Source organism: Chenopodium album, chromosome 27, assembly GCF_948465745.1.
Source record: "Chenopodium album chromosome 27, dcCheAlbu1.1, whole genome shotgun sequence".
NCBI lineage: Eukaryota > Viridiplantae > Streptophyta > Magnoliopsida > Caryophyllales > Amaranthaceae > Chenopodium > Chenopodium album.
Genome location: NC_137860.1, coordinates 31,894,194 through 31,955,141, shown reverse-complemented (window position 1 = coordinate 31,955,141; position 60,948 = coordinate 31,894,194). Strand labels below are relative to the sequence as shown.

Below are 60,948 nucleotides of genomic sequence, written 5' to 3'. Positions count from 1 at the left end.
ACCTAAAGCTGTGATACCATGTTAGATTTCGGGAAAACTCCTCAGATTGGAGTGTGTACCATTGAATAATATATATAGTGTTACAACGCTAGTCCTAATCTTGTTAGGAAACCTAGTCTGATAAGAATACAAACTATATCACAATAATATACAAATATATCCTAATTGTGTGACAAATATTATCGTAAACTCTAATATCTATCATATATCTATGTGAATAGTGTTAAAGTTAAAACATGTAAAAGAAATTGTAAAAAAAAAAAAAAAAAAAAAAATTGAAATATTGAATGATGTGGCAACTTTAATTTATAGTGGAAGAAAATGGTGTTTGTCATTTGACATATCGTAGACACAATTTTCATCATAAGAAAATTGAAGATGATTTTGGAAATAAAGTAGTAGTGACAAAATAGTGAAATTACTGATATGTGGGGATCTCTTTCTTTACAATCACCAATTCACCATATTACTAGTATAAAAAAAAATTGATCTCTCTATCTAGTTTATTTGATCTTATTGCAAGCCAAAAACAAAAAAAAAAAAAAACAAAAAAAAAAATCAAATATGGTGGAAACATATCATCAACAAATAAAAATTCTCTCAAAATGTTTTATCAAACCTAAATATGAAGTTGAAGCTTCAAAACAACCCCATTACTTAACCCCAATTGATTATTCGTTCTTATCCTTAGACCATATGCAAAAGGGTCTACTATTCCATGCTAAACCACAAAACATACAATCTCAACTTTTGGACAAGCTCAAAATTTCATTATCTCATGCTCTTGTCTATTTCTACCCTTTAGCTGGTCAACTTGCTACCCAAAAGTTCCACGATGAACACGCCATGTGGGTCTATGTCGATTGCACCACCGGTCCTGGAGCTCGCCTCATCCATGCTGTCGTCGACTTTTCAGTATCCGATCTCCTATCCTCCTGCGACATACACCCGGTTGTACCTTCATTGTTTGATCTTGGTGAGAAGGCCGTAAATTATGATGGTCACACGAGGCCTTTGTTGTCGGTCCAGGTGACCGAGTTAAAAGACGGGGTTTTCATCGGTTTTACCATGAATCATTGTTTAGCGGATGGGACATCCTTGTGGTATTTTATCTCGACCTTGTCTGAGATATTTTTACAATTGAAGGATGAAAATCACAGCGATAATAATCTCACTAGAACTGAAGGTACAAATTTCCAATCAGGTATATCTTCATTCAATTAATCGTCCTTAGCTTTTTTTTTGAGAAATTCATCGTCCTTAGTTTTCTTTTAATTAATTTAGAACTTAATTGAATTGATTGCTTTATTAATTACTATTACTTGACTAGGACATCAGTAACATCACATGGATGTTATATCACCGTCGATTGTCAGTTGTGACTTTTAAGCATTTTGAAAAATTCTGCGTGAAGCCATAATATGTGGACCACTTGTAGTCTTGTTTGTATGTACAAATGAACAATGGCCACAAGCCCACAACAACCTCAACCCTACCATTTTAGGCTTATTATTATTTTTATTTATTTTTTTTTTTTTTGAAAGCCTTTTTTAGTCTTATTGCCTTGCCTTCATTCATGGCTCTTGGCCAAAATATAAAGAAAGATAGTCAAGTTAATAATTTATTGAAAAGTAATGAATGTGAAAGATGTATGTAATAAAAAAAAAAAAAAAAAAGCAGTAATAGGTTTGGGTGGAACCATGAAAGGAGAGAGATATAATATTTTAATGTAACTTTTTGCCAAAATAATTAGTGTAACACTTAGGATTTAGTAATTAAGTGTAACACTTAAAAAAAACACGGAGGGAGTATTAAATTACATGGTAAAAAATATTCATTATAGACCGTATGTAAATCAATGAATAAAAAGGAATAACATAGGGATTAGAGTAGCAGTTACCACAATTGAGTGAATCTTGACCTTTAAAGTTCATCGTATCCATTCATTTAGTTGACTTACTTTTTTTGGTCCTTAAAAATAAAGGTTCAAGATAAAAACTTATTAAAATGGATACAATTTTACTATTGTATTATACTATACTGTGATTTTCTTTCTATTATTAGGACTTAACGACTTAAAGTCATACATAAGGTTTTGGGCAATTTGGTGGTTTTTTTTTTTTTTTTTTTTTTACATAGTGGGTGGTAAAAGAACATTATAGGTGAAATTTCTAAAACGATAATAACAAAAATTCCCAATACATGTAAACAAATCAAGTTTTTGAATTATATCTCTGGATATTCTAATAAAACAAACCTATTACAAATTATTGCACTAAGTACTTTTTAATGTATAATCCACATTGTTGAATAATGCAGATTCGTCCAAGGATATCACAGTCTCTCGAAAACCAATATACAAGCCTTATTTTCCTGAAGGATATGGTCCGATCATCAAGTTACCTTACCTCGAACCAGACGAGTTTGTATCTAGATTTGATCCAGGCATACTAAGGGAAAAAATGTTCCATTTTTCGTCTAAGGCAATGTCGATGTTGAAGGCTAAGGCTAACGAAGAATGCGAAAATATTAATGATCACAATGTTACTATATCCTCCTTTCAAGCCTTATCTGCGTTTATATGGACGTCTATTACCCGTGTTAGAAATTTGGAACCGTGCATAAAGACTATTTGTTCGTTTGCTTTAAATTGGCGGGCTCGAATTATGCCTCCGTTCTCCCAAGAGTGCTTTGGGAATTACATTGAAGGTGTACAATGTGGCTCCAAGGTGGGCGACTTACTTGGCCTTGGTTTAGGCTCGGCTGCATTGTTGATTCGACAAAGTGTAGAGGCTATAGACGATGTTGAAATCCGAAAACGCCTTCATAATCTTGCTAAGGCTCCTTTTGTGGCGCAAAAAGGCTCAAAATCTGCGTATTATGAGACTAATGGAGTGTTGATTGCCGGGTCTGCAAAATTTGATATGTATGGTCCTGAGTTTGGACTTGGTAAAGCAGTGGCTGTTTTAGCTGGGTATGCTAACAAGGATGATGGGAAGGTGACCCTGAACCCGGGGCGCGAAGGGGGAGGAAGTGTTGATGTAGAGATATGTCTTAAACCTGAGACAATGGATGCTCTTCAATCTGATGAAGAGTTTATGAGTTTTGTCTCCACAATATGATGATATAGATGTGATTTGAATTCAAGTTTATTTGAATATTATCTTTCACTACTTTAATCAATTTAGTAAGTTAATTGTTATCGATCTGCAAGACTATGACTCTATGAGGTCACGATAATAACTAAGAATAAATTGGTCTTATCATTTAGGGAAATTCTTTTTTATAACACTTTATTTTGTTTTTTCTTTTGCAAAATAAAATAAAAAAATTTATTATTCTTCATTCATGAATTTTTATACTACGTATTATTAATAAGTTATTTATGACATTAATGATAAGATTTTTAAAAATAGGAATATTTGTGAGGAAGACCCTTTTAAGTTGACCTTTTTGTGACAAAGACCCTTTTATTTAAAAAAAAAAAAAAAGTGGCACAAAAGGTCTTTAGAGCATCTCCAATGTAACTTTTAGAGCTACAAGCCTTTTTAAGCTACAAAGTACTCCAATAGTAGTTGTAGCTTGATTTGCCACATTACAATCATTACATTACGAGTGAATTTGTTAAGTGAAACCTAGTGCCTTGTAAACTCCTATTTTAAAAAATATATAAATAAATAAATAAAATATCACTTATCTATATGTCAGTTGATAATGATGAAAATAATATCTTAATGTTTATTTTTGTAAAAAAAGATAAAAAAAAATGTTAATATTTCCAAACAGTGTAGCTTAACTTAGCAGTACTGCTCACAAGAGCAGTTATTTCAATAGTACTCTAATGGTTAAGCAACACTTTTATTATTTTTTATATTTGCAAGCAAGTCCTTAAAAAACACCATTGGAAATGCTTTATATCATGTTTGGGTTGTGAGGAGGGTCCTTTGATCATTTTCCAATGTTGACTTTTCAATTTTCCGGCGTTGACTACTGTCCTCCTCAACCACCACCCTAGCCACCCTTTCCCCTCCCTCTCCACTGCTGTCGGGATCACCTTACCACCAGCACCTAGGCTTTCTCTGTCGGCTGATTCCCCCAACCCACACTCCCCTTTTTCCCCACCCCATGAACATCATTATAATTTCACCCGACACATTATCAACCACATAAAACTATGACAATTTTTTTGTCACAAATAATGACCTTTAGCGATGTCGTCTCGCTCGTGTATCTCGTGTATCTTTATATCAGACTTCCACAAGCAAATGAATGAATGGAAATGGTCCAGGCCATATTCGCCCGAAAGATCTTACAAGTACGTCAATCCTTTCATTATATGTACTTTGACGAATAGACAACTAACACTATATAATACACCCCTACAAATAAATGAGTAGGCTACCTCATCTCAATTCAACCTTTTCCAAGCCATTTTTCTTCCATGGCTCAACAAATACAAACATCAATTTTACTCATTTCAGAATGTTTTGTCAAACCAAATTATGAAGTTGAAGCTTCTAAGCAACCTCACCATTTATCACCTCCTGAAATAGGCATGATTTCCATTGATCCTATTCAAAAAGGTCTTCTTTTTACCATTAATAATAATAATCCTTTTTGTTCCGGGTAGCTCCGGCACAGATAATCTTCGTGGGTTGGTAAAGGTTTACCGTCCAATTGCGCACCTGCACAGTCAACACAGATAAGCTAACCCGGGGGTTATCCGGGAATAACCTCTCCGATGCTAAAGTCAGCAATCCGGTAAGAAGAAAGAATGAAGAGAGAGAAAGTGTTTAAGTGTGTAGAGAGAGAGAAAGATTGTACCTTTGGATGAATATTTGCTTGGGTATATATAGAGGAATAACCAAGCTGGTGCCACCTATAACGATAGGTGGCAAACCGACCTCATAAGCATCAGGTGCCTATGTGGCCTCAAGCAGCTCTCCACGTGGCCGTTTAGGAAGGCCGACATGGGTACTTGAACTTTCTTATTAATCTTATTAATCAGTTGTTCCTGTGTTATGATTGTCTCTTATCGGCTAATTGGGTACTATTACCGGTATTATCCCGTACAACTAGCCCCCCAAATAAGGGCGTCGGTAGAACCGGCGGGCTCACTTGTAACTGTGATAAGATGGGCGATATTACAAAAAATCTCTAAATTGGCCCTGAAGTGATCAAAATACCGATAGTAATTTGGTCACTAGAAAACTTAGTGAGATCTTACAAAAAATCTCTAAATTGCCCCTGAAGTGATCAAAATACCGATAGTAATTTGATCACTAAAAAACTTAGAGATTATGCTAATGACCGAATCAAAGTTGTTTCTAGTCTTTTAGACAAGCTTAAACACTCTCTTGCTATTGCTCTTGTTCATTTCTATCCATTAGCCGGTCGATTCATTGCGGAGAAATATCCGGAAGAGCACGCTTAGCTTGTTCAATCTACATTGATTGTAACAAGGGCCCTGGTGCAAGGTTGATTCATGTTACGGCCCTAGATGTTACGGTTTCTGATATCATGTCATCCACCGATGTTCCACCCATTGTTCGATCAGTTTTCGAGGTCGGTGAGGTAACGGTTAACCATGATGGTCATACAAGGGTGCTAAAATAGATTGAATAATGTTCACTGTAAATTATATTCTTCATAAACGGCCTCATACAAATATATATAGACTAGGTTACTTGGAGGGCAAGACCAAAATAACCTAAAGATATTCACAAAATACTCTAAGATATATTTCCCAAATATTCACAATATTATTTTTCCTAATAAAGGGCTTTGTTATCGATCCAGGTGACGGAACTCCTTAACGGAGTGTTCATAGGTTTTACTATGAACCATAGTGTGGTAGATGGTACGTCTTTTCTACATTTTGTTAGCGTGTTATCTGAAATATTTGGGTCTAAAGAGTGCATTGGTCAAAATAGTAATTTAAAAATTTCACATCGGTCAATATTTAATTTTAAGTCTTGGGTAAGTAATGATCCTAAAAAATAAGGTTCCTGAGGTGCTTAAGTTGCCCCATCTAGAGCCTAAAAAATTCGTAATCTTTGTGGATCAAGTCCCATTACGAGAGCGAATTTTTCACTTTTCGCCTGCATCGTTGGCTAATCTTAAAGCCAAGTCTAGCTAATCAAGAATGTGAAACCAATAATGTTATATCGACATTTTAAGCCTTAAATGCACTTGTGTGGAGATCAATCACCCAAGCTCGAAACCTATCTTCGGATCAACCAACCACTTGTTCCATGTTAATTGGTGCAAGGAGTAGGTTTGAACCACCTCTATCTGATGAGTATTTTGGAAATTACATAGACGGGGCTCATTGGACTTGCAATGTAGAGGAGTTATTGGGCCATAATTTGGGCTGGGTTGCAATAAATTTGCAAAAGTATATTATGGCCCGAGATGGACAAGCTATACTCGGTATGTTAAAGTTATTAACTAAATACCCAGTAGTGTTTACTCCAGATATAAGAGATTCTCATAGTCCAAACAAAGTGCTCATAGGAGGGTCGGCGAGGTTCGTATGTATGGGCCTGAATTTGGGCTGGGCCGTGCTTTGGCTGTTCGCATGGGTTACGCTAATAAAGATGATGGGAAGGTGACTACAAACCCAGGGCGTGAAGGGAAAGGAAGTGTCGATTTGGAGATTTGCTTAAGACCTCTTATTCTTAAGCACAATAAAGGATATGGGATGTAAAAACTGTTAAAAACTCATCCTCCTCTTATTCCCAACCTTTCCCCCATCTTCTGGACTGTTTCAGCAAATTTTCATATTGTTTCAATTACCGTCTTTTTCCTCGTATTTTCCCTTTTTGGGGGCCACAAATTTTTTTTTTTAAATTAAATCAATTCATTAATTAAAAGTCATATGACATATATATACAAATGAAATAAGGGTTTTATATATTATGTTATTACTCAATTACTTTTTTGTAGTGAATCAAATAGTTGTAGTTGAATTTAAAACAAGTGTTAGAGAAAAATATGATAGAGTTAAACTTAGGATCCTTAAACAAAACTTCAATTCATTTCACCCAAATTCTGTCTTTATTTCTTAATCTTTTTTTTTTTTTTTTTTTTTTTTTTTTGAGTTAGATCTATAATTTTCTAACTTCATTTAAATACTCCTTCCGTCCCTTAATTATGTTCATATTTCTAGCATTTATTTATCACATAATGGAGACATAACGGAGAGAAGTAAGAATCTAATTAAGGGATGGAGGGAGTAACTTTTACTCAACAATAAAAATCCTTTAATAGCATTAATATTTTTTCTCTCACTTCTCATAAAATAATAAATCATTCATATCATGCTCCTTTTGTATTAAACTTTAATAATCAATAATGTTCAGTACATTCATTTCTTTCTTAATTGGTAAACAATAAAATGTACTCCCTCCGTCCCTAAATTACATTCCTCTTTCTAGCATTTATTCCTCACATAATAGAGAGAAAGAGGAATGCAATTTAGGGACGGAGGGAGTAAGTGATTATAAAACGTATAGTATTAAAACAAACCAAAGTGTGATTGTGTACATAATTTGCCGTATTTCTAAATCAAATCACGTGTTCACGTTATCAATACTATTAATTTTCGTTTTATTTAATTAGGTTGATGACATGAGCGCAAACGCAACCCAAACCGCATTAGTTGAGAATTTAGACCAGTAAAACGAACCTAGTCTGATGTGCTGCCTAACTTCACACCCATTAATACAATTTTCATTTACATAGTATATGATTATTTTATATGGTCCAATATTGTTGAGATTTTATAATTGGTCCAAAATTGTTCTGAACCTTCTTTTGTTTTGACGTTATGGAGATAATATGAGGCTCCTCTAGAAGAAGCTCTATATAATATACCTAAACGTACTTATCTTCTTTTATTTTACACGATTTTTAAGATAAATTAGTTATTGGTTCAGATGTCTGAATAATATCCCGACTCAATATAGTTTTGTTAGTTTGATCGATCAAATTAATTAAAATAGGTTATTGAATAATATTGATAAGTGAATAAATATTTAATAATCTATATTACCTTGCATTAATATATATACTTAACTTGTATATATGATGTATCAAATTTAAAATAGGAAGGTTATCACTTCCTAGACTCATGCTCATCCTCCTATTAACTAGTCTATAACTAAAATGCCATTAAACGAGAATTGAGATAATACCTTCAGTGGCCATATGTTCATACGTCTAATGCCTTGGTGTTGGGCAGTAACACCCAAGAAATGTACAAACAGTGATTAATTTGGAGTTTTGTAAAATAAAAAGGTTTGGCATACAATAATTAATTAAAGTGACTAAATGACTATTCATTATTCCTTAATTGAAAATAAATGACTATTCGTTAAAAGGGGGCCGGGATCCTTATAAGGGAGATAAAAAAACGTTTTATACAGTAGTTTTAGATCGACTTTGAACACTACTGTTGAACTTTAAGAAAAATTATACTTCAATTCCTCCGTTTTCTTTTAGATGCAGCACACCCTTTAGCGCGGTTATTAAGAAAGGTGGGGTTTACAAGATATAATAAACTTTAAAATAGGATGAGTGGTTGTTAAGAGTGTAATTTAGTGGGCCATATGTTTTATATAAGGGATAGAGTATAGTTTTTCCTTAAAATAACTTTCCTTTTATAGTGTGTTGCAAGTATTGTGACATTTCCTTTTTAGGAAAGTATTGCAAGTAAAAGAAAACGAAGGAAGTATAATTAATGTGTACGGCTCCCATAGTTATTGACAGAAGTATTCTGGCTCATTTTCACTATTGACTATTGAGATGTCCCACCCATTTTTCATGCCTTTTATTGAGTTTTTGTGTCTACCTTTTAGATCTATTTTCAGAGTATAATTATATCTACCCGACTCATAATAATTAACAAATTTTAATCGTGTAAACTTGTCAAAGCAAAGTTTAAATTTGATCTATACAGCAATACTTCATCCACTTTTATTATGATATTGTTTGATTAGCTAGTCAAGTAAATGAATATTCTTAATTTGATACTAAATATTAGTGGTCCACGTCTAAAGATTATACTAGCTACTCGTATAAAATTGTTATAGCCATTGTAAAATTATTCTAGAAATATTAATTAATCAATGATGAAATACTAACTATTCCCGTCAAAAAAAAAAAAAAAAAAAACTAACTATCCCCGGTTCACTTTACCTTTAAAACATAATATTAAGTAAAAATAATTTCAATTCAGTTTAAATAATTTCAGTCAAGTAAAAATAATTTCAATTTAGTAATAAAATGAGTTTAGTTTAGTAAAATTCAATAATTTTAAAGAAGAAATACAATATGAAATTAGTAAAAATAATTTCAGTTCCTATTCAAAAAAAAAAAAAATAATAATAATTTCAGTTCTGTAAAGATTATTTCAGTTCAGTAAAGATAATTCACTTCAGCAAAAATAAGGTGAAGTGAACGAAGCCTAAGGGCCTGTTCACATTTACTGAACTGAGCTGAACTGAACTGAACTGATTGGAGCAGAACTGAACTGAATTGAGCTGAAATGAATATTTTATGTGAGATGGAAATTAAGAGCTGAACTGAACTGAACTGATTTAATTGGAACTAAACTGAACTGATTAAAGCTGAACTGAACTGAAATTAAGTAAATATGAATAGGCCCTAAATACGAAGTAAGAGTATGTTATTTCTTCGTACAAACTATACTACACGTGAATTTATTTACCCGTCATCACTCAAGTTTGACATAAAAATCAATTAATACTCATCACCAACTAACACAATCAATTGTTTCCCTAAAAAAAGATTTATTACAATTCCAAAACCAAAAAGTATTATAGGATATATTCATACTTCCTTTGTTGTTTTTAGTTGACACCTTTATATTATCACGCTTGCTAACACACGTTTTTAACGCTTAATAACTTCAATTGTCAATATTGTAAAATTTTAAAAAGTGGATATTAATAAAATATACATATAGACGATTTAAACAGGATCTCAAATGATTTTATTTTATCGTATCTATCAATTACAAAAGTGAATCAAAGTGTAGTTTGTGAATAGTATGAAAATCAAACATGTCAACTGAAAAAAAATGGAGGAAGTATTATTTACCTTTCTTTTTCATTCTAAAATCTTTCATTTATGTTTGGAATCTTTATTTTTAAATTTATTATACTTTTTAATTATTTTTATTTATTTATTTATTCATTTTTGTCTATCAGACTTCCAGAAGCAGATGAGTGAATGGAAATGGTCCAAGGCAGATTCGTCCGAAAGATCTTACAATTACGTGAATCTTTTTACTCTTATGTTCTTTACAAATTGACAACCAACACTACATAGTACATACACTCCCACGAATTAAAAAGTAGGTAACCTTATCTCAATTCAACCCTTGTGTACTCTAAATTTCTACATAATTATAACACCAAAATAATCAACCTCAAGTCCTCAACCATTTATAACCCAAAGTTTTCGATCATTCATCCATTCATTCCACCTTTTCCAAGCCAATTTTCTTTCATGGCTCAACAAAAACAAACATCAATTAAATTCATTTCAGAATGTTTTGTCAAACCAAAATATGAAGTTGAAGCTTCTAAACAACCTTACCATTTATCACCTCCTGAAATAGGCATGATTTCCATTGACCCTATTCAAAAAGGTCTTCTTTTTACCATTAATAATAATAATACACCTTCTAATGATGCTAATGATAGAACCAAAGTTGTTTCTAGTCTTTTAGACAAGCTTAAACACTCTCTTTCTATTGCCCTTGTTCATTTCTATCCATTAGCCGGTCGATTCGTCACGGAGAAATACCCGGAAGAGCATGCTTGTTCAATCTACATTGATTGTAACAAGGGCCCTGGTGCAAGATTGATTCATGTTACGGCCCTAGATGTTACGGTTTCGGATATCATGTCATCCACCGATGTTCCGCCCATTGTTCGATCATTTTTCGAGCTTGGTGAGATAATGGTTAACTATGATGGTCATACAAGGGCTTTGTTATCGATCCAGGTGACTGAACTCCTAGACGGAGTGTTTATAGGTTTTACCATGAACCATAGTGTGGTAGATGGTACGTCTTTTTTACATTTTGTTAGCGTGTTATCTGAAATATTTGGGTCTAAAGAATGTATTGGTCAAAATAGTAATTTAACAATTTCACATCAACCAATATTTAATTTTAAGCCTTGGGTAAGTAATGATCCCAAAAATAAGGTTCCCGAGGTGCTTAAGTTACCCCATCTAGAGCCAGAGGAATTCATAGTCTATGCAGATCAAGGCCCATTAAGGGAGCGAATTTTTCACTTCTCACCTACGTCTTTGGCTAGTCTTAAAGCCAAGGCTAATCAAGAATGTGAAACCAACAATGTTATATCATCGTTTCAAGCCTTAAGTGCTCTTGTGTGGAGATCCATCACCCGGGCTCGAAACCTATCCTCGGATCAACCAACCACTTGTTCTATGTTAATTGGTGCAAGGAGTAGGTTTGAACCACCTTTATCTGATGAGTATTTCGGAAATTACATAGGCGGAGCACAATGGAATTGCAGTGTAGAGGAGTTATTGGGCCACAATTTGGGCTGGGTTGCAATGAATTTGCGAAAGTCTATTACGGCCCAAGATGGAAAAACTATACTTGGTATGTTCCAGTTTTTGGCTAAATCCCCAACAGTATTTACGCCAGGTAAAAAAGATTTTCATGGGCCAAACAAAGTGGTCATAGGAGGATCGGCGAGATTCGATATGTATGGGCCTGAATTTGGGCTGGGCCGTGCTTTGGCTGTACGTATGGGCTACGCTAATAAGGATGATGGGAAGGTGACTGCAAACCCAGGGCGTGAAGGGAAAGGAAGTGTGGAATTAGAGATTTGTTTGAGACCTCAGTTTATGTCTGCTCTTGAAGCTGATATGGACTTCATGAGTTACGTGTCGTGAACTCCTTACAATCAATTACTCCCTCCGTTTCCGAATGATAGTCACTTTTGCTATTTTTAGTGACTTAAAATGTTAGTCACATTTGCTTTTTTTAATTACTATTAATATTATTTTTATATCAATTCTCTAACATTTGCAAAAATATTTGTGCAAATTTAAATTTCCCATGTACTTTAATTACTTTCTCTCTCTAATTTTTTGCATACCCACTGTAAATTTACTTTTTCAATGTGCTTTCTTTAATTCTCTTTAATTCCCGTGATTTTTTTTCAAAAGTGACTATCAATTGTGGACGGAGGAAGTACATACTACTAAAGGCGAATCTAAAAGGACACTTGTCAATGTATTATTAAAATAATTCCCGCCAAAATTACTTTCTAAGAAAACGTATTGATTTATAAAAAAAAATATTACATTAGATTTTGACTTTATTTTATATATAATCTAAAGTAAACCTTCTAAAATATCAAGTTGTACATACACATTACTACTGCTACATATATAAAGATTTTTTCTAACATGTTTTTTTTTATTGTTTTAATATATATTTCAATCAATCAATCAAAGCCTTAATTTCAAATGTTTTAATATATATTTAATGCGTTTTAATATCGGGTTAATCAATTCAATTTTTTATATAATTACATCATTATTATAATTATTCAACATTCGTGCATTGCACGGAATTTAACCTTGTAAAAAAATAAAATAAAATAAAATAAAATGCTAGAGTGACGGGTCTATCAAAACTATTTAATGTGGTTGTCAACTAGATTGTCGATTTTTTAAAAGAAGTATCCAATACAAGATTAAGTTTTTACATTGAATGAATCGAGTAAAATATATATCGATTTAAATTAATTTCATTGTCATATGTGATATCATGGGCTCATATTGAGTAAAATACATATCGAGTAAAACTATTGTAATGTGGTTGTCATTGTTACATGCTTTATTGTTACCTGGGACAAAATTAAATCTTTATTGTAATCTTTATTGATATGTAACAATAAAGATTTAATTTTGTCCCAGGTAATGTCACAAGATGTAAAAATATAGAGTTACGGAGACTAGACAATAGTATCTTGGAAAGACAAAAAAAAAAATAAAAAAATAAAAAAAAAAAAAAAAGGAAAAAAAACAAAAAAAATAAATGGTAGTAGAAGAAGAGGAAAGTCATATACCATGGTTTAACAATGGAGTTTTAGAGAAAAAGCAAAGAGGTTGACTAGAGGTAAAACGTATTAGCATAAACCCTGAGATGTATCCCATGGGGTCTCAACATTTTTCGCTACCGAGCCCCCTAACATTCAAAATTCTTCAAAAATCGTGGATAATAGCCATCAATTTTGGAAATTTTTGACTTTTTTTGCACGGAAATAAAATTTTTTGAGATGTTTACCATGGCCCCTAATACTCTCCGTGAGTCCAATTGGGTGGTTGAAACCATCCAATTTGTCTTAAAACGGTCAATTTATCAGTTCACAACCTGTACCGATTTCGTGAATTCAAACCTACCACTGACATTTATGGCAACATATAATGGTCATATATGGTTCCAAACTATTAGGGACCACGACATTATGTGACTCTGAGATGTATCCCCTAGATTATCAACGCTTTTCGCCTTCGGGGCCCGTAACCTCTAAAATTCCTCAAAAAGCGTGGATAAGAACCTTCAAATTTGGAATTTTTTGCCCTTTTTTTTTGCACGGAATGAAAATTACTGAGATGTTTACCTAGTCCCTAATGGTGGAACTCACCTTGTCACTTTGAGGTCACAAGTTGAAGCGACTGTCACAATTTTTTGCACTAAATAAAAATTGCTGAGATGTTTTTTTATACTTGCAAAACTTTTCTTTTCATACTTAATTCGCAACTTGCACCGAATTTATCAACTCAAACCTACCACGGACATTTATGAAAACATATAATTGGTCTATATGGTTCCAAACGGCATTATATGACATTGAGATGTATTCCCTAGGGTCCCAACACTTTTCGCCACCGGGCCCCGTAACCTCTAATATTCCTTAAAAATCATGGATAATACTCCCTCCGTTCCTAAATGTTTTTTACGTTTTCATTTAGGGTGTTCCTTTTTATTCTTTACATTTAGTATCTTTCCTATTTTGGTCATAAATTTTGGACTAAATTACCCTTGTTTTACAATTTTTTTACTCAAAAGTCCTTACTTTTCCATGTGCTATTGTACTTTTTATACTATTTTATTAGTTTTTCAACACTTATTATTACTTTCTCTCACCTCTCTCCTCTAATTTCTCCACTCCACATGCTCAACATTGTATTTTTCAATAAATTTGTACTTTCAATCATTGAAATATTTCAATATACCTCAACTTTACACAATTTCTTAATTACCGCGCATAATTCCAAACGTAAAAAACAATTGGGAACGGAGGGAGTAGTATTTAATTTTGTAATTTTTTGACATTTTTTCGTTCGGAAATAAAAGTTGTTGAGATGTTTACTACGGCCTTTAATGCCCTTCGGGAGTTCAATTGGGTCGGTGAAACCATCCAATTTGCATTAAAATGGTCAATTTTCTAGTTCGCAACTTGCACCAATTTCATGAACTCAAACCTACCACGGACATTTATGAAGACATATAATGGTCATATGTGGTTCCAAACGACATTATATGACCGTGAGAAATATCCCTTAGGGTCTCAACACTTTTTGCCTCCGGGCCCTGTAACCTCCAAAATTCCTCAAAAAACGTGGATAATAGCCTTCAATTATGAATTTTTTTTTACCTTATTTTGCCTAGAAAAAATAACTGCTGAGATATTTACCATGATCCCTAATACCCTATGGGAGTCCAATTGGGTGAGTAGAACCATCTAATTTTCCTTAAAACGGCCAATTTACCAGTTCGCAACTTGCACTAGCTGATTTCGTGAACTCAAAACTACCACGGAGATTTATGACAACATAAAATGGTAATATACGGTTCCAAACAGCATTATATTATGACCCTAAGATGTATCCAATAAGGTCTCAACACTTTTCGACATTGGGCCCCGTAACCTCTAAAATTCCTCAAAAAGCGTGGATAATAGTCTTTAATTTTGGAATTTTTTAACCTTTTTTCGCCACAAATAAAAATTGCTGAGATGTTTACCATGGTATTTAATACCCTCCGACAGCCCAATTGGGTGGTTGGAACTATCCAATTTGCCCTAAAACAGTCAATTTACTAGTTCGCAACTTGCACCGATTTCGTGAACTCAAACCTACTACGGACATTTATGACAACATATAATGATCATATATGGTTCCAAAAGGCATTATATGACCTTGAGATGTATCCCATTTGGTCTCAACACTTTTTGTCTCCGGGTCCCGTAACCTTCAAAATTCCTCAAAAAGCATGGACAGTAGCTTTCAATTGTGGAATTTTTTAACCTTTTTTTGCCCAAAAATAAAAATTGCTGAGATGTTTATTATGATCCCCAATACCTCCGGGATTCCTATTGGGCGGGTGGAACCATCCAATTTGCTTTAAATCGGTCAATTTACCAGTTCGCAACTTTGCCGATTTCGTGAACTCAAACCTACCACGGACATTTATGACAACATTTTATGGTCATATATGGTTCCAAACGGCATTATATGACCGTAAGATGTATCCCTTAGTGTCTCAACACTTTTCGTCACCGGGCCACGCAACCTCAAAAATTCCTCAAAAAGCGTGGATAATAGCCTTCAATTTTAAAATTTTTTGACCTTTTTTCGTCCAAAAATAAAAATTTCCAAGATGTTTATCATGGTCCCTAATAACCTCCGGGAGTCCATTTGGCTGGGTGAAATCATCCAATTTGCCTTTAAGCATCCAATTTAACCATATTCTAACACGCCTCTTGTATTGGCTATAAGCTTCCACGGGGCCTTTATGTGGCCGAATAATGTTCATATATGGGTCGAAAAAAAATATTATATGACCCCGTGATGCATCCTTTAGTGTTCCGTGAATTTCCGACACCGGGTCCCGACAACTCCTAAATTGCTCAGATTTCGTGTATTATCCTTCATATTTGGCTTTCATTTATCATTTTTTCACCCAGCGAGATTATGCATTGAAATACTTCAATTTTCCAAAAAGGCCTTGGGAGTCATATATAGTTCCCGAAACCATCTAATTCATCCTTAATCATCATGTTTTAAGGGCCTTGGGAGTCGTAATTAGTGACCGGGATCAAGTATGTCTTGTCCTTGGGTGCACGTGGCTTGTGCACATCCCGCACGGCCATTTATTTGTACCATCCAACATTTTAACAATTAGGTTTTGTGACTTGTCTTAATCCCGTATTTAGCATTTTATAGCATACGAGATGCATTGCTGATGAGTCTATTTTATAAATATTTTTATTTCCTGTTCCCACGGTCATATTTGTGTTTATTTGAGCTCTACGGAGCTATATTGATTACTAACTTACGTTTTATAGTGTTTTTGTAGAGTTGGAATTATTTTGTAGGAATCTGCAGTTGTATAATAATTTCCGAATTTATTGAGCCACTACGAAGACATTGGAGTTGGATTGTATTTTATGACCATATATTCAAAGCTCAAGACCTAGTTAAAGAAATTTAGTTCAATGATTAAGGGCTCGATATATGCAAAGGTCGAAGATTTTACAAGTTATTATTATTGATATTTTGGAATTTGCTACCTTGAAAATGGGGGGTGTTGAATTTTTGTACTCGTTTAAAACCTTTTTTTTATTTTTGCTTGAGTTGGTCCTCTAACAATATTTAATGCAAAAGGGATGGGATTCTTATTTCCCAATGCTATATGTTGGCATTAACCCAATTGATCCCGCTTAGCTTTCTAATCGGGAAAAAGCCAAAAAAAAATCCCTCTTATTTTTCCCTCTTAAAAATTTCAGCTTCCCTCCTTTATTTAATAGGATTTGCTTAGTTGGCATAATAAAATTTTTTTTTTTTTTTTTTTTTTTTTGGATGCATAGTTGGCGTTATAACATTGATGGTATACAGATAGCATTTGTAAAGTGTACATGTACACTTTCCCCCTTGTTGGTATTTTGCATCACTTTTCCATATATTGCAAATTGGTCATTTTCTCACCTACCACAACTTTTGATCTTCTTAACAAATTAAATCAAATAACTAATCCTACAACTAGTTTGCTGCTAAAATCAAATATGGTGGACTCAAATCATCAACAAATAAAACTTGTTTCAGAATGTTTTATTAAACCCAAATATGAAGTCGAAGCTTCAAAACAACCACATTACTTAGCCCCAGATGATCTAGTATTCTTACCACTAGACCATATGCAAAAGGGTCTACTTTTTCATGCTAAACCACAAAACATACAATCCCATCTTTTGGACAAGATCAAAATTTCATTATCTCAATCTCTTGTTCATTTCTACCCTTTAGCAGGTCAACTTGCTACCAAAAAGTTCGATGATGAACATGCCATTTGGGTCTATGTCGACTGCACCACTGGTCCGGGAGCTCGCCTCATCCATGCTGTTGTCAACACCAACTTAACTGTATCCGATATCCTTTCCTCCACCGACATACATCCGATTGTACCTTGCTTGTTTGATCTAGGTGAAAAGGCCATAAATTATGATGGTCACACGAGGCCATTGTTGTCGATCCAGGTAACCGAGCTACTCGACGGGGTTTTCATTGGTTTTACCATGAATCATAGTGTAGCGGATGGGAATTCTTTGTGGCATTTCATCTCGACCTTGTCCGAGATATTTTTACAATCGAAGGTTGAAAATCACAGCGATAATGTCACTAATAACGAAGCTATTTTTAACTTCCAATCAGGTATATCTTCAACTCGTCATGGATCTTTAGTTGTTTAGCTAATCACTGTTTGGCCGAAAATTTAGCTTAAGAGGGACCGGAATTCGAATCTCAAACCACTTGGCTTAAAACTACTCTCTAACTATTTTTCTTACTAGTTTCAATAAGTCTTTGCGTTGTCCTATCAATCATATCATACAAAATAGTTACGGAATTATACATAGTATGAGTCCTAATAATAATCACTATATCTCAATATTTTAGGAGTAAAAATGAGTTGTTTTAAGTTTAATAATTTATAATCAAAATAGTTTATTGTGGTCTGGGTGACTAGCTGGTCTAGGTGGCTAGAAGGTCCCATTTGGTTTTGAGCCTTTCGATTTTGATATTTTGAAAGTTATGTGTAATAAAGGAGTACATATCACGAATTGATTTTGATTTTTGATTTTGAGACGCTAAAGGTCACATAAGATTGTGAAAATTTTTTGAAGCACTTATTCATTCATTGAAGATATTTGTTATAATGTTATATAGGGGATGATTTTTAGTCATACTCTTGTAATCATGTTTAAAAAAAATGTGGCACATCTAGTTGCTAGATTAGTTCCTTCTAATGGGGTAGAGCAAATATTTTTAATCTCTTTTCCGCAAGATATGATAACCTTGGCATGCCATAATATATAGTGATTATAGTCCATTAAAGGCATTAATCCTACTCTTGAATGCAGATTTGTCCAATAATATCGAAGTCTCTCGAAAACCAATATTATGCAAGCCTTTGCTCCCCAAAGGATATGGTCCGATCATCAAGTTACCATACCTCGAACCACATGAGTTCGTATCTAAGTTTAATCCAGGCGTACTTAGAGAAAGAATATTCCATATTTCATCTAAGGCAATGTCGATGTTGAAAGCTAAGGCTAACCAAGAATGCGAAAATATTAATGATCACAATGTTATATCGTCCTTCCAAGCCTTAACTGCCTTTATATGGACGTCCATTACCCGTGTTAGAAATTTAGAACCAAGTTTAATGACTATTTGTCCGTTTCCTTTAAATTGGCGGGCTCGAATCACGCCTCCTTTACCCCAAGAGTGCTTCGGGAATTATGTTGAAGGATTGCAATGTGCTTGCAAGGTAGGCGACCTACTTGGCCATGGATTGGGTTCGGCTGCATTGTTGATACAACGAAGTGTAGAGGCTATAGATGATAGTAAAATCCGACAACGCCTTTGTAGTTATGTTAAGGCTCCTTTTTTGGCAAAAACAGGCTCAACATATTATGAGCCTAATGGCGTGTTAATAGGAGGGTCTGCTAAATTTGATATGTATGGTCCCGAATTTGGGCTTGGTAAAGCAGTGGCTGTTTTAGCTGGGTATGCTAACAAGGCTGATGGGAAGGTTACGGTGAACCCGGGGCGTGAAGGAGGAGGAAGTGTTGATTTAGAGATATGTCTTAAACCGGAGACAATGAATGCTCTTGAATCCGATGAGGAGTTTATGAGTTTTATCTCGGCAAAATGATATGATGTAAATGGAATTCGATTTCAACTTTTGATATTCATCTCCCAAAATTTTAATAATTGTTATCATGATATTTTTTTCTTTAATTATATTTATTATTTGTAAAGTCAATTATTCTATAAAATCCTCTTGAATTTTTTTTTTTTTTTTTTTTTTTTTATTTTCTTTCAATATTAGCGCTTGGTCAATGGTCGTGACTCATGAGGGTATTATATATGATAACAATATTTTCTTCAAACATTTTAATTGTCGAATCAAAATTATTAATAGTCAAATATATGCATTAAAGATTATGCAAAATCCAAGTGAATCAAGCTTCTACAAAGTGATGATGATGCATATAGATTTAATTATTAAAATAAATAAATATAAACGACAACATAATTACATTATATATATATATTTTTTTTATAGAACGCAGATAACACGAAATCACGAATTATAATTTCTAGGTAGTTCTATATATCTGAACGGTGTCTTATTAGCTGTGTCCTTGAGTAAATGACTAGATCTAATTATTTTGTTGTATTATTATGCCGTGTTGATTAGTGTTTTGACTGTTTTCGGTTGGCTAATTGAGAAACATATAGGTTGATGATTACTAGTAGTATATAAAGTGTAAAATTCAGCACAATTAGAAGATATATCATATTTATTTCGTTCTTCTTACAAATCTTATGAGCATAGTTTATATAATTAGCTTAGCTTTACATGGCAAAAATCAAACTCATTTCAGAATGCTTGGTTAAGCCAAAATATGAGGTTGAAGCTGCTAAACAACCTTATCACTTGTCACCTAAAGATTTAACCTTATTATCACTTGATCCTATACAAAAAGGTCTTCTCTTTACCCTTAATAACCCACCTTCTGGTGATCATGTTTATGGTCGAATCGAAGTCATATCTCATCTATTAGAGAGGCTTAAACACTCACTATCTATTGCCCTTGTTCATTTTTACCCGTTAACGGGACGTTTTGTTACATGTAAATACCCCGACGAGCACGCTTGTTCGGTCTACATCGATTGCAACAAAGGCCCCGGAGCAAGGCTCATTCATGCTACCGTGCTAGATGTTAGTGTTTCTGATATTGTATCTTCGATTGATGTTCCAACTATTGTTTCATCTTTCTTTGAGCTTGATGAAAAGATGGTTAATTATGATGGTCATACAAGGGCTTTATTGTCAATTCAAGTAACGGAACTTGTTGATGGGGTGTTTATGGGGTTTAGTATGAGTCACAGTGTTGTCGATGGTACCTCTTTTCTTCATTTTGTAAGTATGTTGTCTGAAATTTTTAGGTCTAATAATGAGCATATTAGGGATACCACAAAAATCTCACGAACACCTATCTTTAGCTATAATCCATACATAAAAAGTAGTTTTGATAACCAAAATGGTACGATTTTTAAGTTACCCCATCTAGAGTATGAGGAATTCATAACCCATGGATATGATCCCGGCCCGCTAAGGCAACGGATATTTCACTTCCCTTATAAATCCTTGGCATCTCTAAAAGCCAAGGCTAATCAAGAAAGCAAAGCGAACAATATCATATCCTCGTTCCAAGCTTTAACTGCTCTTGTTTGGAGGTCCATCACCCGAGCTCGAAACCTAACAACAGATCAATTAACCTCTTGTATCATTATACTTAACACTAGGACTCGATTAAACCCACATTTATCAGATGATTACTTTGGAAATTTTGTTACCAAAGCCAAATGTGAATGTACAGTAGATGAGTTGTTGGGCCATAGTTTGGGTTGGGCTGCAAAGAAGTTAAAAGAAGCCATTTTGGCCCAAGATGAGAAACGAATACTTGATTTATGGAATCCTGCTAAAGCCCTCGAAGTAAATCGTCGCAACCCAACTAAAAATGGGCCAGAAAGTATCATAGTAGGTGGGTCAGGAAGGTTTGACATGTATGGGCCTGAATTTGGGCTGGGCCGTGCTTTGGGTATTCGCATGGGCTGTGCAAATAAGAAAGATGGAAAGGTGACTGTAAATCCAGGGTATGAAGGAGGAGGTAGTATGGATTGGGAAATTTCTTTAAGGCCTCATTCTATGGCTACCCTTGAGTCTGATATTGAGTTTATGAGTTTGTATCACTTTGATAAATTGGTGTAGTGATGTACTAATGTTACTTTTATGTTTTTTTGTCGTATCCTTTCTTTTAAGGTAAGGAGAACGACTCTTATCTTTTCTAAGAATGTAGTAACATTAAGCTGTGGTCATGTGTCTATATTCGTCGGGCTAATAAAGTTGGGAGTTATATGAATATACTTGTAGAGTATGTCCAAATGCAATCACAAAAATTAACAACTAAAGTGAGGATTTCAAAAAAATAAGTGTACAACAAAGTATTTTAAAAAATAGGCTGGATACACCCTACCCTTAGTTTAATGACTAGATCTAATACAATGTTGACAAAAAAAAAAATTCAGATTACTGTATTTGTTGCCCTTAGTTGGCCGGTATTATTTTATTTAACTTCAAAAAAATAAAGATTCTGAACACAATAGATGAAAGTGTAACAACTACATTAAATAAAAAATGTAGTTTAATAAAAAATGTCACAATTTAATTGAGACGGATGAATCATGAATTAATACATCTATATATAATACCTCCATTTTATACTATAGCACAAACCCCCTAACGATGCCAAAGTAGTAATCCAAAAAAGCCACCAAAAATAAGTTGAAGCTCAACTACCATGGCAGAAATCAAAATCATCTCAGAAAGCTTTGTTAAACCAAAATATGAAGTTGAAGCTTCAAAACATCCTTACCATTTATCACCTATTGATATTGTTTTGTTATCCACTGATTCCATACAAAATGGTCTCCTTTTTACCCTTAATAACACACCTTGTACTACTGATCGAACCAAAGTTGTCTCTTGCTTGCTAGAAAAGCTCAAACACTCACTCTCTATCGCCCTCGTTCATTTCTATCCATTAGCTGGCCGTTTTGCTACGCAAACATTCCCCGATGAGCACGCTTGTTCAATATATGTTGACTGTAACAAAGGCCCCGGAGCAAGGCTCATCCATGCAACCACCCATTTGAAAGAGGTTACGGTTTTTGATATTATATCCTCAAATGATGTCAATGCAATTGTACATTCTTTCTTTGACCTCGGTGAGAAAATGGTCAATCATGATGGGCATACGAGGGCTTTGTTATCGATCCAGGTTACTGAGCTCCTAGATGGGGTGTTTTTAGGGTTTACTATGAATCATTGTGTAGTCGATGGTACCTCATTTATCCATTTTGTTAGCATGTTGTCAGAAATTTTTAGATCTGACGAGTATTGTGGTATCACTACCACAAAAATCTCACGAGTCCCCTTATTGAGCAATAATATGCCGTGGATACATAATTACAATAATAAAAATAATGCTCTTAAACTACCCTACCTAGAGACAAAAGAGTTCATAGAACATGGGTTTGAACCCGGGCCATTAAGGGAGCGAATTTTCCACTTCTCACCAGCATCATTGGCAGCTCTTAAGGCAAAAGCTAACCAAGAATGTGAGACCCACAACGTCATATCCACATTTCAAGCCTTAAGTGCTCTTGTATGGAGATCCATCACCCGAGCTCGAAATGTGCCATTGGATCAATCAACTAGTTGTTCCATTTTAATCAATGCAAGGAATAGGTTCGACCCACCTATCTCAGAAGACAGCTTTGGAAACATTATATCAGTAACCCAATGTGTTTGTTGCGTAAATGAGTTATTGGGCCAAGGTTTGGGTTGGGCTGCTATGAATTTGCACAATACTATTATGGCCCATGATGGAAAAGCAATATTGGGCCTGTATAAAGTATTCTCTGATAATCCAGTAGTACTTCGGCATGAAGCGAATTCAGACTGTCATGGGCCGAACAGAGTAATTTTAGGAGGGTCAACAAGGTTTGATATGTTTGGGCCTAAATTTGGATTGGGCCGGGCTGTGGCGGTTCGAATGGGCTATGCAAACAAAGAAGATGGAAAAGTGACCGCAAACCCGGGATGTGAAGGTGGTGGGAGTGTTGATTTGGAAATTTGTCTAAGACCCCATATTATGGCTGCTCTTGAAACTGATAAGGAATTCATGAGTTGTGTGTCATTAGATTGAGGAAGTAATTTTTGTGGTCAAAATTCTTTATCATAAAATTTTAAAAAGTGTTTTACAATTATAATAAATTCATTGAAGTTAATCTTCTTACTACCCAATATGTATACTATATCTATTTTAAATTATTTGCAACAATTTAACATAAAATGTAAAATGTAAATGACTAATCGTTGTAAATAATTTAAAACAAAGGTACTATATTAAGTGAAACTGTGATGCACATAAAAGGTAAACGCAAATTCCAGGTATGAAGGGAAAGGGAGTGTTGGTTTGGAAATTTCTGTAAAACCCCAATTTATGGCTGACCTTGAATAGTTGAATCTAGTTTGGACTTTGTGAGTTTTGTGCCATTTCTTTGATGTGATACTTTTTTAATAAAAAAATAATATTTTGTGAAGTCTAGATAATTGTTGTAATTAAGATAAGGATAGAGGAAATTCTTCTACAGTCAAGTAAATGGTTCACCTTTTGTCTTTTTGTTTTGATTAATCAATCATCTTTGAAATTTCTATTTTTGAAATTTCTATTTCTGAAGACGTGCAAAATTGTGCTACTCCTTCAGTTTCTTTACATTGTTGTGCTATACTGTAAAAAAGCTAATACTCGTAGACTCGTACTAGGTTTTGTTTTGGGGCAAAAATATAGTAAAATTGTCTTTTAATATTTCACCCAGACCCTACCACTAAAAAAGTTTTTTACTTCTTAATATATTGGATATTTGTAGGTGATAATAAAAGAAGGGGCAGATTTATCCTAAATAAAAGCAAGTGTAAGGGTCTGTTGTGATTGACTGAAATCAACTGAACTGAACTCATTAATTAGTGATTTTTAACTACGGATTAGTGTTCTTTGATTATATATTACTATACCTATGTGTATATTATTATTATTATTATTATTATTATTATTATTATTATTATTATTATTATTAATACTCCGTCTTTTTTTTATTTTTTTTTTATTTTTAATTTGCTTCACTTTAACTAGCGTTAATGATTTATAGTTAAGAAAAATTGAAAAAGTAAAGTCTTCTGTGATATTGTTATATTTGTCGCGATTAATACTATTTTAACATCAAATGTTTATACTAATTTATATGTTTAAAAATATTAGCGATTGAAATAATGTATCGACAAGCATGATAAGAGAAGTGTTGCAAGTAAAAAAAAAAAAAAAAAAAAAAAACCTGAGGGAGTCATTCAAGATATTGTATGTTCAGCTTGTTCACACACTTCACTTCAGTTACATACAAATATATGTGATCTTATTACTCTTATTTTATTTAAGTCAAATAAATTGCCTAAAACTATGTGGCGGTCAAAGTGTATCACTTAAAAAAAACATGGAGCAGAGTAGATTCACTTCAATTACATTTACTTCCTCCAGTTCTTATAAGTTGCATCACGTAACTAAAACAGAAGTTTTAAATTAGTTGCACCACTTTTTGTTTAAGTGAATAAAAACTCTACCTATCTCTCTCCTATCACATGGGTCCATTTTTTTTCTATTTCTCTCATCTATAAAAATTGCCTAAGAATTCGCAATCTATAAAGTGATATAAAAGGAAATAATAATAATAATAATAATAATAATAATAATAATAATAATAATAATAATAATAATAATAATAATAATAATAATAATAATAATAATAATAGAGGGGAAGCATAAGATATTGTTACATTTATTTATTTTTAAATAATTTTTACTTTGGCGGAAATTGACCTCCTTTAACGAAATCCGCATGTGCTTCCTCAAAAAAAATAAAAAATAAAAATACACGATGTTAACAAATAATGTTATGCATTATTGATTTATTGTAATTACCATTTGTTATACAACGAATCAACGATGGTGGGGTATAAGCTATAAGTGAAAGTAGTGCGACTTAAATGAAAAATGTTTTAATGTAACAATCAACTGTATATATAACGGTGCGAAAGTAGTAATCAATAAGCCTATCAAACCCACCTAATAAGTACAACACTTGAACAATTTGCTCTCAGCTTCTATGGCTGGAATAATACTCATCTCAGAAAGCTTTATCAAACCAAAATATGAAGTTAAAGCTTCAAAACATCCTTACCATTTATCACCTATTGAGATTGCCATGTTATCCATTGATCCCATACAAAAAGGTCTCCTTTTTACCCTTAATAATAGCACAACATCTAAAGATCGAACCAAAGTAGTCTCTTGCTTGTTAGAGAAGCTCAAACATTCACTCTCTATTGCCCTCGTTCATTTCTATCCATTAGCGGGTCGTCTTGCTACGCGAAAGTTCCCTGACGAGCACGCTTGTTCGATATATGTTGATTGCAACAAAGGCCCCGGAGCAAGGCTCATCCATGCAACCACCCACTTGAAAGAGGTTAAGGTTTATGATGTTATATCTTCAACTGATGTTAATAATATTGTTCATTCTTTCTTTGAACTCGGCGAAAAAATAGTTAATCATGATGGTCATACAAGGGCTTTGTTATCAATTCAAGTCACAGAACTCCTGGATGGTGTGTTTATAGGGTTTACTATGAACCATAGTGTAGTCGATGGTACATCTTTTATCCATTTTGTTAGTATGTTATCAGAAATTTTTAGATCCGATGATCTAGCCACAAAAATATCTCGTGTCCCCATATTTACTAATAAGCCTTGGATAAATAATTATGTTAATCCGAATGATGCACTCAAGCTACCCTATTTAGAGCCAAAGGAGTTCATAGATTATGGATATGAGACTGATCCATTAAGGGAGCGAATATTTCACTTCTCATCGGCATCACTGATTGCACTCAAGACGAAAGCTAACCAAGAATGTGAGACCCACAACAACATATCGACATTTCAAGCCTTAAGTGCTCTAGTATGGAGATCCATCACCCGAGCACGAAATTTGTCATCAAACCAATCGATAAGTTGCTCCATATTAGTCAATGGAAGAAATCGATTGGACCCACCTTTATCAGATGAAAACTTTGGAAATATTATATCGGTAGCCCAATTTGTTTGTAGCGTGGAAGAATTATTGGGCCATAATTTGGGTTGGGCTTCACTGAATTTGCACAAAACTATTGTGGCCCATGATGGAAAAGCAATATTGGACCTTCATAAAGTATTTTCTGATAATCCAGTAGTATTTGGGCGCCAAGCGACGTCAGACTTTCATGGGCCGAACAGAGTAATTATAGGTGGGTCAACTAGGTTTGATATGTTTGGGCCTGAATTTGGGTTGGGCCGGGCTGTTGCTGCTCGCATGGGTTATGTAAATAAAGAAGATGGTAAGGTGACTGCAAACCCAGGATGTGAAGGAGGAGGGAGTGCTGATTTGGAAATTTGCCTAAGACCTCATATTATGGATGCTCTTGAAACTGATTCGGAATTCATAAGTTATGTGTCATTTGATTGAGAAAGTAATTTTGTGGTCATAATCTTTTATTATAGTGCTTTTTAACTTTTTTTGTTTCAATAAAAATGCAGTTTGAAGTATTATAGTGCCAATTTTGCCTTACAAATATTACATGTATAAACTTATAAGCTACAAAATCATGTTGATGCAGCATGGGCATCCCTCATACCCAGCGCTTAATATTCCACTTGAAAGTGGGGGGTGGATGAGATTCGAACCCGTGACCTTTGTGTCACGCTGGCTCTTGATACCATGTTAAAGGACCAACTCCAACTCAACCAAAAGCTTAAGCTGATGGTTGAGGCCAAGGAATATGTTTTATACTCTATCAGTAAAGTATTATATGAATTAGAAATTAGGATGGGATGAATTTAAGTTGTTAGCCCTTTAATACGAAGTATAAGTTATTGATTTAAAAACACTATTTAGATGTTAATGTTTGTCAAAATCATATACGTTGTTTAAAAATCTAAAATACAGTATCATTATTTTACGAAAATGCAATCAATAATTTAAGGAACAGAAGAGGAACCGTGAGTTTTCATTTACCAAACCGAAACATAATTACGGTACGTTTCAAGAACATGCGAGCCCTATTTGTGGCCATTGGCCAACTGGCTATGCAGCTATTCAAATAAATAAAAGTTAGTCGACTATGATTTTGAAATCAAGTTGAGCCGTGGAAAGTTAATAATGTGGACACTTTAGTTGATAATGACACAAAGGCTTTGATTGGGTATTCTCTTTGTCCCTATCTCCCTGAATAATGGGTTTATTTATTTTTTTACAGTTAAATTTTACGAGTAAGAACTTTTACTCCTTCCGTCTCTATTGGTTTATCCTATATTTTATTTTGAGATATCCCTTAAAGATTGCCTCTTATCCTAATATAGTAACATACCCTTATCACTAAACTCACTTGCATACACTCATAAAAGTGAAAAAGACAAATGCATCATCATTCACTTGCAATTTTTTGGTTTAATACTTATTAATAAAGCACATTTTGCCTAAAGGGCAAATAGATAGGGATAGAGGGTGTTTTAAGTATTCTCATTACAGAGAGGGAGTATTATGTATTCTCATTAATATCATTGTGTTATTGTTGAATTTATCTCAATATATACTTTTATAATATCAAAATTTTATAATCTTTGTCAATTACAATGATATCAAATTTTACTTCCTCCGTTTTCTTTTAGATGCCACACACTATTTCACGGTATTTAACAAATGCGGGGTTCACATGATATAATACACTTTAAAATGGGATGAGTGGCTGTTAGGAGTGTAATTTAGTGGGCCATGTGTTTTAAATGAGGGAAATAATATAGTTTTTCCCTAAAATAACTTTTCTTTTATAGTGTGTTACAAGCATTATGACATTTTCTTTTTAGGGAAGTGTTGCAAGTAAAAGAAAACGGAGGAAACATGATTTTTGTCAATTATATGACATTTTCTTTTTAGGCAACTGTTGCAAGTAAAAGAAAACGGAAGAATCATGATTTTTGTCGATATATAAACAATTTAAAGACCCTGCAAACTAGAAATGATATTTATTTATCATCATTGCAATGAATTAAATGATTGAGTCTTCGCCCCTTAATGGAAGACAGTAGTGTGTACTATAAAAAAAGTACTGTAATAAAGTAAATTAATAAAATCATTTTGTCTTTGATACACCCAAAATGTAATCCCTTTGTAAGGTGAAGAAAGGATGCTCATTTAAAGTTGAAATCTCACAAATATCAATCTGACCTAACTGCCCATGTGGAATATCCGGGGACCGGGGCCATGAAAGCAGCGAATCTTATTGTGTTCAAACCCACAAAAATGTAAAGGGCTAGTCAGACCAAAGCGGCATGCATTTCAGACTTTTTCGGACCGTGTTTGGGTTTCAAAACATACGTTTATAGACTTGCCCAAACCCGTCGTGTTGGGTCGAGTCAGGCTAACTGGCCAAGTCAATGTTGATTACTTCTAGAATCTTCCATTTCTTACCTACGTCATTGGCAATTCTCAAAGTTGAGGCTAACCAAGAATGTGAAATACACAATGTCGTCTCCTCATTTCATGGCTTAAGTGCTCTTATGTGGAGATCCATCATCCAAGTTCAAAACCTACACGAATCAACTTAGCGCTTGTTCCATATAAATGCAAGGAATAAGTTTGAACCACATTTTTCCGATGAGTACTTAGGAAACTTCATAGGCGGAACCCATTGGGTTTTGCAATGTAAATGAGTTATTGGGCTATGATTTGGGCTGGTTTGCAATGAATTTGCTTAAGCGTTATGACCCAAGATGGAAAAGCAATTTAAATCTATATGAGATTATTATTAAATTAATCAAGCCTAATATTAAACTATAATTGATATATGAGATTATTTTTATTATTTTTTTTAAAATAAATCAATTCATTAATAAAAAGTCATACGATAATTAAAATCTAAATTAACCTAAATAAAGGTTTCATATTTGATGCTTTTACTTAAATGGTAGCTGAATTTAAAACAAGTGTTGGAGAAAAGTATGATAGAGTTGAACTTAGGATCCTTGAACAAAATTACATTTCTCCCAAATTCTGTCTATAATTCTCACCCTTTTTTTTTTTTATTTTTTTTTATCATTCTCTAAATTTTTTAAAATAACTTTTACTCAACAAAAAAAAATCCTATAATAGCATTATTTTTTTTCTCTCGCTTCTCATAAAAATATCAAGTCATTCACATCATGCTCCTTTTGTATTAAACCTTAATAATCAACAATATTCAGTACATTCATTTCTGCCTTAATTGGTTAACTAAAAAATATGAGTGATTATAAAACGTATAGCATTAAACAAACCGAAGTGTGATTGTGTACATAATTTGCTGTAATTCTAAATCAAACCACGTGTTCATGTTATCAATACCATTAATTTTCGTTTTATTTAATTAGGTTGATGACATGAGCGCAAACGCAACTCAAACCGCAAACGAACCTAGTCTGATGTGCTGCCTACCTTCCAAAATTGTTGAGATTTTATAATTGGTCCAAATTTGTTGAGTATTTTGGCCGTTGGAAAGTGATTTCATAATTTAATCCAGTGCTTTTCACAAGCTTGGTTTTTTTGTTTTGATGTTAGGGGAGAATAAGAGGCTCCTCTAGAAGAAGCTCTATATACAACGTAATCCGTATTATATAGCCGTGCTTATCTACAACTCTCACCGTCTTTGGCTTCCTTTGATATACGAGTAGTATGTGGCGTTTGTTTTATTTACACCATTTTTAAGATGAACTAGTTATTGGATTCCAGATGTCCGAATAATGTTTCGACTCATCACAGAATTATAAGTTTGATCAAATTAATTAAGATAGGGTAATGTTGAATAATATAAACAAGTGAATATAGTTTAATAATCTATATACTTTATCCGTTATTTTATTATTACATCACTTGTCTTTTTAGGAAGTTTCACAAATATTGCACCATTTTCTCTTTAGGAAAAAAATTATTTGTGTTCATACTACAAATACCTAACATACCCTTGCTTTTTTACACTTACTTTTTAGATTACCAATATGTCACATGGGCAATTTTGTATTTTTACTTTTCTCTCTCTTACTTTTTTCCACTACCAAAATTTTTGTACCCAATTTCTATGGTGCACTATTAAAAAAACGGAGGAAATATATTTTTCTTTTTAAGGTAAGGAGAAAGACCCTGACCGAACCTCAACCCTCACGGTGTTAATGGTCCGGTATTTGTGGGTTAGACAATTTAAGAATGAGGGGCCGAGGAAGGGTAAGGGATTTCCACTCTCAAAGTGTATCTAGTGAGGATTGAACCCCCAACCTTGCATTAATATATATTTCCTCCGTTTTTTTTAGTTGACACCGTTTGACTTTTACACTAACTTAACACGCTTTGACTCACTTTTGTGGTTTATAGATACGATAAAACATATTCATGTGAGGTCTTGTTTGAATCGTTTAAATGTATATTTTATTAATATCCACTTTTTATAATTTCACAATGTTGCTAATTCGAGATATCAATCGTTAAAGACATGCGTTGATAAATGTGATAATAGAAAGGTGCGTGTCAACTAAAAAAAATAGAAAAAGTATATTTAAGTTGTATATAAGATATATCAAATTTAAATAGGAAGGTTATACACATGAAAAGTTTTTCATGTTAATTATACTTCGTATGAAGTACATTGTTATAGAGAATTAAAGTTACGTCAATAGAGAATTTTTCAAAGATTAAAATTACTACAATGCAATAGAGTGAGAAAAGAGTGATAAAACATAGGGTGACGACAAATGACGCATATGTGGGCCATATATATGGCACCAAATCATATTGAAAGAATATTGACATGCACATGTCGTTAACATGTTATCTCCACAAGTGTTAATAATTTTACTATGTATGGAATATATTTGATTATGTATATTAGTATATGTTCTTTACAAATTACTACAATGCAATAAAGTGAGAAAAGAGTGATACAACTAATTACGTGAATCTTTTTATTCTATATACGTTCTTTACAAATTGACAACTAAGTACTAACACTATATACACTCCCACGAATAAAAAAGTAGGCAACCTTGTCTCAATTCAACCCTTGTGTACTCTAAATTTCTATATAATAATATAAATATAGCACCAAAATAATCAACTTCAATCATTTAATTTATAACCCAAAGTTTTCATTCATTCATTCCACCTTTTCCAAGCCATTTTTCTACCATGGCTCAACAAAAACAAACATCGATTAAACTCATTTCAGAATGTTTTGTAAAACCAAAATATGAAGTTGAAGCTTCTAAACAACCTTACCATCTATCACCTCCTGAAGTATGCATGATGTCCATTGATCCTATTCAAAAAGGTCTTCTTTTTACCATTAATAATAATAATAATAATAATACACCTTCTAATGATGCTAATGATCGAACCAAAGTTGTTTCTAGTCTTTTAGACAAGCTTAAACACTCTCTTTCTATTGCCCTTGTTCATTTCTATCCGTTAGCCGGTCGATTTGTTACGGAGAAATACCCGGAAGAGCACGCTTGTTCGATCTACATTGATTGTAACAAGGGCCCTGGTGCAAGGTTGATTCATGTTACGGCCCTAGATGTTACGGTTTCGGATATCATGTCATCCACCAATGTTCCGCCCATTGTTCGATCATTTTTCGAGCTCGGTGAGATAATGGTTAACCATGATGGTCATAATACAAGGGCTTTGTTATCGATCCAGGTGACGGAACTCCTAGACGGAGTGTTTATAGGTTTTACTATAAGCCATAGTGTGGTAGACGGTACGTCTTTTTTACATTTTATTAGTGTGTTGTCTGAAATTTTTATGTCCGAAGAGTATAATGGTCAAAATAATACTTTAAAAATTTCACGTCCGCCAATATTTAATTATAGGCCTTGGGTAACTAGTGATCCCGAAAATAAGGTTCCTGAGGTGATTAAGTTGCCCTATCTAGAGCCTGAGGAATTCATAGTATATGCAGATCAAGGGCCATTAAGGGAGCGAATTTTTCACTTCTCACCTACGTCTTTGGCTAGTCTTAAAGCTAAGGCTAATCAAGAATGTGAGACCAATAATGTTATATCGTCGTTTCAAGCCTTAAGTGCTCTTGTGTGGAGATCCATCATCCGGGCTCGAAACCTATCCTCGGATCAACCAACCACTTGTTCCATGTTAATTGGTGCAAGGAGTAGGTTTGAACCACCTTTATCTGATGAGTATTTTGGAAATTACATAGGCGGAGCTCAATGGAATTGCAGCGTAGAGGAGTTATTGGGCCATAATTTGGGCTGGGTTGCAATGAATTTAAGAAAGTATATTATGGCCCAAGATGGAAAAGCTATAATTGGTATGTTACAACTTTTTGCTAAATCACCAATAGTGTTTACGCCAGATAAAAAAGAAATTCATGGGCCAAACAAAGTGGTCATAGGAGGGTCGGCGAGGTTCGATATGTATGGGCCTGAATTTGGTCTGGGCCGTGCTTTGGCTGTTCGTATGGGCTACGCTAATAAGGATGATGGGAAGGTGACTGCAAACCCAGGGCGTGAAGGGAAAGGGAGTGTGGATTTGGAGATTTGTTTGAGACCTCAATTTATGTCTGCCCTTGAAGCTGATATGGAATTCATGAGTTACGTGTCGTGAATAAGTGAACCCCTCACGTAAAAAAAGCTAGCGTGTGGCTATCAAAAGCTATTGTAATATGAATGTCAACTAGTTTAGATTATTAAATTTTTAAAGGTTGTGTCAAAAAATTTGTACTCGTACAAGATTAAATTTTTACATTTAATGAATTGAGTAAAATACATATCAAGTTAAACCTATATAAATTTCAACGTCGTGTATGATATCTTGGGGGCTTGGGTTTTCGGGATCTAAAAAGACCTCCAATAATAATTTTCCTCAATTTGTTTAAAAAATAATACGAAGTAATAATTTTCCTCTTAGACTAGCTATACCGCGCGCATCGCATGCGTAAGTAGGCGGAGTTGGATTAAAATAAACCAAAGTATACTTGTGTGCATAATTTGTCGTACTTTAAAATTGTAGCACGTGTTCACGTTATTCTCACTATCAATTTTGTTTCGATTTATTAGGTTGATGACATGAGCGCAAACGCAACCTAAAGTCCCAAACCAAACGTTGAAATCTCTTTCTATAGCCTCAGATTAGCGACACCAGAACCGAGTCTGATTTGTTGCCTCCCGAACACCCATTAATACAGTATTCATTTACTACAGAGTAGTACAAGTATTTAATATGGTCCCAAATTGTTGAAAAACTATTATTGGTCCCAAATTGTTGATATTTAATATGGCTCTTTGATAGTTATTATTATTATTATTAATTATTATTATTATTATTATTATTATTATTATTATTATTATTATTATTATTATTATTATTATTATTATTATTATTATTATTATTATTATTACTACGTAGTATTATTATTATTATTCAATCCAGTGCTTTTCACAGGCTTGGTTTTGGATTTGGCAGTTTTTTTTTTTTTTTTGTTGATTTTTTTACTGTAGTGATTGTTTTATTTTACACGATCCCAACTTCCCAGAGATCCCACGAGATCAGACTAGCTTTGTAATGGAACCATCTAACATGTGCTTTGTCTTTTGAATATGCTACTTTCATAATTATATCTTATGTAGCTTACCTTAGTCATGCCCTAAGCTACCTTCCTAGATTCATGCTCATCCTCGGTCCTCCTATCATCTCGTCTACATCAAATACGTTCTTCAAACAAATTAAGATGATACCTTCAAGAAATATAAAAGGTTTGGTTGGGTAGCAACACCCAAGGAATATACAAACATTGTTCAAAGTGGAGCTTTGTAAAATAAAAAAGGTTTGACATACAATTACAGTAAAAGAGAGATAAAAAAATGTTCTATACTATAGTTTTAGACTTTGTACGAGGTTATCACTACTGCACATAATTCATTCGAGCTAACTTTCACTATTGAGATGTCCCACTTAGTCCCACTCTAAGAAAAAAATAAAGTGTACGGCTTCCTTGCTTATTGCTGATATTAATTATTCTAGCTCGTTTTCACTTAAGATGTATGTCCCACTCATTTTCATGCCTTATATGAGGTGTCAAAAAAAGATTCGGTCATATTCAGATTTCGGCTCGCATGGACTCAAGTTTGAAAGAGACCTAATTTGAACTATCCTCATCAAACCCGACCCACACACTTGAATTGACACCTTTAAAATTTTATTGAGATGTCATATCTACCTAACTACCACCGATCTATTCAATTTAAAAGTATAGTTAAATCTACCCATATCTACATAACTAACAGATTATGATCGTCTAAACTTGCTAGTATAACTTATAAATTTGATCTTTAATATTTCCTCTGTTTTTATTAAGATATTGTTTAATCAGCTAGCTTAGTCAAGTAAATGAACAATCTTAAACGACACTCCATACTAATTATCAGTGGTCCACACGTTTATAGATTATATTAGCTACTCGTAATTTTTTTTATAGCTATTGTAAAATTGTCCTAAAATTATCACTGATAAGAAATTAACTTAATTTATTACTATTTATTACTCCGTATTAACTACCAACTACTATTAAATGTGAGTTTATTCATTTGTCATCACTCATGTTTGGCACTACATACAAAATCAAACACAAATTTTTATGCTTATGTGGCTGGCCACACTGTGTGGCGGGGGTTAATTTTTCAAGAGTTACTCGGTCGGACGGTCGGTCACGGGTTGCTTTCAAACAAAAAATACGCTAACCAACTGAGTAACTCCGAATAAGTGACCGACAAAAGTAACCCCTAAATAAAAAGCCTCAAATAAGTAACTCCGAGCACACAATGCATGTGGCCAGCAACGACACAGAAAAGGCGTCGAATTCAAATATTACGTAATACTCATCAAATAACACAATCAATTGTTTCCTTATAAAAAGATTCAATCAATTGTTTCCCTCAAAAGAGATTTATTATTGCTTTTTTTTACAACAAAAAAATAATTATTAGGATATACTGTTTTTTTTTTTTTAAGAGAAAAAAAAAATCTCCTTAAAAATTTATTTAATGAAATATACTGTAATGTTATCTTACTTAAAAAAAAAAAAAAAAAAAAATCTCTCTCTCCCCTCTCTCTCTCCCTCCCTCCTTTTTTTTTAAAAAAAAAAAAAAAAAAATCCTTTTTTATTCTCTTACCTAAGAACTCTTTTTTTTTTTTTTTTTTTTTTTTGCCATTCTTACCTAACAATTTATCATTAGTCACATACCAATATATTTTATTACTTGCTCCATTTTATATTTTGGAAATATGAACAATATTTTACTATTTTTCAACCACTAATGGTCCCCTCATAGGCTCATATCTTATTTTACGGAGTAATTTTTTTTTTATATTTTCTGTCATATTAAACTATACTCACGTTTGCTTGTTTAGATTTTTTTTTTTAATTCTTTTAACTAACCTCATTTTTATCAATTTAAAAATAAATTTTACTATCATTGTTTCTCCTAAAACTCCATGTTCTAATAAATAAAGCAAGTATCTAATAAAATATGGAACAAGTATTTTTTGTCAAATTGTCACAATTTATGACCTCCCCTCCAAAGCAGTGTCTCAGATTTTCAGAAGCAAATAAATGGATGGAAATGGTCCACGTGAAGCTTCAACTAACACTATATACACAATTCAACCTTTGTGTATTTTCTACATAAATCTAGCACAAAAATAATCAACCTCACTCTTTTATAATCTAAAGTTTTTCATAGATTCTTCATTCATTCATTCTACCTTTTCCAAGCCACTTTGCTTTCCATGGCTCAACAAAAGCAAACACCAATTAAACTCATTTCAGAATGTTTTGTCAAACCAAAATATGAAGTTGAAGCTTCTAAACAACCTTACCATTTATCACCTCCTGAAATAGGTATAATTTCCATTGACCCTATTCAAAAAGGTCTTCTTTTTACCATTAATAATAATAATAATAATAATAATAATAATAATAATAATAATAATAATAATAATAATAATAATACACCTTCTAATGATGCTAATGATCGAACCAAAGTTGTTTCTAGTCTTGTAGACAAGCTTAAACACTCTCTTTCTATTGCCCTTGTTCATTTCTATCCATTAGCCGGTCGATTCGTTACGGAGAAATACCCGGAAGAGCACGCTTGTTCAATCTACATTGATTGTAACAAGGGCCCTGGTGCAAGGTTGATGCATGTTACGGCCCTAGATGTTACGGTTTCGGATATCATGTCATCCACCGATGTTCCGCCCATTGTTCGATCATTTTTCGAGCTTGGTGAGATAATGGTTAACTATGATGGTCATACAAGGGCTTTGTTATCGATCCAGGTGACTGAACTCCTAGACGGAGTGTTCATAGGTTTTACCATGAACCATAGTGTGGTAGATGGTACGTCTTTTTTACATTTTATTAGCGTATTATCTGAAATTTTTGGATCCGAAGAGTATATTGGTCAAAAAAGTACTTTAGAAATTTCACGTCCACCAATATTTAATTTTAGACCTTGGGTAAGTAATGATCCCGAAAATAAGGTTCCTATGGTTAATAAGTTACCACATTTAGAACCCGAGGAATTTATAGCCTATCCAGATCCAGGCCCATTAAGAGAGCGAATTTTTCACTTCTCACCTACGTCATTGGCTAATCTTAAAGCCAAGGCTAATCAAGAATGTGAAACAAATAGTGTTATATCTTCGTTCCAAGCCTTAAGTACTCTTGTGTGGAGATCCATCACCCGGGCTCGAAATCTACCTCCGGATCAACCAACCACTTGCTGTTTTGCGATTGGTGCACGGAGTAGGTTTGAACCACCTTTATCTGATGCGTATTTTGGAAACTACATAGCTGGAGTTAAATGGATTTGCACTGTAGAAGAGTTATTGGGCCATAATTTGGGTTGGGCTGCAATGAATTTGCAAAAGTCTATTATGGCCCAAGATGAAAAATCTATACTTGGTATGTATCAGTTTTTTGCTAAATCCCCAGTAGTGTTTACGCCTGGTGATGGTGAAAAAGAGTTTCATGGGCCAAACAAAGTGGTCATAGGAGGATCCGCAAGGTTCGATATGTATGGGCTTGAATTTGGGCTGGGCCGTGCTTTGGCTGTTCGCATGGGCTACGCTAATAAGGATGATGGGAAGGTGACTGCAAACCCGGGGTGCGAAGGGAAAGGGAGTGTGGATTTGGAGATTTGCTTGAGACCTCAATTTATGTCTGCCCTTGAAGCTGATATGGAATTCATGAGTTACGTGTCGTGAATTCCTCACATTGAAAAGCTAATATATATCAATATGGATGTCAATTAGCTTAAATTGTATGTTTTTACATTGTATGAATTAAGTAAAATATACTACCTCTGTTAAATTTTAGTTGCAACTTTGGGGTATTACTTGTGAGATATAAAATATTCCAGAATTGCAAGTAAAAGTTAACCGAGCTAGTATATTGAGTTAAATTATAATAAATTTTATCGTCATGAGTAATGTCATGGGCTTATATGCCTCATGGGATCTAAGAATGTAACAATTGAGATTTAATTTTGTCTTTGTTGATGTCACAAGATGTAACAATATGGAGTTACAAGAGATTAGATAGTACTCGTAATATCTATGAGTATGTCTTTCTATTTTCAAACAAATGACATGAATCACATTATGAGCACAATTCAAGATATGTGTTGCTGAGCCTTGCTCCAAAATCCAAATTCCAGTGAAGAAAGTGAAGACCAATCCTTACAAAAAAAAAAAAAAATATAATAAAAAAATGACTGTGGGAATTGAACAATCATTACGGTGCTCATCATCTGCGGATTGATCCAAGAATTTTAATGATTAGGCTCTGAAAATTTAAAATTGTGGTAAACAAAATAAGTGAAAAATGAAATAAAATAAAATGAGATTGATATAAAGTGATAATTCATGACGTATAATACAGTAACATAAGATTAGAAACAGTATTCCTAAAAATTATAAATCTGATTTGGATCCATTAGGTCTAAATTTCAAAGAACCATATCCGTAATTAAAAATTGATATGAATTTACATATTCGAGTCGGGTTCATATCCAATAACATCCGTACCATACCCAACCATTAAAACCCAACAAAGAACAGTAAACAAACGATCAAACAATACCATCCATTCATAAAAATGGTCAATCCTCAACAACAAGATAAAAAAACACCCATCAAATCAGTTTCAGAATGCTTTGTAAAACCAAAATACGAATCCACAAAACAGCCTTACAACTTAGGACCGATTGATTTAATTTTCTTAACCATTGATCCCATACAAAAAGGTCTACTTGTTACACTAAATAATTCCTCAAGTTTTTCATCCTATGAATCCCAAAATATTGAAGTTAATCGTACTAAAGTTGTGTGTAATTTACTAGAGAAGCTTAAATGTTCCCTTTCTATTGCCCTCGTTTACTTCTACCCGTTAGCGGGTCGTTACACTATACAAAAGTACCCCGATGATAACACTTGTTCGATATATATTGATTGTAACAAAGGCCCTGGAGCGAGGTTCATCCATGCTACCGCCCTCGGCCTAGCCGTGTCGGATGTTCTATCACCCGTTGATGTTTCCGTTGTTCATCCTTTCTTTGATCTTGGTGAAAAGTACGTGAACTATGATTGTCATACTAAGGCTTTGTTATCGATCCAGGTAACGGAACTTCTAGATGGGGTGTTTATTGGGTTTAGTATGAGTCATAGTGTTGTCGATGGTACCTCTTTTGTCCATTTTATGAACATGTTGTCTGAAATATTTAGATCATTAGATGATCACCCTAGTGATGAGAGTGATGTCACAAAAATATCTAGTGTACCAATTTTTAATTATAGGCCTTGGGATGTTCCGGTTCTTAAATTACCTTTTATCGATATAGAGAAGTTTATCTGTCACGGATATACATCGGGTCCGTTAAGGGAGAGAATCTTCCACTTTTCACCAAGTTCGATGGCTAGACTCAAGGCCATGGCTAATCAAGAATGTGACACCAACAATGTTATATCGTCTTTTCAAGCCTTAACTACGCTTGTGTGGAAGTCCATCACCCGGGTCCGAAACTTAGCAAAAGATCAACAAACCACTTGCTTTTTAGCTTTGGGGGCCCGAAGCCGGTTTAACCCGCCCATATCGGATGACTACTTTGGGAATTTTATTAGTAGAGCCCAATGGGCTTGCAAGGTGGAGGAGTTATTGGGTAATAGTTTGGGCTGGGTAGCAATGAATGTGAATAAAATCATTAAAGCTCATGATGGGAAGGAAATACTTTCTTACTACAAAATGATTGTTAATTCACCAATGGTGACTCCAAGAGGAATCGAACATGATATTCATGGTATTAATAGTGTGATTATGGGAGGATCTGCGAGGTTTGATATATATGGGCCTGAATTCGGGTTGGGTCGGGCCTTAGCCGCTCGAATGGGCTATGGGAATAAGGAGGATGGGAAGATAACTGCAAATCCTGGATGTGAAGGTGGTGGAAGTGTTGATTTGGAAATTTGCCTTAGGCCTCATATTATGGATGCTCTTGAAGCTAATCAAGAGTTTATGAGTTTTGTGTCATTGGGTTGATTACCAATCTTTAATGGCTCATCTGATAAGTGGTCATCAATTCTGACAATGGTTATGTATGTGTGTGAATTTGTGTAGCAAAGGATATCACCAAGTGGGATGTGAAGTAAAGAGAGGCGTAAGAGTAAATAATGTAAAATTGAATTTGATATTGGATTTGAGTTTGTCCCTTTAGATTTTAATCAACTAAACTAGTTGGTTATCCATTTTTTTTTTAGAACTTGATCATCCACTTTAATGTACTCCACGCACGTTACAAATTAAGAGTGGACACTCAATTATTTTTATTATTTTTTTTTATTTTTTTTATGGTAATAATATACCCGTGTTGTCATATAATTCAAGTAACTTGTAGATGGAGTGTACTGTGTACATGAGGTCTACCATGAACCATTGTCCATAGGTGATGGACTAATGGCACGACTTTTTATCTTACTTTTAAGTTTTTTAGCACGTTGTTTGGAATGTATGTCTATTGTGTCCACTAATAAATACATGGAATAAATATTTTTACAAGGAGTCAAGGAGGATACACAACTAACGAGGGAGGATACACAGCTAACAAGCAGGGGTTGATATATATGGGCCAGAAATATGGGTTGGGTCGAGGTTTTTGACAACAATCGATGACTGAATATGATGACCCATTAGTCCTATCCTTCAGACATGTTGAGCCCACAATAACTTACCAAGTCTAACTGTTTAAGTCAAGGCCCAAATACGCAATTCCAAGTCAACCGCCATGCATGCGTGACTCAACATAACGATTAAGGTCGTTATTATTATTATTATTTTATTTTGAATACAGTAAGGTCGTTATTTTATTTTTATTATTCGTGCGTCATATATTATTATTATTATTATTATTATTATTATTATTAATTTATTATTATTATTATTATTATTATTATTATTATTATTATTATTATTATTAGTATTATTTTTTCCCTCTATTATCTAGTAATAAAATTACTAGTATCACCCCATAAAAAAAATATATTACTAGTATCCACAGTCACTAAATCATCGATAATGTAAAAAAATTTAAATATACAGTGTTAAATTTTGAAATAATATGAAATGGGCCTGGGCAACCCGAACAAAGAGGAGGAGAGTTGGGTCCACAAACAAGGCTTTGGAGCTTCATTTCATACTAAAACAGTAAAACCAATTGGCAATAGTAGGAGTTACTACTTTACCTTATAAAGTGGAACCACCTCTTCTCTTTCTCCAATGTGAGACACTCACAAGTGATACACATTGGGTTCCAACATACAGGATGATATAAGGAAGCAATGAGGCACGAAAGGATTATAAAACATAAAATATTTTCCTATTCTCAGTTCAAAATAGTTTTCAAATAGCCACAATAAAATCGTGATCACCGTATAAAATCAAATTACAACTGTTCAATCTATTGATTATTGTGAACCATTGATATGTGGTCACTCAAAAGTCATCCTCTTATTTTACTAGTCTTATTTATAAGTTAATAAATTGTCAAAATTTTCTACATTAATATTTGATCAATGGAATAATTTAGAATTAAATTGAGTCCGACATTCACTCACCTTTTTCTTTTTTCTTTTTTTCTTTTTTTTTTTTTTTTTTGACTTTTGCAATTTGGAAAGCAATTAATTTAGTAATTTAGGATAATAAGATATAAGAATATTTAATTCTAAGTCAACTTAGGATTTTACCCTTGAAAAAACTTCTTTTTTTTTTTTTTCACCCTAGGACCACCCGACAATTTCATTAGCGTTGAATAACGCAATGTTTTCATTTTTCCTAAACGACAATATTTTTAGCGTTGCATTCGTCGACTCTTAGGGCAACTTCAGCGACAAACTCAATTCAGTGGATTTCAGTCTCACTTGAATACAAAGGACCACTAACACACTTATGATCTTCCTATGCATTGAACACTAGACACTTCACACTACACTTCCAGCTCTCTAATGAAGTTATCCATGGAGCCGAATTCGCCGAATGCTTGGTTATAGCATGCTCCGAGGTTTACGCACAACCACAATATAAATGACGGACCCATTTTAATTATGAAATCGAGCTGTCTTTCTCTCAACCTTTGAACATATATACCTGTTTGCCAATTACGGTACGTACTTAATTAAATTATACTTGTATGATGGTATATATAGCGACGTTTTGGTTCTTCAATAGTTCCCTTGAAAGTGGCATAGACTATCCTTTGAACTTAGCTAGCTTGGAGCTCTTTTAATCAATTATGATACGAATTGCTAATCTAGAGTGCTAATTAATAACTGTTTTATGTCTCAAGAAAAAGCATTACATGCATGTTGTCGGGACAGACTGAGAGATAAACCATACAGAGTACTATACATCATCCGTTTTTTAATATTTGCAACACATGCACCTTGTTGACACACTATCTAAAGAAATGATTAGAAAATAAAGGAAACAGACAAATTGATTTTCCCTTTTTATTTTCTCAATTTAATTGCTATATTATTGTGTTAAGAAGGAATTACGCTGCAAATTTTAAAAAACAGAGGAAGTATATAACAAGACGACAAGCCATGTATTAGATGAAACTGAGCAGTCTCTCGATCTCTCGAGCTAGCTGGCGGCCTGGGAACATACGTAATACCCTTTTGTACTACTAATACAGCAAATTAAGGTGCATGCTTATTATTAGAATAGATGGTTATAAATGTGACATTCAGTCTCTTCCAACAGTTCCCTTGAAAGTTGCACATCGTATCCTTTGAACTTGGAGCTCGTACGTGTTGGCTGGTAGCTACTCATCATAAGATATAGCATAGTGTTTCTTATTACATGATTAATTATATAACTGGTGTAATGTACGTACCCACTTGAACAAGACATGACAAAGAGTTAATTAATAGGTAGTTATTAATGTTCTTAAACTTAAACTAGTTGTTGGATTAGATTTTTATTGTGTCAAGAACAAAGTGAGTTGAATATTGAACTATATCTATAGGTATACTGTCGTCGATAGCCCTAAATGTACCACACGCAACCTATATAAATTGTAACCAACTCCAAAATTTTTGAACTCGATCAGTATCATCCAATGTTGATAGTCGTAAAGAAACCAAAACCTAATCCAATTATGAACAGTTCCATATCATAATTTTGGACCTAATTAGTTTGGGTCTAACGGAACTAGTTTTGTGCTCATAGGATACAACTCTTTATGTATTTGAGGTCAATTAATATTGATTAAATATATATACGAATTGTGTGAAATAATGTGCAGTGCATATCATGTTCAGATTACAAGCATTGACTTAAGAATAGTTTAAATTGCAAGCAAGTTAACACTATCACAAATATACAAATACAAACACTACATATGTTGCGTGGTCAGTGGTCTCATCATTTATCTCTATCACCGTCTTCACCTAAGACTTACTTCTCTAGTCCCCTTCAACCAAAGGAAGTGCATCTTTTTTTCTTTGATTTGCATTTTACATAATATTACTTCTACTTAATTTTTTAAGCGTCAAAATATCTATCATGCAATAAATCAATACGGATTTGTTTTCCATCTTACGTTGTTCATGTCAAGTAACTATGAGGGCTTAGACTTTTTTGGATGGAGCATTATGTACATACCTCTACTGTACTCCCATAAACATGAAAAGGTATCTTCAAGTTTCGAAACATCCATTTGATCGATCACAAAGATAAAGAAAAAAAAAGGTTGAAGCTAAGTTAAACTTAGATGTGTTGAAAGGTAACCCTAAAAAGCCTAATTTGAAAGGTATAACTCAAGTAGGTCAAACCTTTTGAGAGTGGCATACAATGTTGATTAGAACTAAAGAGAAGTCATTTTCTGATCTAATAATAATGATTAACTTAGATTGTACATCATGCTTTAGTGGTCTTGTCATCTGTCAAATGTGCATGCATTTGTGGGCAAAATTGCATATGATAGCCAATTTTAATGGTTTTAATTCGGCCTTTACTTATGCCCCATCATAAATTAAATATTTATGAAAGTAATGCAATTAAGTTAATGTAAAGTCTATTCATAATATAATTTGTTAGGGATTAACGGGACTAATAGAATAATATGTCAAATAATATTGCTTGTTCTTGGCAAAAAATCATAATAAGCAATAATAAGTCAGTGAAAGTCTTGAAAATTATTTATTATGTTGGATTGAAGAACTTGACTTTTTATGCTCGATAATTTTTTCAAAGATTCCCACATTAGAAGTGGGCTCTTATCCTTCTATGTTTGCAACGATATCATACAAGTCAACTCATAGATGTAAGTTTATTACAACCATGCATCAAGTAATGATATAAAGATCACCACCTCATAGGTCCAACAATCGCCTTAAGCTAATGAGGTCATGACTATCAAATACGAAGTACGTTACTGTACTTCCTATATCACTAACCACCATAAGACACACATCTATAACCACAACCGTTCAAAGTAATATCATAAACATTTAAGCACGTAGCCATATGTACGTGAATTAAATAACATGATCTCATGACATATACCTTTTCAAAATATCACCACATACAACTTTTTTTTTTATAACCCAGTTGATCGAGATTGTTTAATATGTCAACTCTGTCGAGGTTTCCAAGTTCGACAACACATTTTTATTATTTTTTCATTCCTTGATTACCTTGTTTCTATATAAGCAACATAATATGAAGCCACTATGATTTTTATCCCTACCTCAGTTCCTCCTCGCCATTATTTGTACTTGATGGTATTGTTGGAATGCCGAATGCCTTGAATCTGAAATATCTTGTGACCCCAATAGTACATAATTATAAATTAAGGGTAAAACAAACCTATTCGCCCGTATTATGTACTCTTGCTCAGCTCGTAACTTTTTAAAAACCGTTCTCCTCACATAGATTTAGCTAACATATTATTAATGAACCACATATAATCTTCTTTATTTTTCTAAATTATTTTTCCATCCATCGTAAGACTCGTAACAACTATACCCGGCCCGTATAGCTTCCATAACCATTTCTCTATCATTTTTAATGCACACCCCCTAAAATTTGACTCTTTCTAACATATCCACGACTCTCCCCCACAAAACACACATGCAAATGTAGGTGTATACTTCTAATCCACTACATTGTACGTCCAAACCTGAGCATGATACATTGCTAGCTTCTAGCTACTTGCATTTATTTATCAAATATATAGTTGGTATATCCACTTATGTTACACAAAAAATATACAACTTAGATATATATATTGGTCTTTTTTTTTTTTTTTTTTCTTAGTTAGCAACAAAAATATAACCCACGTATTAGCATGTGATATGTCCTTGTCTCCCTCTTTATTGATGTCAAAAAAGCAAAATTGGTCCAAAAGCTTCATTCTAGTTTTGTGGTCAAGTCGACAAGTTCTATTGGAAAATATGGGGCCACTTCTAACAACTAGAATGAATAATAATTAGGTTCAAACACAACCACAAAGAATAAATATTTTCCCCTCCTAGTTAGATTATTATTCCATTTTAACTTTGACACTATTTATAAAATCGCTTTGATCAATGTTTGTGCCTCATATCATACGTATAAGATAAATATATTCAATGATTACTTGTTAGAATCATTTTAAAGCACAATTTTTAAAAATTAACTTTTTATAGATTATACTTATTGATAATTAAAGATATTATTCAATTAGTCAAATTTATACATTGGCAAATATACCAGTCAAATTGAGGCACTTAAATTAAAATGGACGGAGTATTTACCAAGCAAATTAAACCTAATGACACCGATTGACATGAATCAATTATTTTTCATATATACATAAGAAAACTATAGTGGAATGGAGGAAGTAGTACTTATACACCAAACTATGTACTACAAATCTACAATACTACACCAAACTATATATTATACACTCTACCAAAGTTCATATTATAAAAATGAATTTAATTAAGCCCTTTTTTATTTAAAATTAATATTTGGGAGAAACTATAACATTTCAAGTCTATATGCATTGCCTTGGACATTTTCCTAAGGCAAATTGGGTAATCATTTAAAAGAATGGGCCTCCTTGTCTACTAAATGCTCAATATATACAACTAACGAACCGTGGGTGTGATCCGCAAATCATAGTGTAATTACATTTACACCCCACGGTAATATTACAAACACTATATAAACCTTTCATGCTCAACATATCATTTCATACACACTCAACTCAAGTACAACTAACACACATAAAAACTACCACTAAAACTTCAAAGAGAGTCAAGCTAAGAATAACCAAAATCAATATTATTATGGGTATTCAATTGATGGAGAAAATGCAAGCAAAGAGAATTCTTCAAAGAACTCTATCCAACAAGAAGACGCGATCACCCTCAAGCTCAAACGCGGATGTACCAAAAGGGCATGTCGTAGTTTACGTAGGAGAGACTTACAAGAAGAGGCAAGTCATCCCAATATCTTACTTGAACCACCCGTTGTTTCAAAATGTACTTCATGTGGTGGAGGAAGAGTTCGGGTATGATCATCCCATGGGTGGTCTTACAATTCCTTGTAGCGAAGACTATTTTTCGAGTCTCATATCTCTCATTAGGTGTTCGTCGTAAGAAATTGTTAACTAGTATATTACTCCGTAGTAGTAGATTATTATTAGCCGTCGTTGTAGCTTTAAATTGTTCATCATGTTTGTCCATGGGTCGGAATGATCGACCATGTATACCTTCATGATTAAGATCACGGTAAAGATTGTTTATTTTTCAAATTTTTGATTGACTAATTAAATTATGTGATCTTCAAGACACTGTGAATTATAAATGTATAAATTATCTCAATTTTCATGATAGAATATAAAATCGATTCTGGGCTTCAACCATAAGATTAAGCTTAACGATCTTTTATTTCCTTATCTTTAACGAACTTGGATAAGATTACAACTTTTTCTACCAACAATAATCTTGATTATCTACTATACACTTTTATGTCTTCATCTAATAAACATTAAGCTTTATGATACTGTACCTCTCACATGGAGGAACTTAGCTAGCCTCCATTTTCTCAAACCTTTTTGCCTCTCTCATTTTGAAAATAAATATCTTCAAATTAAACTCCAAATTGCTAGCTACTACATACATTTTGCTAGCCTTCATATATGGCCTACTTATATTTGTGTCTCTTTCATTTTATTGATGTTATTTTCGTTATGTTTTGAAAAATATCTCTTGAATTGCGGAGTGGCTAAATTGGCGTATTTTTTTTTATGTCTCTTTCTTGATTACAATGTTATGTTCTTTTGCTTATACTTTGTTTGGTATAATTGTGTCATAAATTGGTCTCTCCTTCGTGTAAGGCGTCTTTTCTGCCCATCTTTTAGTGTTACATTGTCTATTTCCATGTAAAATGTTCATAACTTGAGAGAATGATATAAAGATACGACAAATCCTCATAAATACTTTGTACATAGTAGTATATACACTGATAAAGTATAAATCATATTCACGGGCTTCAACCATACATTAAATGTGAAGATCTCTAACAGAAAAATAATACATTGTCTAAATTATCTTTAATAATAGCCATATTGGAGATTGAAAGATCTACTATTATATAGGAATGGTTGTACTTTAATTTACATTGCAAATGCATGATGGACCATTAGATTGAATTTAATTAGTTATCACGTGACTAATAATTCAAATTACACTATCAAATGTTACATAGTACGTTACTACGAGTATTTAATTTGGATATATGTAGTAATTTTTCTATTCTCATTTAAGAAATGAAATTTGAAAGTCGGCATGATATATATTGCAGCGCGCAATCGCCGAGCAAACAACAAGAATGTAGTAATTGGCTTCCTTCTCTTTGCACCAACAAAAGCAAGAAATAAGATTTGATGTTTGATTAATCATACATATCCATTTATATAACTGTAATAGTATGGGCACCAACACTTCTATTATAAGCTGGGAAAAAGCAACTCATCATGCAATAGTATGGGCATAAACACGTACACAAAATAGTGAAACTTCTATGCTTCAATTTTTGAGTAAATTATATAACTATATTGATAACATCTTACACAGTTTTTGATCTTATCTGAAGATGAGTACAGTACATTTGCATGTGATTTAAGAGATGAATATGGGTGTAATCAGTTGATATGTTTCATAGATAATATAGGACTAAACTTGTACTCTAATTGGTTTAAGCGAGTTACTCAATGGGTATGCATATATATAGATACTACCTCGGAGTACTATAGTTTTATTACTACGTATACATATCATACACGCATTCAAATTAAATTAATACTCACATTTGTTGTTCAAATCGAAATATTGATTTTAGATAACGCTTGATATACAAGTTATAACTGTAATAACTTAACATGTATCCATAAGTACAAGCTAGACAAACCGTATCAATCTCGATTAATACCAAACTAGCTAGCTAGTTAAGTGATTCATCAGATCATACAAGTATCTATTAGTACAAGTACGTGTCTATAAGACCATAATCAATCATGGACTAAAATAAACATAATAGAATTAATTAACTCCTCAATTCCATATCCATATATCGCCAATATCAGATCCCCTCTAACTTTTTCTCCACGTACTATACATACTATCTGGAAAAGTGAGAAAATTAAAGTGAGATAGATCATTAGTTTGATTTGGTTGTTCCTTTTTGCATAATAAGTGATAGAAGTGAATCCCAAGGATGGGATGGACCAACTAACTAAGGATAAATGGAAAATTTTCTTTGCCTAATTTAAGTAGAAGGGGAAAAAAAACTTTATGGTATGAAATGTAATCAACCGAAAGTGGAAAAACTTTATATATGGAACATAATATAATGTCTTTGAATAGTTAAACAATATCCAAGACCATAAATAGAAGCTTACGGAGTATTTAATTTGAAAAAGACTTTGTTTTGTTCAAGTTAATTATTTTATCTTTCACACTTAACTAGACAAAATAAGTTTAGATAAAATAATTTTTTTAAATAAAAAACTATTTAGACGATAAAATAAGTTTCTTTTAATTTTTTGTTACTTCAGAAAATTTTAAATACAAATGAGAAAAAAATGTTTAAATGAGTTCAAATGAGTTAAGATGGATAAATTAAGACAATTAGGAAAAAAGATGACTTAAAACCAAATAAATATAATTGAATCAAATGAAACCTAAGTCTATTGACTATTTTTTTTTTCTTTAAATTGAAATTTGGGCTTCTACTCAACTTGTTGTGGCATGCAAAGTTGTTCTAAATCATTGATGTACTAGCAAATAGCACGGAATAGTACCAAAGAAAACAGCTAAATAAAGTAATGCTAAAGATAATGCATGGTTCTTACTTTTATACATTTGCTCCAAATTAAAACTAATACAACCAGAAAACATGCAATAAAGTTTGCCAAACTAAAATGCATGTCTACCTATGTCCAATGGGATGACAATTTTCGAGCTCCAACTTCGTAATTACAATTAGGAGCCAAGTTTGTTACACCACTTGTTGCAAAATAATTGGTTTATCCGATCTGTTAAATCGATTTAAAATAATTATTTTTATCTAGTACGGTAGTATTGTCTCTTGTCACTCTAAAGTTTGAACGTCATAGTGTCTTTGTGAGTAATAAATAAATATGTTCTAACAGTTTTAAGGTCATGATTGTTGAGTATTTTAGACAACAAAATAGAGCTACTCAGCTCACTTTTATTCGCCAATATCATTATACTTTCTCCGTCCTTTTATTAGAGTCTTATTACTCTTAATTATGTGAGTAATAAATGTTAAAAATGAGACTCTAATAAAAGGACGGAGGGAGTATTATACACCGTATAAATTAAATTAAAAAGCTTAAGGCTCTAAGCCTCTAAAGCTAACATGAACCAATAGATAAGCTAAGTGTGTTAGTGACATACACATACATTTCTTCTATTTCTAATACACTTTGGCTTTTATTTGTTTACAAATATGTAATGACGACATGCATGTCTATTAATTTATATTTTTATTAGGTTTATGTATAATGTAAAATAATCAATATTTTATAATCTTATTTTACTATACCTATGTAGTATTTTTTAAAGATATTTGGTCAAATTAGTATATAAACAAGGTAAACAAGTCAAAATAATGCATCTATTGGGTAAACAAATTATTATGATCTATGAAATTTGGAATATAATGACAGATAAACTTTTATTTAGCAAGTTGTTAGTTATGTCTGCCATGTACTATACTTACAAAACTGAAAAAAATAGTACTAGAAAATAACTCTATTATATAGACATAAATATTAAATATTCCAAATATAGTATTTATCTGAAATAATTATCTAAGAAATCAAACAAAATGCAATTTTATTGAATTAGAATAATTCACATCTCAGATTGGAGTACAAAACTTTTTGATCATGCACATATATGGCGTCTGTTGCTTATATTATACGCAGGAAACGGTGGACAATTTGCAATTTTGTCTAAGAAATTTCTCAAAATATAACGAATCCAAATGGCACACATACTTGCCACATATAATTGAAATTTCCATGTGATATGTACCTGAAATCCTTGGATTTGTTCATAATCCAAACAACATAAAAATATTGCAAAGTTTTCAAATATATTAATTTACATAATATAAAGTTTTTATATAGAATTTTAATACTCTCAAGTTGCTATTGAGATAAAATCTTTCTCAATTTGCATATTATTAATTATATTACCCTATTTTCATGTTAACTCTTGTATCTTAACAAATTATTTTGACTTTCTTCTCTTATGATGCATATATATACACACAATTCAAACCTATTAGCAAAATCAATCAATTCAAGTATAACTCTCTTAGCTTATACTTCATATAGTTTCTTAACATACTTGATCAACTCAATCTTATTCTTCTAAGATTGATATGGCAATCCAAATCAAAGAAATTCTTCATACTAAGCAAGTAAGGCAGTTTATATTTTCGATTAAACAACGTTTTTCGAAACAAAAATTAGCCATACTACGAGTACCTAGAGGGCACTTTGTAATCTATGTAGGCGACGATGAAGAAGAGAAAAAGCGTTTTGTGGTTCCAATTTCTTACTTGAAGAACCCTCTATTTCAGGAACTATTGAAAAATGCTGCCGAAGTTTTTGGTTATGATCATGGAAAGGATGGCTTAATTTTGCCTTGCTCTGAGATTTTCTACCTCAACCTTGTATCTCAATTGAATAATGCATGCGTGATTAGATAACATCGCTAATCATGCAAGCACATACATTCTTTCAACGACTATTTTTGGTTATATATAATACACCTACATGATTACTAATTTTATTCTTGCAATTGATCGTAACTATTTAATTTGATTCAATTTTATAATCTCTACTTCTTATACATAAAACCGATAAGAGTATAGATGTACCAAAGATGTAGCATAACTCATCACAGTTCATTAATCTCTTCAAATACACGATGAGAAAATGGGAGATTTAAGATCACTTTAAGTGAGATAGATATTAAAATCATCAGCAAAGTAATTAAATTTTTCTTAAGAAAATCACGATTGCTTTTCTAGTACCATACTAATTTCACGAGTACTTTGCTAATTAAAACTATCAAAATATTATTCCTTCAAACTAATTTATTTTAATCAAAGATAATTCTCACCATATAATAATGCATGCATACATGCAAATAACAAGAATTAATGGCAACGTTATTATTAATTACGTACAATGTGTACGTGCAACGTGCTAAATAGAATACGTTGATTACATTGCACCTCTCTAAAAAAAAAAAAAATCAATTAAAAGTAAAGTTTAAGCCAGTTGATTTAAAAAATATGGATATTTTTCAAGTAGTACTCCGTATTAATCATAGTTCATACTAAATCGCAAAGTTGGTCAAACGCTAAAATCAAGCATACACATTGAAAGGCTATATAGTCAATAAGTTGATTAATTATGAGCTGATCACTTGCATATGGGATCACGTGATTAATCAAGCATAACATAATTAATTATCCATTATGTCAGCATGAAATATTGCAAATTTGTGATTAATTGGCATTATAGGACCATGTGGATCAAGGCTGATTATCTTATCTGGTGTGATAATTAGTACGTAGTAATGTAGTGTTATCATTTAGGACTTTGTAATATATTATATAATTATAATAATAGCGGTTAGGATAATGGTGGATTTGAGTAGTGATTAGTGGTAATGGGATGCCGTTGGTTGGGATGGTGTTGTGGTCCGGTTAAGTAGGATGTGGTGGCGGCGAGTGGAAGATAGCCAAATGGTACCAATAAAAATTTAATCAGATAAAACATAGAATTACCAATAAAAATTTTCAAATATTTTTTACTTGTATCTAGGAAGTAAGTATATATATATATATATATATATATATTTATATTTTGACAAGAAGAAAAAGAATTTCATTAATAAAAGATAGCCAAACGGTATTTACAAGCAAATCCTAGGAAATCTACAATCCCAATACAAGTATAAATCACCTTAAAACTAGTTACATCGTAGCTTCGATCAACGATCGCCTTAATAAAAATCTTCATCCGAAGCAATACAATCTGTGAGTTAGCACTAATTTGACTTGAGATCCATGAATGAACAGTTGTTTGGGTGAAATAACCCATGGTCTTCTAGATAATCTTGAAGATCATGACACCCTTAATGTTCAATCTTTAGTAGAAGAACAAATATTTTTGAAGATTATGAAACCCTAAATTTTCAATCTTTAGCAGAAGAACACACAAAGAAATTAAACTTAATAGAATAACACCATCATAAAGATGAGATCCATTTATTGAAAGTAATTAAAAAGCTTTTGGGACTTACCACCGATAAAAACACCGGTGGAAGCCCCTACAAAAATTTACAATTGAGACCAAAAGAAAAGAGATGAAAGAGAAAGAGAGAAAAGGAGAAGAGTGAAACCTTAAAAAAAAAAAAAAGCAAAAAAAATCTAGTAACGTAGGCTAAAACAACCCTCCAACAGGAAAAACCCTAAAGGAAACCAAAAAAACTCTCCCAAAGAGAAAACCTAAACAGAACCCTAGAATTTAGTTTTTATTTTTTATTTCGAAAGTACAACTTGTTAACTCCATTAACTCCGTATGAAGACTATGTCAAACGCATAGAAGATCGAAATTTGCCATTATAATCTTTTAATGTTTCTTGAATTATTATTGAGGTAATGTTAACTTCTACATTTGTAACATTCCACAAGTCTTGAAGTGCAGACACTATTCATACTACTCTATAGAACTATAGAAGATCATGGAGTACAGGGAAGATTTGTCCCTCCATCTCCCCTAAAAGTGACCTGGGATCAATCCCCAACTTTACCGTGTAAAGAAGAAAAAAAAAGGCATTCTACTCTATATTGACGTTTTCATAACCTAATCACAAGTATCAACTTACATTACTCTTATTTAATTTACTTAATTTGGTACGTGGATCTACAATAAATGATAATAATTTTCTATAACAGTGTAAGCACAGTTCAAAAAATTCCCGCTTACTACATAATTCCATCTACGTAGTATCTTAAAATATTTGTCATGTTACCCCAATCCCTAGTAATTAAATGTCTTCAATGCAGGAAGATAAGCTTTTGAGATCTTTTCACATGGAAGAAAATCAAAACTCTAGAACATTCATTCATTCAGTTGCCAATATTTGATGTTGTCTTTATAACTTGGTTACAAAACTTACAAAATGGTGTTATTAGCCGTATAGTCACAATCTCACAATATGTATGTTTGCATAGTTTTCAGTACTAAAACAAATAAAGCACCCCCACCAAATCCAGAGAAATAGGACCATACAATATAAACATTATTCAATCAATTCAGAATAACATGATCAAATTAATCATGAATGATGGGCGTATGCCATAATTTTATTAAATTAATCAACTTGAAGATTTAACAAATCATTTTCCACTTATATATAATTAGTTGGATTATATAATTTGGTAGTACAGAAAGATTCTTTTAATAATGCATTGGACGCGTATGTGAGTACACTATACAAATCATCAATAGCATTTGTATAGCTAAGTCAACTCATCTATATTGCATGAAACAGTAATGCTCAACAACAATTTTTTTTCTCCAACTATTTAGCTCATAAATTTTATTAAAATAAGTCTACAATAATAATTATAAATCATGAAGACATTAGTATCATTTCATAACTAATTAGAGAGATGACTTAAAAATCAAGTCATCCTACTCTACCCCAACTTGCGTCTTCCATTTCTAAATTTAGATGCATCACTTTCTAAATATTATTTTTTTTTGTTTTTTTTTTATTAGATGCATCATTTCCTTTTAAGTATACATGGGTTGGTTTTATAACATTTTATTTATCTTTGTACATTCACAAGTGATTTTCAAGAGGTATGTTGTGATAGGTAATTACCTTTGGAAAATAACAGTAATTTTTACGGGGTGAATTTCTTGCAATGAGCGATCTCATCAGTAATGCATAATTGACTTGCCTTAATTTATATCCGTTTTACAATATGAACAACATACATTAAAGATATGTGTTCTTACTTTTTTCAAAGCACCCTATCTAGACAAAGCTAAATATTTTGGTAGACATAAAACCCAAGGTGATGCAATTTGTTTAACTACTATGCTCTACATTAATGCACGGTGAGCATAATATTGCTCTATTTAGGCTATTCAATCTATTCATATAGGGAGCAACAAACAACGCAATAAAATGGATGAGATATGGTTAGTGAACAAGTGGTTAGTGCACAAAATGTTTTAATGGGGTCATTCTTATCAAACTTTGGTCAAAAACTTTGCATGAATTAGCATATAGTATCAATTTGTAATGTCACAATTCACAAAATACCTTATAAATGGGTCATATTATATATACTGTTGCTTCACATGGGTTTGTTAGGCTGTTATGAATATTCTTTTTTGCTACAAACTTTCCCATTTATTTTTGGTAAGGGCACATGTGGGGTTACTAAAGTATAGGGCTACTTCAAACTAAATTAACACAACCATGTGAATGCTGATAATGTGGGTCATAATACAATCAAATTCTCAGCATTTAAAGCTTGTAAATTATCATTAGATTTCCATTGCATCTTACTATAAATACCCTTCTTCACCTACTGAACCTTCCAAAACAAATCAAAACTTCTTTCAAGTATAATTCTAAAATCCTTTCCTACCTTAGAAACTCGCTTCCGTCTACGAGTCCTTTAAAAATAATATTAAAATTAAAATTAATCATGGTTTTCCAATTGCCTTCTATGATCTCTTCATCCTCCAAACAGTTTATGAAATTGCATAGCAAAAGTCAAAAAGGCGTACCAAAGGGTCATGTTGCGATATATGTGGGAGACTGTAACGAAGAAAAGAAGCGGTATGTGGTGCCATTGACTTGCCTGAGACTTCCGGCATTCCAGAACCTTCTAAGTCGAGCTGAAGAAGAGTTTGGCTTCAACCATCCCATGGGCGGTCTCACCATTCCCTGCAATGAAGAAACATTTATTCATGTCCTCAGCTGTCAATAAGAATTATTGACGGAGTCTAATGAAATCTCCTCAATTTTGACATAGATCTCTTTTGACCCAAATACATATTTCTTGGTCTTTCTAATCATGATAACAATATGAGAGCCAAATTGCTCTTGTATATAGATACTAACAATGTCACACTCACCTTGGTTGAGTGGGCTGAATTTCTGTAGTTAATAGAATGTAGATCAATGCAATTTATAAATATTGTTCCTGAACTTTTTCTGTGTGTGACATTCTGTTGTTCTCTGTAACTTGAACTCTCCAAATTACCTCAAGCACCTGCATTATATTCTTGACGCTCCAACCATGGTTCCAACCTTTGACACATAAATTGATAATCTGAAAATCGGATAGAACCGATACTCGAATTTGAGGAACTTGGATTCTTACTCAGTATGCACTCATAAGAAACTTCATCATCTGCTTTTTTCATACTCTGTAAAGATCGGCTCCAGAGCATGTAAAGTTCTTTTTTTAAGATAGCTGCATTGCACACAATTAAAATTGGTAAGAAACAGAGCATAAAATCTGAAACCTATCGTTAATCACTGGATAGATAATATAAACTTAATAATTCTGACCAGAAGATTCCAGTTTCAATGGATCCCTCAGAGGCTCAGAATGAAAAAAAAAAAAAAAAAAAAAAAAACTTGAGTATCCAGTTGTTAATGGGGAGATGTGTTCAGAATCCTGCGGCTGATGTGCTTGGGAGTGTAACTGTGTATTATTGGTCAGGAATTCCCTGACAAAAGCCAGACCTGGGTTCCGATCACATAGCTGATCTCGCTCGCCCCACGAGTGCAAGTAGGCACAAGTTACCAAATTAGAAAAGACTACCATCTACCACGATCAGATAATCAGACATGCCATTTAACCTGGATTGAAGACCTCAAATAAGTTCTGCTTTTATTATTAGACTACCTAAAAGTCTAAAACACAAACCGTAAGGGTCCTATAAAATTATAGCAGATCATCATTAAACATGCAAAATTCTGAGATTATACTAGGTGTTAGAACTCTAAGGAGTAAGAATTATCACATTTTAAGGCAGAGATAAGTATTCCGAACAGAACTAATTCGCACGTTAAGAAACAAATATCGGTCATATATGATGAAATCAAAATAGTCAAGATGAAAGCAACCACTCCTTTGGAGCTACATTTTGAAGGTCATCTAAGCCACAGACGCCATTGACAGTCCGAGAAGGAATTGAACATGCCACAATTTTATTATTTTTCACTTTTCTTTGACAACAAAAAGAATGCCACAATTGATGGCTAAAGGAATATATTACTCAAAGTCAATTACTTAAATCAGGAGCAAAAAATTAAAAGGCCAAATCAAGGTTCTGTACTCTGCACCTGACCAAATGAGTGGAGGAAAAGCCAAAAGGGGGTGTGGGAGAGAAAAAGAAGAAAAAAAAGAGGGCAAAAGAGCAATCAACCTTAAAACTTAATTAATGTGGATCTTGCTAAACAATGTATTATTATTGTTAAAATATACTCATACATTATTCTCAAGTCTAATTAGAATATAGGACCCACAGTTTCGATTCGAATTTTGATCTAGCTAGATATCTCCTCTGTCCTGTTTAAAATGTCCAAAGTACATGAGAGCTAGAAACTAGAGACAAATGACAATGGAGCCAAATCTTGGTGGCTCTTCACACATGCAAAGTTCAAAAGTATTAAGCTACGCAATTGATAATCATGTAAAATAGAATAATAATAATTACATAATACAACATACTTGATCCTGTAAATCATCTATTCTGACAAAATCAGCACAAGAAGAAGTTTACATTAGTGTATTTTTCCATGTTACAATTATAAGGGAAAGGTGAATCTCATCATATCCCATACTTTAAAGTTTATACCAGAGCAATTTTTAATGAAATTCTAAGATAGGTTCAAAATTCAGAGAAACTGAGGGCATATAATATGCTAAAAATCAGCCAAGCAGATCAGATATGCAAAAATTTATTGGGTAAGTAGCTGCTATGCATCAATGCATGTCCAGGTTGGCTCACCAAAATTAATGTGGAAAGATTCAAAATAAACGATAAAACTGCTGATATTGCAATTAATACACCGAAATATATATTCCGTTCACTGCATGGCACAATACTTAACAAATTAAAGAACAAGAAATAAAGTCAACAAATTCCAGTTTAATGCATGTTCAACGTTAAACTAATCCAAAGTTCAAGCACCATTAAAATTAGCTTAATTAGTTTAAGAATTGATAAATGACAGTTAAAGTTCAGGTGTCAGAATCCTAGCCTATACTTATAAGGGTTAGATGCAGAGAATTGGTGCTTAATGACTTAATATAAGGGATTTAAAAAAGCATTCCTAGAGTTACTCTAAATCCTGTTAGAAATGTGAGGCCCTCAGAATCTCCTCAAATCTTCATCTCTCTAGTTTATTCTCAGGTGTCTTTTGAACTACTGCTCTTGAATCTTGATATTGCTTTTTACCACACTTGTAATCACAATTATCATTGTGACCATCAATCAGAAATAATGTGCATAATATAATTCAACACATATAATAATTCCATGCTCCCACAGTCCCACGGCCAAAAAAAGAGTCATGTGTATGTCTGGAACTCTGGAAAAATATCACATTTCCTTTACTTTGTAATAGACTGATACTAATCTGTCATGCTAGGATTTCTCATTATACCCTCATTTACACGGAGTAACGAATAACATAAAATAGCAATAGGGACTTGACTATGAAAAAATATATGACAATAAAATCTTAATAAATCCTAAATTTCGACAGATTAGAATAATGTTACAACTATAACAAGAATGGATTGTATCCCCTCATCTCTCACAAGTCTAAAAACATCCCCCCACCCTCTCCTCACTTCTACAACAGACGAGGAAGGATCACCTCATCTGTATGTTGGTAGAAAAAACCATCCAACAAGAGATAGCTCCAAATGCAATATGACATTTGTACTATGCATGCTTTCAAAGACATTGAATAAATCACATAAGGTGCACCCTCTCACATAATTTATGTTGTGGACTTGTGGATGCTTCAAAGTCTAGGAATAAGGTGCACTCTCAGTCTCTCGCACATTAAAAAAATGCTCATGTGCTGAGCATGCAAGTAGTTTAATGTGGGGTGCACCTAGAGCTAGGTGAACTCGAGTGCAGAATAGATGCTCTGCAAAGACATACCAACTTGCGACTAACATCACTCTCAATTTTCAGTTAAAAAATTGCCCGTGCAAATAAAACCATAGTGCCATGCATCACTTCTGCTGATCAGTGACTGCAGAGCCGAAATCAAATCTATTTATTCAATTTTTCTAGTATGGCAACCACGAGGTCCAAGGTTACATGTGAAGAGGCAAATAAAAATTGTTAAGCCTAGTTATCACAACCATGTGAACACTGATAAGGTGGGTCATGTTCACAGATCATTGAAGCCTTCAAAAAATTTAAAAAAAAATTCCAAGTACCAAAGTTTTCGACCTCCATCATTCAAGTTGTGCATCCCTATAAATACCAATTGTCACCAGCTGAACCTTCCCAAACAAAACAGCTTTCAAATAAGAAAACTCCTCCCAGCCTCCCCTATTTCTCAGATTAAAAGAATAATCTCTCTCAAGAAAATCTCGAAAAAGCTATGGTTTTCCGATTGCCTTCTATCTCCACCAAACAACTCCTAAAATTACTTAGCAAAACCCAAGGAGTCCCAAAAGGTCACATCACTGTATATGTAGGAGGTTATAACAATGAAAAGAAACGATATGCGGTGCCCTTATCTTGCTTAAGCCATCCGGCATTTCAAGATTTGCTTACTCGGGCCGAAGAAGAGTTCGGCTTTAATCATCCAATGGGCGGTCTCACCATTCCTTGTGATGAAGAAACCTTTATCCATATCCTCAGTAATCAAGTGAGGTCGTCATAAAGATGATAGTTTATTTCTTTTTTTTTTTTTTTTCTAGGGTTCTTATTTCTAGATTTTTTGGCCCTTAGTTCCAAGATTACCCATGTAAATTAAAACTCAGTTCCATTTTTTTTGTGACTGAGATGATATTTTGTAGTGAGAAATTGATGTAAAAAATAGTCTCACAGAATCTCTCTACATTTTACTTATTAATTAAGCATATGGAGTATTTATATAACACATTCAATCAGAACAATAACATCAAAATGCACAAACATGCTCTCAGAATGCTCTCAAGAGAATCCGCAAAGCACATCTGTATTCCTCGCGATCAACACCTATCAAATATATAAATTATTCAGCCGTTCAACAAATCAAGTATCGGTTTTGGTATCAAATCCATGGGTTTACAATGAGTGACACCTAGTAATCCATACTTAATACCGAATATACCACATGTTTTTATTGAGGATTTTGTCATAAAATCCTAACATGGTACATCGGTACTGTACTTTCTTCATACAATTTTTGGACAGGCCCTAAAGGCCTAAATCTATAATCATATCACTCAAGTCTTCTATATAATCAATGAATCCTAAAAAGGATTCCATGGATAGCTATGTAAAGACTGCATTTTTGGATCTGTAATTAAAATCTCACTCTATGGTGGTAATCGGGGTCAGAAGCATGATAAGGACATGGTGGTTGGAGCATGAGACAGCAAGTAATACTGCCAACAAGGGATGGGAGGTAGTGTTGCTACTTCTTGTTGAAAAGATTCCAAGGGTTTGGGTTTTAGAAAAAACACATCTCTTTTCTAACATGACATTTTGGTAATTATTTGAAAAGGTTAAAAGCAATACCATTAGGTAGTAAAATAGTACTATTGAATATTGTGATGGTATCTACTATTAACCTATACTAAAAGCAAATCCTTCCATGATACTTGTCATTACTTTGTAAAAAAAAATTCCGCCCTTTTTTTTTGTGCAAATAAGTAAACTATTTATATTTTATGATATATTTTTTTTCCAATTTGACAATCATATTTCATATATACCCAAATGAAACATTTCTGACTATCTTTTATATACTTTATATTTTGTAATATAATAGTAAAAATAAACAACGGTGTATTGCATAGGATTTTAAGCTAGTTATATATATATATATATATATATATATATATATATATATATATATATATATATATATATATATATATATATATATATATATATATATATATATATATATATATATATATATATATATATATATATATATATATACTTCTTTCGTTCCCTTAATATTGCAACAATCATCATTTCCTTATTTGTACATGCTTTATCTCTATTTCTCACATCACATGGGTCTCTAATTCTATGTCTCCCTAACTCTCTCCTCAATTTACCCCCATGTTGCAATGTTAGAGGAATGAAGGAATTATATTTTTTT

The 60,948-nt window shown here is 33.0% G+C and overlaps 10 protein-coding genes and 1 pseudogene across 11 annotated transcripts; all 11 read left to right on the top strand.

Annotated features, from left to right (window-relative positions):
- The first annotated feature begins 477 nt into the window (after positions 1-477).
- LOC145619331 (putative acetyltransferase At3g50280) lies at positions 478-3,270 on the top strand. 2 transcript variants are annotated; one of them, XM_081674007.1, is made up of 2 exons: positions 478-1,186; positions 2,320-3,270. In XM_081674007.1, the coding sequence occupies exons 1-2, from the start codon at positions 565-567 to the stop codon at positions 3,120-3,122; spliced, it is 1,425 nt and encodes a 474-aa protein (XP_081530133.1). In that variant the 5' UTR covers positions 478-564; the 3' UTR covers positions 3,123-3,270. The 2 variants fall into 2 exon arrangements, with proteins under 2 accessions (XP_081530133.1, XP_081530131.1); XM_081674005.1 differs by having other exon boundaries at positions 487-1,204.
- Positions 3,271-4,435: 1,165 nt separating this feature from the next.
- LOC145620061 (uncharacterized) lies at positions 4,436-6,709 on the top strand (annotated as a pseudogene).
- A 3,767-nt stretch (positions 6,710-10,476) lies between these two features.
- On the top strand, positions 10,477-12,128 carry LOC145619332 (uncharacterized). Its single transcript, XM_081674008.1, has one exon. The coding sequence runs from the start codon at positions 10,537-10,539 to the stop codon at positions 11,959-11,961; it is 1,425 nt and encodes a 474-aa protein (XP_081530134.1). The 5' UTR covers positions 10,477-10,536; the 3' UTR covers positions 11,962-12,128.
- A 4,821-nt stretch (positions 12,129-16,949) lies between these two features.
- On the top strand, positions 16,950-19,485 carry LOC145619342 (putative acetyltransferase At3g50280). Its single transcript, XM_081674018.1, has 2 exons — positions 16,950-17,793; positions 18,501-19,485. The coding sequence occupies exons 1-2, from the start codon at positions 17,001-17,003 to the stop codon at positions 19,295-19,297; spliced, it is 1,590 nt and encodes a 529-aa protein (XP_081530144.1). The 5' UTR covers positions 16,950-17,000; the 3' UTR covers positions 19,298-19,485.
- A 496-nt stretch (positions 19,486-19,981) lies between these two features.
- LOC145620060 (uncharacterized) lies at positions 19,982-21,424 on the top strand. Its single transcript, XM_081674714.1, has one exon. It carries the CDS (start codon positions 20,009-20,011, stop codon positions 21,422-21,424), a length of 1,416 nt encoding a protein of 471 aa, XP_081530840.1. The 5' UTR covers positions 19,982-20,008.
- Positions 21,425-22,013: 589 nt separating this feature from the next.
- Positions 22,014-23,423, top strand: LOC145619333 (putative acetyltransferase At3g50280). The gene has a single exon (XM_081674009.1). The coding sequence runs from the start codon at positions 22,014-22,016 to the stop codon at positions 23,421-23,423; it is 1,410 nt and encodes a 469-aa protein (XP_081530135.1).
- Positions 23,424-25,375: 1,952 nt separating this feature from the next.
- On the top strand, positions 25,376-26,921 carry LOC145619334 (uncharacterized). Its single transcript, XM_081674010.1, has one exon. The coding sequence runs from the start codon at positions 25,435-25,437 to the stop codon at positions 26,827-26,829; it is 1,395 nt and encodes a 464-aa protein (XP_081530136.1). The 5' UTR covers positions 25,376-25,434; the 3' UTR covers positions 26,830-26,921.
- Positions 26,922-31,572: 4,651 nt separating this feature from the next.
- LOC145620059 (uncharacterized) lies at positions 31,573-33,030 on the top strand. Its single transcript, XM_081674713.1, has one exon. The coding sequence runs from the start codon at positions 31,573-31,575 to the stop codon at positions 33,007-33,009; it is 1,437 nt and encodes a 478-aa protein (XP_081530839.1). The 3' UTR covers positions 33,010-33,030.
- Positions 33,031-36,052: 3,022 nt separating this feature from the next.
- Positions 36,053-37,753, top strand: LOC145619330 (uncharacterized). Its single transcript, XM_081674004.1, has one exon. It carries the CDS (start codon positions 36,190-36,192, stop codon positions 37,669-37,671), a length of 1,482 nt encoding a protein of 493 aa, XP_081530130.1. The 5' UTR covers positions 36,053-36,189; the 3' UTR covers positions 37,672-37,753.
- An 810-nt stretch (positions 37,754-38,563) lies between these two features.
- LOC145620058 (putative acetyltransferase At3g50280) lies at positions 38,564-40,406 on the top strand. Its single transcript, XM_081674712.1, has one exon. It carries the CDS (start codon positions 38,564-38,566, stop codon positions 39,998-40,000), a length of 1,437 nt encoding a protein of 478 aa, XP_081530838.1. The 3' UTR covers positions 40,001-40,406.
- A 5,887-nt stretch (positions 40,407-46,293) lies between these two features.
- LOC145620057 (auxin-induced protein 15A-like) lies at positions 46,294-46,605 on the top strand. The gene has a single exon (XM_081674710.1). The coding sequence runs from the start codon at positions 46,294-46,296 to the stop codon at positions 46,603-46,605; it is 312 nt and encodes a 103-aa protein (XP_081530836.1).
- The last annotated feature ends 14,343 nt before the right edge of the window (positions 46,606-60,948 follow it).

Excerpts from the sequence above, each read along its gene's own strand:
- LOC145619331 (XM_081674005.1), top strand. The coding sequence starts at position 565 with ATGGTGGAAACATATCATCAACAAATAAAAATTCTCTCAAAATGTTTT. Across the intron at positions 1,205-2,319 it reads AGGTACAAATTTCCAATCAG|ATTCGTCCAAGGATATCACA; the intron begins GTATATCTTCAT and ends TGAATAATGCAG.
- LOC145619332 (XM_081674008.1), top strand. The coding sequence starts at position 10,537 with ATGGCTCAACAAAAACAAACATCAATTAAATTCATTTCAGAATGTTTT.
- LOC145619342 (XM_081674018.1), top strand. The coding sequence starts at position 17,001 with ATGTACACTTTCCCCCTTGTTGGTATTTTGCATCACTTTTCCATATAT. Across the intron at positions 17,794-18,500 it reads TATTTTTAACTTCCAATCAG|ATTTGTCCAATAATATCGAA; the intron begins GTATATCTTCAA and ends TCTTGAATGCAG.
- LOC145620060 (XM_081674714.1), top strand. The coding sequence starts at position 20,009 with ATGGCAAAAATCAAACTCATTTCAGAATGCTTGGTTAAGCCAAAATAT.
- LOC145619333 (XM_081674009.1), top strand. The coding sequence starts at position 22,014 with ATGGCAGAAATCAAAATCATCTCAGAAAGCTTTGTTAAACCAAAATAT.
- LOC145619334 (XM_081674010.1), top strand. The coding sequence starts at position 25,435 with ATGGCTGGAATAATACTCATCTCAGAAAGCTTTATCAAACCAAAATAT.
- LOC145620059 (XM_081674713.1), top strand. The coding sequence starts at position 31,573 with ATGGCTCAACAAAAACAAACATCGATTAAACTCATTTCAGAATGTTTT.
- LOC145619330 (XM_081674004.1), top strand. The coding sequence starts at position 36,190 with ATGGCTCAACAAAAGCAAACACCAATTAAACTCATTTCAGAATGTTTT.
- LOC145620058 (XM_081674712.1), top strand. The coding sequence starts at position 38,564 with ATGGTCAATCCTCAACAACAAGATAAAAAAACACCCATCAAATCAGTT.
- LOC145620057 (XM_081674710.1), top strand. The coding sequence starts at position 46,294 with ATGGGTATTCAATTGATGGAGAAAATGCAAGCAAAGAGAATTCTTCAA.